The following is a 72089-nucleotide window of genomic DNA, read 5'->3' as shown; positions in this document are numbered from 1 at the left end:
CAGAGAATCACCCGTGTAGTGACTTCTGCGGCATGCCCGTTCAAAAAGTGAATAAACTTTAAATACCTTGCAGTATCTCAGCCAAAGCTGGAATGGCCTAAGAGGTTGCCTAAGAAGTTATGTGGAGTCGAATCAGAAATCCATCTATAAGCAAACAAGGTTTAATCAAAAGATATCCAATAGTTTTGATTGACCACAAAGTCTCTGAATCGAGTAAATGAGATAACATACCCCTATATCCGAGGAACAGAATCCTATAATTCCAAATCTGTTCTAGTGTTGTGAGCGTCAGGGTATCAGATACAGTGCCTGCACAAAAGTAATAGAACCGCTATTGTGATAAAAACATTAAACTCATTGACCACCACTCTTGTCATGGGACCATAGTCTCCCTCTTACCAGAAACAACGTATAGGAGATTTCCCTGTTCGTCAAGTCCTCCGGAGTATTCCCGTCTAAGGTGTCCCAATGTATGCTAAAAAGTAAAAGAGCTGTCAGATGCCTCATTCTATGTCAGACTATCCATTACCCTCATCTCCATTATGGGGGAAGCCAAGAAAAACACAGAAAACTGCGACTGACATGTCGAACCCACAATCAGGAACATCAATAACCTCCCTCGCTGACAGGGAAGCATTGACCAATGTGAAGAATATGAGGATGCCCGTGGGTGGTGATTTTTCTCCCCTGAGACGAGATATGGACCCTTGAATTGCTTGAGTGGAATTGCAAGCCCGATAAATAGTTGGATATCAGACACTTTCATTTCACCCTCGTCCTTAGGAGGCCAAGATATCGGAAGGCCGAAATGCGTCCGCGTCGACATGCTTCACATTAGGAGTCTGGGGATATTATTTGAATTATGAGACATCGAGTCATCACAATCGTTGATTTGTTGTTCCTGATTTATTAAAACTGATTGTGTTAATACAGGACAACCTCTGAGTGTACTCCCTGAATAAGGAGGGGGGCACTGGTCTTTTTTTAGTGCGATTGTCTGGGTAAAAAAGTGTTCTAACCTAAATGTAAGAAATTTGTTTTGTGTTGTTTGTTGTCAGTTGTACATATTGGTTGTAGATATATGTGTATATATGTGTAAACTAGATGTCATTGATCGAATCATGTAAAAGTATTGATTTGTATGATGGATTATTATAAATAAAATTGGTAATCCTGCTTTTTGATTAGGTATGCAATCATTGATGTAGATATAACATTGATGTGGAGACTAGTGTTTCCAATGTAAGGGAATTTGGAGTCATTTATGATTTAAGTATTTGATGATATATCCCTCACAACCCACTTGTACTTTTTGCAGCAATGTGAAGAGTAGCAAAAACGTTGATGAACTGTGCCCATGTGTCATATTGCAACCAGCAATAATTAAGATATTCACATAACGAGACTCAACACCCTTCCCTCAGAAAGAATATTCAAGTGCTCAGTATCTCATGATGATACCAAAGGGGATGATGGACGCAACATTGGAGCAAATCACCCCCAGTCAACTGATCTGGGTTTAATACATCATCATTCTTTAGCTCACTTCACCACCCCAGTTCAGACATGGCCATATGCAAATCAGTCTGACCCTGTGCCTCATAGGAACGGTCCAGCCTGAACTGCCAAGCCATGTCTTCCCTGGACCAGAACCAAGCATCCTAAGACTGGTTTCTGGCTAATCAGCCATCATTAGCCAGGCTGGCAGTTCGGGCTGGACTGTTCCCATTAGGTGCAGGGTCAAGACTGATTTGCATATGGCTGGTTCCAAATTGGAATGGCATGGTGAGCAAAAAAACTGTGGATTTAGGCCCAGATCTCTGTACTGATGTCAATGTATGACATTGTTCTGCATTCTGTCCATCCATAGTTCTTTTTGCATTTGTCACCCCGAGTGGGACGGGTATGCTCAGACTTGAGTCCGTGCTCTCCATGCCACTGGAACCAAGCTATCTTGGCAGAAGAGGTGTGAAACCCCGAAACCAGTCTTAGGATGCTTGTTTCCAGTCCAGGGAGGACCTGGCCTGTCAGTTCGGGCTGGACTGTTCCCATTGGGTGCAGGGTCAAGAATGATTTGCATATGGCTGGGTCTAAACTGGAATGGCATGGTGAGCAAAAAAACAATGGATTTGGGCCCAATCTCTGTACTGGGGTGAATGTATGACATTGTTCTGCATTCTGTCCATCAATAGTTATTTTTGCATTTGTCACCCCGAGTGGGACGGGTATGCTCTGATGTGAGTCCCGTGCTCTCCATGCCACTGGAATCAAGCTATCCTGGCTGAAGAGGGGTGAAACCCTGAAACTGGCCCTAGGAGGGTTGTTTGAAGTCCAGGGAGGACCTAGCCTGGTAGTTCTGGCTGGACTGTTCCCATTGGGGAGAGGGTAGAGGGTCAAGACTGATTTGCATATGGCTGGGTCCAAACTGGAAGGGCATGGTGAGCAACAAAACAATGGATTTAGGCCCAGATCACTGTTCGGGGTGAATGTATGACATTGTTCTGAATAAACTTTAAATACCTTGCAGTATCTCAGCCAAAGCTGGAATGGCCTAAGAGGTTGCCTAAGAAGTTATGTGGAGTCGAATCAGAAATCCATCTATAAGCAAACAAGGTTTAATCAAAAGATATCCAATAGTTTTGATTGACCACAAAGTCTCTGAATCGAGTAAATGAGATAACATACCCCTATATCCGAGGAACAGAATCCTATAATTCCAAATCTGTTCTAGTGTTGTGAGCGTCAGGGTATCAGATACAGTGCCTGCACAAAAGTAATAGAACCGCTATTGTGATAAAAACATTAAACTCATTGACCACCACTCTTGTCATGGGACCATAGTCTCCCTCTTACCAGAAACAACGTATAGGAGATTTCCCTGTTCGTCAAGTCCTCCGGAGTATTCCCGTCTAAGGTGTCCCAATGTATGCTAAAAAGTAAAAGAGCTGTCAGATGCCTCATTCTATGTCAGACTATCCATTACCCTGTATTTAAATTAATACAGTTCACCACATCTACCTAATCAGAAACTCTAGAGGAAGTATTGTCTGAATTCCAACATCTCTTTAGAATCTTAGTAATCTCGACGCAACTCTAGTGTTTCAGCACAATAACACAACCATGAGTCCGGTAGGTTTACTGCATTACCAATTAAGTTAAGACTTAAGTTAGGATTTTATCTTAAGTTTGTCCTAAATCTGCCTTAAGTTTGGTCACCTGGACCAGCTTCAGTACGGTCGCTCCACCACGCTCCTCCTGTGCTTCAGGTGCAAAGCTCCCTGGTATCGTTTTCAGCGCGCTGATCACTGAACTGCTGCTACCTTAGTATTTTAGCGCCTCACTCGCATAGCGCCTCTGTTAATTTTCTGCCTCTCTCAGCGCGACCTCGCTCAGGCTATTGGGTTCACTATTGGCTTGTCTGCGCATGTGATATCCAGACTACTGCTCACTTGATAGTCTGTAATAGTGTTTATTTCATCAGCGCTTTTGTTCCGATTGTACTTATTGTTAACTCGCTGTATTTTTGTATGTGATACCACTGCCTGCCTTTCCCTCGGACCCTCCATTTTGTTGTTGTTGATCTCCCCTGGCCCGCCCCTCAGCCACACTACCGCCTCCCTGCTGCCCCTCCCACGCTCCGCCCCATCCACTGACCATTAATGTCAGATGGTCCCACGCGCAGCGTCCACGCGCTACGGCCGCGCCGAAGGTGCGCTAAAGGTAAGCCCGTCTACGCCCGTCCGCGCCTGGACCGCGCCCAGCGCCATACCCCCTGGCCCTCGCATTACCCAACCCTCCCGCATTACTTACGACGCCTCCACCCTCCTAGCCCTTAACCCCGGCCGCTCCCCCAACTGCGTCCAAGCCGCTCCTGGACTCACCCATGGACCCTTCTCTTGCACCTCCTGCAAGTTCGACGGCACCAAATCCGGCTCATCATCCACCAACACCACTCAGAGACCCGACACCAACCACCTAAAATGCATCCTGCTCAACACCTGCTCGGTCCACAGACACGCCATCGACCTCTGGAATCTACTTGACACCATCTCACCAGACGTCGCCTTCCTAACAGAAACATGGATGAACGCCTCCTCAGCCCCAGACATCACCATTGCCATCCCGGACGACTACAAGATCATCCGTAAGGACCGCACCGACCAAACAGGAGGAGGCATCGCTATCGTCCATAAGAACTCCATCCGCATCTCAACCAGCTCTGACGCCAACCTCGTCAACGCCGAACACCTCCACTTCCAGATCCACATCGACCCCAAAACCACACTCAGAGGCACCCTCCTCTACCGATCTCCAGGACCCCGTGCACAATTCAGTGACGACATCACTGACTTTATCACCCCACACGCCCTCCCCTCCGAGGACTACATTCTATTGGGAGACCTCAATTTCCACCTGGAAAAGAGCAACGACAGCAGCACCACCACCCTTCTGGACAACTTTGCCAACCTCGGCCTCAAACAACTGGTCACTACCCCCACCCACATTGCTGGCCACACACTAGACCCTATCTTCACTTCCAGCAAACATGTCTCCTTCAGTCACACCACAGCTCTTCACTGGACGGACCACAGCTGCGTTCACTTCACATACAATAAGTCCACAATCTACAACCATCCTCAACCCACCATGCGAAGAAACTGGAACAAAATCACCATCAACCAAATCTCCTCATCGCTTCTTCAAAACCCTCCTGCCCACTCCTCAAACCCCGACCAAGCAGCCACTAACCTCACCCAATGGATATCCAACAGCGCCAACATCCTAGCCCCACTGAAAAAACGTCAAAGCAAACAAGGCAGCAAAAATGCCTCCTGGTTCAACGATGATCTTAAGAAATCGAAGAAACTCTGTCGCTCCCTCGAGAAGGCCTGGAAAAAAGACCCAAACTCCAGCACCAGGGACGCCTTCAAAAACGCTATCCGCATACACCACCAACTAATCCGATCTGCCAAGAAAGCCGCATTCAAAGACCGACTAAACAACAACGCCCACAACAGCAAGGAACTATTCAACATCGTCAAAGAATTCACCAACCCATCAGCCAACTCCAACGACATCACCCCTTCCCAAGCCCTTTGCGACTCCCTAGCTGCCTTCTTCCACAACAAAATCGCAGACATCCACAACAGCTTCGACAACCGACCCGGAGACCAACCCACCCAACCTTCTGCAGGACCTTCACCCCCCCTGAACATTCTCAAGGACTGGAACCCAATCTCCACTGAGGACACCATCCGCCTGATGAACTCCATCCACTCAGGATCCCCAACTGACCCATGCCCTCATCACATTTTCAACAAAGCAGACTCCACCATAGCACCACACCTCCGAGATGTCATCAACTGTTCCCTCAATTCCGCCACCTTCCCAGAAAGCTGGAAACACGCAGAACTCAGCGCCCTTCTGAAAAAACCCACAGCTGACCCCACCGAACTCAAAAACTACCGCCCCATCTCGCTTCTTCCATTCCCGGCCAAAGTCATAGAGAAAGCTGTCAACAACCAACTCGCCGCCTTCCTCGAAACCAACAAATCCCTTGACTCCTCACAGTCCGGCTTCCGAGCCAAACACAGCACTGAGACCGCACTCATCGCTGCAACTGACGACATTCGAACTCTACTGGACAACGGAGACACAGTCGCCCTCATCCTCCTCGATCTCTCCGCTGCCTTCGACACAGTCTGCCACAGCACCCTTCTACATCGCCTCAGTAACGTCGGAATCCAAGGAAAAGCACTGGAATGGATCACCTCGTTCCTCACCGGAAGAACCCAGAGAGTCCGCCTCCCACGATTCAAGTCAGAGGCCACTGAAGTCATTTGTGGCGTGCCACAAGGATCTTCTCTCAGCCCCACCCTCTTCAACGTTTACATGAGCCCCCTTGCGACCATCGCTCGCCAACACAACCTCAACATCATCTCCTACGCTGACGACACTCAATTGATCCTCTCACTCACCAAAGACCCTAACACCGCCAAAACCAACTTACACGAAGGAATGAAAGAAGTAGCCGAGTGGATGAAGCACAGCCGTCTGAAACTGAACTCCGACAAAACAGAAGTCCTCATCTTAGGCACCTCCCCCTCCGCCTGGGACGACTCTTGGTGGCCAGAGGCCCTTGGAAAAGCACCCATCCCGACAGACCACGCACGGAACCTGGGTGTCATCCTGGACTCCTCACTCTCGATGACCAGACAAGTCAACGCCGTTTCATCATCTTGTTTCAACATTCTTCGCATGCTCAAAAAAACATTCCGCTGGATCCCCACCGAAACTCGAAAAACGGTCACCCACGCACTGGTCACTAGCCGCCTGGACTACGGAAACACCCTCTACGCCGGTACCACCGCAAAACTCCAGAAAAAACTCCAACGCATCCAGAACGCTTCAGCCAGGCTCATACTAGACATCCCGCGTAAAGAACACATCTCTGATCACCTGAAAAACCTCCACTGGCTCCCCGTAAATAAGAGGATTACTTTCTGCCTCCTAACCCACGCACACAAAGCACTTTACGAACTTGGACCTGAATGCCTCAACACACGATTATCCTTCTACACCCCCTCCCGTCAGTTACGATCCTCCAACCAAGCTCTTGCCACTGTACCTCGCATCAACAAAACCACCATGGGAGGCAGATCCTTCTCCTACCTGGCAGCTAAAACTTGGAACTCTCTTCCTACTCACCTTCGCCTCACTCAGAACCACTTAGCATTCAGAAAGCAACTTAAAACTTGGATATTCGACAAGTAATTCCCCACCCCCCCTCAAGCGCCTTGAGACCCTATGGGTATGTAGTGCGCTATATAAATCTCTTGACTTGACTTGACTTGACTAAGTCTGTCTTAAGTCTGTCTTAACTTTGTCTTAAGTTTGTCTTAAGTCAAACTTAAGACAAAATCCTAACTTTACTACTACTAAATACCTTTTGTGAGTACCAAAAGTAGTAAGTTCAGGATTTTGTCTTAAGTTAGTTCTGTGAATCGGCCCCTGTGAGATTATCGCTGGGTTTCCAGCAATACTCTCACATTTGGCAGTTAGCGCTTGGAATTTTATTGCTTTTGAGATAAGCGTTGCTAATAGCATGCTATCACAGCGATAAAATTCCACGTTAACCGGCGATAATTATCCTAGCGCTAAGTGTGCTTAGCGATAATTATCGCCGGTCCTTGATGACATGCCCCGTAGTTTCCACATTCCACACCTGATGACATCACATGCACACATTCACAATTGCATTCTGCATTTGGCTAGGTATATGAGGGATTGTTTAAAATTGGATGGAGGCAGTGAATCATACACGTCATGTGCTTCTCCTTGACACTGTGTGACTGTCCCTTTTTACTTGGCGGTTGTGTCGGCCTGTGCCTCACCACAGATATGGGCATAACATTTTTCGGATCTGCTCAGGACTGATTTCAGTGGACCTGTATAGAGGTCTGCCAGGTAGCTGGGAAAAAAAGGAAGGAAACACGAAAGGCTGCCCTCAGTAGCACTTGTTTCATTTATAAAGCTGCGGTGCAGCATCTCTCTCCAGCAATGTTTGAGTCGTGTTTGCAAAGAGCAGCTGCCTTCCCTTGTCTTGGCATGGTATGGTTATGCTCTGTTCACTTAAGAGCCCACAGTGGTGCACACTGATGTTTGTACTGTGTAAAACCTTTAGTGCAAATCTAAGCACAGACAATACTCGGGTGACTTGACCGTTGTCTCAATAACAGTTCAATAACAGATTGACAACAGTGAAGCAAATTCTGCCCCACAAGGATGACAGGGAGAGATACATTTGCCATGGAGGTTTATTAGAAGATGAACAAAGTTACAATCTCAAATCAGTCTGGTTAGTCATAAACCAATGATCACCTGGTTTATAGGATGGTTTGGTATAAACCATATACAAAACAACTGGATTCAAAACCTTATTCAGCAGGCATAATAGTGCATACATTATAATTAATAAATATACAATATAAAAAACACAGTAACGTAAAAACAAGATTTTTTTTTATAACGCCTCCTTCCTTCATACATATCTAACACACCATACTTTTCCTGAGGTGTATTTCCCTCTTACATAAAGTTCAACATTAAATCATACAAAGTGGTGTTCATGTGCAAACAAGTAGCTTAGAGCAATATTATGGTCTATATGGTTCTGTGCAAGGAAAATCAGTTTAAGATAATAACTCTAAGATTGTCATAGAATTCACAAAACAATTAAAAGTGTTGGGTGCTTTGTTTAGACCGATCATCACAAGGACAGGGCGTCATATCCGGTGGGTGTACATTCATTTTGCAGAAGGCAACTAGATGATGTACAATGCCCACATGTAATCTAGTCAAGACAACATGCTGCTGAATGATATTCATACAAGATAAGTAAAATTAACAACCATCCTGAAGATTAATTGGTATACATACACAACAGTTGGTTTTCTCAGCTCCTCACACACCCTGCGGTCATATTACCTTAAACTAAGTATAAATTATAAAACTCAGAGTTGGTCATGCAATACAGATATGTTAAATAAAGTACTAGAAGATGCATTCATATATGAGAGCCAATGGATATCAGGAACATGATCTAGGGCAAGAAAGTCTAAAATATTCGATTTTGCGAAACTTGATTCCTCTTTAGACCAAATACACCGCCAGAATAACAAGGGTTTCAGTGAAAGCAGGTCTTCCAAATATTGCAAACCAACATCCTTGTGGACAATCAGGGATGAAGCTGGGCCTGATAGGCATAAGAAGCATTTTAAGGAAGTGTTTTCCTCTACCTTTAGGGAGTTACTAAGGTATAACCCAAAACAAGACAAAATAGCAAAGACTGATTATTTCAAAGATAATTATATAAATATAGTCGTTAAGAATGACCTGGAATGGTTCAAAGTGACTTTTTTCAAAATGAGAGAAATGGAGCGGGAGAGCTGTGAGCTTGCGAAACCCACTGTGAGGGAGCACTATATTTCCAAAACTACACAGACCATTGAACCTTATTTAACAGTAGTGTCCATTCCATTACATCGCTGGTTATTAACCAAACTAAGACTTAACCAGATTCACTTTCTGTTAAATGACTCGAAGGTATGGGCCAAGCCAGAGGACTTAGCGGCCTGCAAATGTGATGGTTTTTCTCTGTAGGACACTGTTCATTTTATGTTCTTCTGTGGTATATATGATCTGCCCAGGAAAAAGTATATTGTTCCATTGCTTAAGAACAAGGGGTTCGTTCAAATCAAGCCTGCCCTATTTTACTTAAAAAAGTTAGATTCACCGCTAACTATGTTTAGTGTCGCTAACTTCTTGGTAGCTGCTTTTCGCCTTAAAAAACGTTCTGGAAATAGATAACTCAATAGTTTTGACAAACACCCGATGGAATTATTGAAAAATTTCTGCACTTTTTTAAAATTTTGTAAATATTTTAATCGCTCTATTTTAACAGCGACTGCAACCTGATGTAACTGTTCCCCTTAATTATGTATTTCATGTCTACGTGCTTTTTATGATTCGTTATGAATCGAAATAAAGTTGTTTTGAACTTGAACTTGAACTATATAAATATAGAGTAAGATTCAGTCTTATTGAAGGAAAAATATCCTAAACTAAAGTAAAGTTTGAGTAACAATTGTGTGAAATTAAGCAGCAGGTGTCAGCACATAAACTTAAAGTCTCTAACTGCAGAACCAAATGAAGCTTGAGTCAGATAAATGAAAATAGACTTGTTCAAGAGTTAAACCTTGTGAGGAGGGTAAAGTGAGCATAGGGTCTCGAGGGAGGTGCAGCATGGATAGAAGGAGGGGGAGCAAGTAACCAAGGCTCTCACCAATAGGATGGAGATAGGGCATGCTACTGAACAGTAGCCTTAAGTGCCATGTAGAGGGGAGCTTGAGAAGCACGAAGAGAGAGTTGGAAGAGGATCATGAAGTTGGGGATGAAAGCGAGGAAACAAGAATACAGAAAAATCAGCTTCAAGATGACAGAAAAGGTTGAAGGAGCAAATGAGTTAAGCTAGAGAGGTGTGGTGATGAATGTCAGGAGAGACCAAAGAAATGATGCCTTGAAGACACCATAGCACAGGTGGAGGGAAAGAGAAGAAAGACCAAACTAGGACACTGGTGAGTTTCAGAGATAGAACTAAAACAAACAAGCGTTGTTCAAAAAGTACACAGAAGAGAGGGCTATATTATCAAGACCGGCGATACATTATCGCCCCTTTTATCGGCAGGAAACTGCCGCTAAAGCGGTGATAATGGGCTTGATAATATGCCCTTGTAAATTTCCATAGCAGCCTAGGTTCTGGTGTTAACCTGGGCTTCTATGGGAATTCACAAGAGCATAATATCAAGGCCATTATCGCCGCATTAGCGGTAGTTTCCTGCCAATAAAGCAGTGATAAATTTATCGCCTGTTCTTGATAATATGCCCCAGAGTGGTTAACTTCAACAACTTCTACATTATTGTCTTCGTAAAAAAGAATGAGGAGAGCAGGAATGTTTAGAGGGTTGACCTGCAAGTAGGATATTGGGCAACAGAAAAGCAGTTTCAGTAGAGTGCGCTGGGATCCTCAATTTAATATGATAAAAGTGTGCAATGAGTCTAACTCTTCTTTCAATTTCTCTTGCTACAGATCAGCTATGGATCTGTTCTCTCGACTCTAAGTGACAAGGTCCAGTTCCCATCTTTCCTGCGTACAGTTCCAAGCAACAGTTTCCAGAATGTCGCCCTGGCGCGGTTGATGGGGCACTTCGGCTGGACCTGGATAGGGATGATCATTTCTGATGATGAGCTGGGCTTGCAAGGAGGACAAGACATGAAGAGGCTGATTGAAGAACATGGGGGATGTGTGGCGTTTATAGAAAAGGTTCATCTGAGCTTTGCCAGAGAGCTGTTCCTTCACATTGTTGACATTGCACAAATGCATCATGTGGAGGTGATCATCGTTCACAGCCCTGAAGTCCATGTCAAGATGCTCATGGAGGCTTTCCTTGCACAGAATGTAACGGATAAAGTGTTTGTCTTCTCTGCATCTTTTACTCTGACTATCGGTCTCTTCAAAAGGGAGACCTGGAAAATATTTAATGGCTCACTGGGACTAGCCCCGCATGCCACAAAGATGCCAGACTTTGAAGACTTTCTTTCTCACATTCATCCCTTAAGAGATCCCAATGATGTCTTTGTGAAACATTTTTGGGAGAAAGTGTTTAAGTGCAAGTGGCCTGGCTCTCAGGAGACAATGGAAATGGCATCTTTGGAGAAGGATGAAAGAGCAATCTTCTGCTCAGAGAGCCAAACTCTGCAAATAAAAGATTCAGATTTCTTTGAAATGTATGACCTGAGCTACACATACCACACCTACGTTGCTGTGCATGCCTTCGCTCATTCTTTGAACGCTTTGATGACGTGTAAACCAGGACGAGGACCTTTCACGGATGGAGCATGCGCTGATGTCCACGGCATCCAACCTTGGCAGGTGAAAGAGTGGTGCAGCCTTATGTTGTAACAGTTTATCTATACTTCAAAGGTCTTGCACAAATGTGAGCGCACACTAGTCATGAAATAAATGCATTTACCTTAGCAATGGAAAGTGTGAGTAGTCTGGTAAATGGCCATGCGTTAGTTCTAAGCTGAGGACACTGGATGCCGTGAAGGTGAGAGTGACGGCATTGGGAGAGTGAAGATAGAGGGTCACAACTGATTTTCTCATGGCTGGGTCCAAACTGAGCTGCCATGGCAGGTGAAAAAAGATGGACAGGAATTCAACCCAGAGTGATTGGCGGTGGCTCAGATTAATTCAAGCATACCATCCACCACCATGTTATTGTGCAGTTGACGCCATAAGTGTGATAGATATGCCCAGACATGGGTCCTGTGCTCACTGTGCCACTGGAAGCAAGCTATACATTGCCGATGTGCCCTAATCAGGGCGAAACTGGTCCTAGATTGCTCGTGTTCCAGTTCAGGGAGTACCTGTCCTAGCAGTTGTCCATAATTTTAAAACAAGCTCCAAATTTAGAGATCCATGCCAAGTCGTATTCTTCCTACTCTTTATTATGTATCCATAGACATATAAAAAACTTCACAGCTCCCACCGCCGACACGTGTTTCGTCTCATAGAGACTTTTTCAAGGCAAAGATAGTAAATGCGTGGACGTTTTCGTATTCCGCCTTTGTAAGTCGACCCCTATCCCTCAAGTTGCGGCTACTCAGTGCTGGCCATACAGTCGACCACCCGACCAAAGTTCCTCTCCTAAATGTTCAATCTGTGTGGAGAGTCTTTGTTAATTGAACGGCCGTAATAATATGTAAAAGTTTGTACAGTGTGTTGAAGCCAAGTCAAGCTATAAAACATCCCATGCTGTATATCAGCACCACAATTGATAATTATATTCAATAATCTCAGTTCACGCTCAGTTCGCCATGTCAGATTGTTATGCTACCACTCCACTGTTTCTTAATCGGTAAAACGTTAGTCTTAAGGGGAGAATCCTCTTCAATATTAATGGGCGCGTAACCAAGACCTTGATAAGTCTCTCCGATAGTCGATAGCCGGCCAACCTCCAATACCGATAGCTGTGCTGTGCACGAGGGTTTGGCCAGGAGTGGAGCGGTGATGTGGCACCTTAGGATTCTGTAATTTCCCATCCCATTTAAAAACTGTTGAGCAAGGGAGAGTCATTTTGGGAATTGAATACTGGAATTGGACGGCGAAGGCAGACAAAGACAACTGGGAGGACCAGCCCCTGATGCCCTAATGGACTAAGGACTCGGCTTATATTTAACCCCAGGACCAGTGAGTCTTTCTAGGACCAGGGAAGCTGGTTCCCTTATATCCCCTAAGAACCAGTTGGGGGAAGATCTGGACTTCTGTGCCCCTGCAGGAGAAAAGAGGAACGAGGGCCCAAGAAAGGGAGGAAGGCTGGTGCAGGGAGGAACTAGATCACTGCAAATTGTGCCACATTACATGATGAGGATTTGACCTTTGACCCCCAGCAGAAAAAAACAGGCTGCATGCAGCTCAGCTAGACTTTCTGATGAAACCCCAGGAGTTGTCCAAGGCCCCGGGGTGGATGTGATGCTCATTCAATTTTAATTAGCCTGGGATAGTTGTGCATGTGGCCCCTTCCCCAGAGGTCTTCATGGCCCAATCACCCTCATCCTTCAGTCCAATTCATGTCAAAGGCATCCTAGGACCCCCATCTCTGGGCTTCTAACAATGATATAAAGAGGGAGGAGTGCCATTGTGCCCCCACGCGAGAAAGAAGAAAAAGGCCTGGGACCTCATTTCCAGACCCTGACACCTCATGGATGGGAGCACCATTGTGCGCCAACTGCAATAGAGGCAAGGGACCCAGGACCCCAACTCCAGGCACCCGATCTGGGAGAGAGGAAGGAGGAGTGCCATCACACCTCCCCCAGGGCGGTGGCCTCATCCCGTGCCAATATTTGAGGGGAGCAGGACAGCCACAATACCCTGCAAGAGCAGGCAGGAAGAAGATGGCTACTGGCTCCAGTTCCAGCGAGTACCATTCTATTTTCACACAAGGGGGAGTGGATTCCCTGCGTGTTCCCAATGAATTCGAGGACAGTTAGGATCCTGGCAGAGTATTTTTTAAAGTGACCCTACGTTTTTGAAGTCATGCAAAGCATGGCCCTAAACTTTGCATCATTGTTTCTAAAAGCACTCCTTGGCTGGATCTTTCACTCTTTAGCTGGGAGTACAGCGCCCTCTTGGGGTTAATTCTATGGCTGCATGTTACATGGCCTGCAGGTGCACATGAAATGACTCAGACATGTTATTTTGTTTTTTTAATGCTTCGTTATCAATATATTGCTAACAATGGTGTTTGATACATGTTGTCATGATGTATTGGTTTATTATAGTGACATAATGATAGTTTTTAAAACATGGGTTAATTTTCTTTCAATGTGGTGACTCTTGAAAAAGCCAACAGGCTGGCCTTATGTGATGTTGTGATAACACAATAATTATGTCAATAAGCCTGCTTTATTTAAAGTAATACCCCCTTAATAATGATGCTATGTTTGGTATAGGTAGGAGGGTAATACGTTTTTTAAGAGTTATGACCCTTTAGGTTTTAAATGATATTTCAGAGTGTCGCCAAGGTATTTCGATATACCTTATCTGTATAGTTGTACATTAAAGCATAGTATTTAGTAGTGTGTGCAATAAATGCACTTTTCTGTTCTCAAAGAAAGAACACTGACTGGACAATCTTTTATTGAGTGTTATTGTTGTGTGCCATTGAATTACTAGCCCACACCCCCTACCCTCAGTAAGCCTTGGACTGCTTTGCTAAGATGAGAGAGTCAAGTGCTACAATGGGGTGCTTGGTCCCCAGTAAAAGAAAATTGAGGACCTGTTATTTGTACAGGCTTCACATCCGATTCAAAATATAGCCCATTGTCTTACACAGTGGATGTGCTATGAGTGATGGAGACCTAGAGAGCAAAGAGGCACAAAGAATACTGAAAAGAAGAGAATCAGATGGAAAGAAAGAAAAATACTGCAAAGAAGGAGAGCGGGCAATGGGATGCATCTGGAAAGTTGAAGTTTTCACTTTTAGATAAGTTTTGATTCAGTGGGATGTACACACTGGAGTTGATAGATGAGGCAACAGGAGGTACAGTTTGTGAAGGGCAGGAACAAAAAACATGAGAAGGATAGCATAGCAGAGATGTGGGATATTAATGGATGCACCAATAGATGGAAGATAGGCAGTGTAGATGGAGGAAAAAATAGGGGCAACAAGAGATTCCTGAGATGCATGATAGAGAAGAGGAAATGAAGGGAGCATAAATTATCCTTACATTTGGAGTAGGTTTGGTTAGACAGAGAGGCTGGTGCTTCCCATCGAGGGGGCATATTTACAAGCCTCATTGCATTGATATTGCACCACACAACTTGGTGCAAGGAGATTTATGAAGCCATATAGGGTCACCTTGCATGCAGTCCAAATCATTGCATTGCCTTACTCTACGCTAGGGAGGTTTTCCATGGATTTACCAGAACTGGTAAACCTGTGAATGTGCCAAAAATATATGCCTCCCCAGGGGAGGCGTAATGAGGAGAAATATCTTTATTTCTCCTTGTTACTTCCTCTTGCTTTGTGTGCTGCATTCTGCATTAACCACATGTCAATAAAGGAATTTGCCGCTCAGGATTGCTATATGCAGGAAGGTGCCCTTTACTGAACAAAAACAATCCTGTATGCAACACAGGCACCCTTGCACCATGGTGCAACTATGACTCTGTTGGTGCTAGGCATCCAAAACGGTGGCAGTGCATTGGAAAAGGCAGGAATGTGCGGTATTCTTTTAAATATGGCACATTCCTGCCCCTCTCCTATCACACACTGAGTCTACTTTCTCCCTGTCAACCATAATAACTAAGCCAGCAACCTGGAGCGGATTTCCTAACAAGTCAAGCAACATAATGCAACAAAACAGCTTCCTGCTCTCTCTCTGCTCTAGCATACTGAGTGCAACATAGTGCCAATTCAGGCATCATTGCACATGGTGCAAGGAGATAATATAGAATATAGAATGACTTCACAAAATATCGTCGCCATTTCTCTTCGCAACGCCGGCCCTGGGGAGGCGTACAGATTTGACTCATTCCCAGGTTAACAGATCCAAGTAAATCTGGGGCAGCATTAAAACCCATGGGTGTTGCGTGGAAACACCCATTGCAATGCCCATGGGTCACATCCCTGACACAGTGTAAGACAATGCAGTGACTTGCGCTGCGTTGCCTTACCCCATATCTACAAGGCTTTGAAATGCCACACAAAGTGGCTTTGCGTGGCCTCATAGATATGGGTCTGCACTCTGTGCTGCAGTGGAGAAGGAGAACCCTCGAGAGTAATTGGCTATGTATTTGTTTGTGTTTACATTTGACAGTCCCTGTTTAAGAAAATATCAGTGTCCAGTACTGGTGCCTGACAACCTCACTGCATTGACAAAATTGCCTCAAAGTTGTAGTGGCAATGAAACATGTCATCTCAGTATGAAGCGGTATGCATAATGTGCTACTAATCTCAATTGTACTCTCACGTGGTCACATTCGTGGTAGTTTGTGATACATTCACTTCACGTTTTCTCAGCACCATTTGTTGTTTGTTCTGGACACTTTCTTATTCTTTAAGGCAAGATGGCTACTAATGATGAAACAAGTGGGCATAGCTGATGAGTACCAATAAGCAAGTTCTATTGGTGGTGCGCACTTGAGGTGCCATCGTGCCCTCTCACTATTTTTCTTAGTTCACATATAGATTGATGTGATCTGTTTCTGATACATTACTCACAGCTACACTCCTTTATGTTTGATAGGGGTATTTTAGCTCAGTGACTGTCATCTGTAAAACATATATTTTAGAAATTTAGAGGCAATAAAGTGGAAGGTCACTACCTCTAATTGCAAGTGAGGGGTGTATATGGAGAAAGAGTTATGGAACCTCTACCTCCATTTATATAATTATCTTTAAAAGAGGTGCCTTTGATGAACAGGTCTTGGTGTATTGATATTAGATATTTTAAGGAACCAGTGTCATCAGTTTTGAGCTTCTCACAATATGCTAAAAATCTGAGGCCTTTTTTTAGATCCTTGCATCATGCTTGCACTACACAACATGGTACATGCGTGACGCAAACTTCAAAGTCAGATTTATGAAGCCCCGCAAAGCCATGGCTTTAAATGCCGTAAGAAATCTGGAATAAGGGAATACAGAGCAAATCACAGCATTGCCTTAGTCAGTGCAAGTAATGCATTCCATGGACGTTGTGATGAGGGTTCCCACGCAACTCCCATTGTGTATGATGTATTCCCAGATTTGCAAGGATTTGTAAACTTGGGGATGCGTCATAAAGATATGCCTCTCCAGGTGAGGTGTAATGAGGAGAAATAGATTTATTTCTCCTCCGTTTTTCCTCTTTCTATGTGTGCTGTATTCTGCAGCACACATCGAATGATGGAAAAGTCTCTCAGGATGTTTTTGTGCAGGAACGTGCCCCTTCCTGCACAAAAACAATCCTCTCTACAACACAAGCCCCCTTACACCATGGTGCAAGGGTGCCTGCATTGGTGCTAGGCCCCGAACATGGCACCAGAACCGGAGGAACGGACAAGAATTCATCATATTGGAAAAATACACACATTCCTGCTCTTTCTCCGCCCTGCACCACAAATTTCATAAATATGCCCCCCTGGTGCTGCGGATCAGATCTTATCTTGGTAAATTAATCTCCAAGCACATTTGGCCAGATACTTCTGGAAGATGGAAGGAACTCCTATAACATCGCCCTGGGCTTTCCCCACCCAGATTGCCAGTTGGTTTCTGAATACAATCTCCCATATGGTAGTCAGCATTCATTTGCTGCCTATTACTTTGCAGATTGGCGCCATGTCTGGGCCTGTCAAGTTCTTTGAGGGCCTCTGGAACACAAAGCTAATGAATGGGCTGAAGTCTGATACTGGCCTCGTTGGTTTAACAAGACACCCAGATGTTTGTATGATAGAACATTCTCCATTTATTCTTTAACAAAGTACTGTGAACCTTTCTTGCTTATTTTGCAGCCAAATATTATTCTTTAGCTTTGCCTTGTTTCTATTTCAATAGCAGGGGAGACATTTTTGTTACCTTAGTTGTCAGACATTTTCTTCTTCTCAGCAATAATTCAGTTCTGCTGACTAGCAGAAGGAACTGGAAGACAGTACACCTTCCAGTGTTTACCAAGTAGGACTCCAGCAACCTCTGGCATGGATGTGGAAATGACCGGTGGTATCTTTTACCCCATCATTCATTCATCTGCATCCAAAAGAGTCTGATGTGGATGTTAGCGATTTTACTCCCACCTCAGTCATTTTCCTTGAACCCTTCTGCATCTCAATCTCAGTATAACTGTATATTGTAGGCATACAAAGGGCCTTGTGCAGAGGCCATCACCTCAGGACAGGAGATAAGAAAGATTCCACAACGACTCACATGCAGATTTATAGAACTCATTTGATCTTTCTATGGTCATATATTTGGAATTGTGATACTGTGCTGAGTGTGCCCTTGACATTCCTGTTGGTTTTGTCAGAGGCGCCTACTTCAGGGGTGTGTGTGGGATTGACTGGGGCGGTGGGTCTTTGTCTCCTGTTCTTCACTCCTCACCAACTCTCCAGAAGAGTTACATTTTTAAGTGTTTCCTTTATCTCCAGCAACTGAATCCGGCTCTCAGGCAGTGATCAGTGCATTCACCACACATATGCTTTCACTGTTGCAGGTGCTCTACTATTTGAAGAGAAGCAACATCACTATTCACAATGGTGACTACATTTATTTTGATGTGAATGGTGATGCCCCACTTGCTTACGATATCTTGAATATACAGATATTCAAATCTGATGACATCAGGCTGGTCAACGTTGGCAACTTCGACCCTCAACATAGCCAATATATCTACGTCAACACAAGCGCCATATTATGGGGTGAAAACTCCCAGGTAAGAAAAAGATTTCACAAAACTGGTGCTTGTTTAAGTGAAAAATTAGTAATACCCAGGACGACAACCAGATGCATGGTCCACTGGGGTGTACGTTTGGAAGTAAGAAAGAGACCATGTTTCTGAAAGTCACCTGTGTACTAGCATTGTGGGTGTTCATCTCATTTGCATTCCATTTCCCAGAGCTACGCACCCTAGATAGTGTTCAAGTGTATGTAACGGGGTCGGGACGGGTGGCCGGGAAGACTGGTGGACCCTTGATGTTGCCTACCCTTCTGCCCTACAGTCGGAAACGCCGAGGGATGACTGGAACCCACGACAGGAGTCGTATGAGGAAACATACGCTGGTTCCTTTAACCGGGTGTACGACGACTGCAATGAAACCACGCCTGCCTCTGACGTGGACGCTGGATGGTTGAAAACGGGGGAAGCCCTCTACGCAACGTGTGCCGTCACCAACGGCTCGAGAGGAGAAGGCGAGGAGAACGCTACGAAGGGACCCGAAGCAAACGGAGGAACCGGATTCCCGGAGAGGGGAGGAGAGCCAGGAGGCCAACGACCCTGTGTTCCGCCGTGCCGCACTCCCGAGGGAGGAGTGTGGCTTGCCCAGGTACGGCGGCGTTGGGCGGCTTGGGTGGGGAGAAAGAGTGCCCCATGTGAATAGTGTAAAGTTACCCCATTTGTGCCTTTCCTTTGTGTTTTTCCCGATACCTGTTTTTCCCGCATTACCCTCCCTTTTCCTACCTCCCTTCCTTACCTAGCTCCTGTAAACTTTGTAGCACAAATCACGAGTGTGCCTGTACGTCTGCACGTTCACACGGTGTCCCTTCACTACCACTGGGTTCCCCTTGGGTGTGGATTGCTATCAGACTTGCGACTAACGGCCTCCCTTTTGTCCGTCTTCTTTCCCCTTGGCTCCAACATCGCTACACCGGGGAAGGCGATTCCGAGAGGACAACGCATGCCCAGAACCCTGGAAAAAGACGTCCTCACCACGGATAACCGGGAGTTCGCGAAAGAGAGACTAACTTACCGAACAAAACGAACTTTAAAAATAAAGCCAAGTCTAATCAGATATTCTGGTCAGCCTCTTCCTGTTGCAGCGCCTGTTCCAACCAAAGTCAGTGTTCCCAGCCCCCTGCCCCGATTACAGTGGTGTCAGAAGTGGTATCTATCCCCGACCGCGACCTCTTTAAAAACACGATTACAGCCCAAATCGAGGGTTTGCAAAAAGTAGTGCAAGGCGCCAACGTCCCTATTCCAATGGAGAGACGGGCGTTTGGACCACATCCCTCGGGAATGCAACTGCAGAAATATGTACAAGGAGAGGATCCCGACGCTTTTCTTCTTAATTTTGAGCGAGCAGCAAGAGCCTGTGGATGGCCAGAAGAAAAATGGCCCTTCTTTTTAGCGCCCCTATTATCCGGCGAGGCACAAGCCGCTTACCAGGTGGCTAATCATGCTGGGATAACACCATATGCAACAATTAAAGCAGTAATCCTGGACCACTTAGGCCTAGACACAGAAGCCTATAGACTGAGATTTCGAAAAGAAAAGGGGGTCGCTGGGGAAAACCCAAAGACATTATACCTGCGACTGAAGATGGCCGCGGATAAATGGTTAAAACCAGAGAGTAGGAGCAAAGAGGAAATAATGACCAGTATTTATCTGGAACAGTTTATGGAGGCCTTACCGTACGGCACTCAATGGTGGCTTAGACAACATTCAGGCCTTACTGCTGAACAGGCTACTGAGATGGCTTCGAATTACAACAAGGCGATGCCTCGTACCTTTCCTTGGGAAACGGACAAAGGTCCTAAAGGAACCCCAGGAATAGCGAAGCAGGAAAAGAAACTGAAGCCGGCCCCAGAGGCGATAAAACCCCGCCCCATCCGCCCTGAAATGCCTAATATAAGAGGTCCGCAATGTTTCGAATGCGGGGATTGGGGACACATCGCCAGAATGTGTCCTCGGAAAAGACCAACAGAAGAACCCATGGAGGTTGGATATATTCCAAAGGCCGTGATGTACACAGCGGAGATGGGTTCATCTTTCTATGTTAGGGTACTAGTGAACAGCAAATGTGTGAAAGCCCTCTTAGACTCTGGCTGCAAACAGTCAGTAATAAAGAAACAGCTAGTCTTACCCTCCCAGCTTGGCTCCAACTTAGTGGTGCACATCAGATGTGTACACGGAGACGTGAAACCTTACCCTGTGGCTCACCTGACCCTTAGGCCCCTGGGGGGAGTACCTTGTGTTGTAAAGGTAGGAGTAGTGGAATCTTTACCTGAGGATCTGATCCTAGGCGTAGATAACCCGGATTTCTTGAGTCTTTTCCGGAAAGAAATAGAACAACCTCCAGCAGCATACTTAACCACCGACCCGTGGGAGTTAGATCGGGGTTTCAAGTTTGCCCAGATAAACGATACAACCCTTCAGAATGCATGGGAGGCAGCTCATATAGCTGAAATAACACCGACCCAAGGATATCCTAGATTCAGAATCATCAATGACCTCTTGTACAGGGAAGGGAAGGCAGGCGATCCTCCACAGTTAGTTGTCCCAAAATATTTTAGAGACCAAATCTTGTTTTATGCACACACTCATCTAACGGCAGGACATAGGGGGGCCGAGAAGACCTTACAAAATATCACCAGACTCTTCTTCTGGCCTGGTATTTACAAAACAGCAGAAGAGTACTGTCGCCAATGTGAGGTGTGCCAGAAAAAGAACATGAACAGACCACCCGCAGTACCCCTTCAACCGTTGCCCGTCATAGGCAACCCTTTTGAGAGGGTGGGAATGGACCTTATCGGTCCTCTTCCTCGTACAACCAGGGGTCACACATATGCCCTAGTCGTTGTCGACTATAATACTAGGTTTCCAGAAGCCTTTGCCCTCAGTGCACCTACAACAAGAAATGTGGCCGACAAACTAATAGAGCTATTTTCACGAGTGGGGTTTCCCAGGGAAATACTCACAGACCAGGGAACCCCTTTTGTTTCCAAAATGATGAAGGAAGTATGACAAACATTTGAACTAAGACACACACGTACCTCGGCTTACCACCCCCAAACGTATGGCTTGGTTTAGCGGTACAACCGCACACTCAAGACCACTTTAAAAAAAATGTTGACTGCCGAGAACAGAGAATGGGACAAGTTGTTGCCTCTAGCTCTCTATGTGTTAAGGGCCCAAGTGCAGAGTAGTTTAGGGTACTCCCCGTTTGAACTGCTATACGGCCGTCAGCCCAGATCTCTCCTAGAAATTACAAAAGAAGCATGGGAGAAAGAAGAGGCGGCTGAACAAAGATCTCTGTTAGAATATACCAGACAGTTAAAGTCGAGGCTGGGTAAATTAAGGGACTTGGCGTACTCCAACCTGGAGAAATCCCAAGAGAAACAGAGACACCAATATGATAAGGGCAAGAAGTGGAGGACCCTAAATAAGGGGGATTGGACCTTAGTGCTTCTCCCGTCGTCCACCCAAAAATTCAGAAGTGAATGGAAGGGGCCTTATAAAGTAGTGGAGACCATAGGCAAGAGAACCTATCGGGTACAAATCACCCCTGGACGGCGACAAACCTTCCACATCAATTTGTTAAAGAAGTGGATAGGGCCTCCACCCAAAGCAGCTAACCTAACGTTGCCATCACGAGACGAAAGTACTACTCTAGACAAATTACCCATCAACCCCGAGTTAACAGTGTCTGAAAAGGAAGAACTCCTGCGAAGGCTACAACGGTTCTCCCCAATGTTTTCAGACATTCCAGGTCATACACACCTAGCCGAGCATTGCATAGACACTGAACCCGGTAAGGTGGTCAAACAGAGAGCCTACCGAATACCAGCTGCCAGGAGAGCTGATGTGAAAAGAGAGGTTAAGGACATGCTTCAGCTAGGGGTTATCCGTCCATCACAGAGCAACTGGGCCTCGCCTATCGTGATGGTACCTAAACCGGACGGGTCCACCCGGTTTTGCATGGACTTTCGAGCATTAAATGCGATATCCTCATTCGATGCATTTCCAATACCTCGAGTAGACAAGTTAATCGAAAGGATAGGAGAAGCCAGGTACATTACAACTCTAGACCTGACTAAGGGCTACTGGCAGGTTCCACTACGTGAAAAAGACAGGCACAAAACAGCGTTTGCCACCGACGACGGGTTGTTTGAGTTCACGGTACTGCCATTCGGGCTCCACGGAGCCCCTGCTACATTCCAGAGACTAATGAATACGGTCTTGGCCCCTCACACAGAATACAGCTCAGTGTACTTAGATGACATCGTCATCTTTAGCAAGACATGGGAGGACCACCTTGAACATATAGACCTCATTTTGAAGGCCTTACAACATGCAGGCCTGCACGTAAACTCGAAGAAGTCAAGGGCGGCCTTTCCCAAGGTGAAATATCTAGGGTTCATGCTAGGGGAGGGGGTTATTGCTCCTCAGGAAGAGAAAATAAGAGCCTAAGAGCCATCACTAGCACCCCCTTTCCGTCCTCCAAGAAAGATCTTCGGGCATTCCTAGGTTTAATAGGGTATTACAGGAGGTTCATCATGAATTTTGCGGATATTGCCGCTCCCTTGACGGATCTCCTTAAAAATAACAACAAACATAGCATAGGGAAACACCCCTCCCCAGGGGCCTACAAGGCTTTCGAAGACCTGAAAAAAGCCATCACCACAAGCCCAGTGCTGATACCTCCAGACTTTGAAAAACCATTCTCCCTAGCGACAGATGCCTCGGACACTGGGATTGGAGCCGTATTGTCCCAATCGGGAGAGGATGGGCTGGAACATCCCATCCTCTTTATAGGTCGCAAACTCCACCAAAGGGAATGTAAATACCCTACAGTTGAGAAGGAATGCTTGGCGATCCGCTGGGCTGTGGACAAGTTGAGATATTATCTCGAAGGAAAACTGTTCATTCTATATTCAGACCACGCTCCCTTGCAATGGATGCAGAGAAACATGACTCAGAACTCCAGGATACTCAGGTGGTTTCTATTTCTTCAGCCCTTTGCATTTCGGATAGTACACAAAAAAGGACCCGAAAACAGCAACGCTGATTATCTGTCCAGGGCGCCCATTCTCCCCGACCGGGAGAATCCAAGGGGGGAGGAGTGTAACGGGGTCGGGACGGGTGGCCGGGAAGACTGGTGGACCCTTGATGTTGCCTACCCTTCTGCCCTACAGTCGGAAACGCCGAGGGATGACTGGAACCCACGACAGGAGTCGTATGAGGAAACATCCGCTGGTTCCTTTAACCAGGTGTACGACGACTGCAATGAAACCACGCCTGCCTCTGACGTGGACGCTGGATGGTTGAAAACGGGGGAAGCCCTCTACACAGCGTGTGACGTCACCAACGGCTCGAGAGTAGAAGGCGAGGAGAACGCTACGAAGGGACCCGAAGAAAACGGAGGAACGGATTCCCGGAGAGCGGAGGAGAGCCAGGAGGCCAACGACCCTGTGTTCCGCCGTGCCGCACTCCCGAGGGAGGAGTGTGGCTTGCCCAGGTACGGCGGCGTTGGGCGGCTTGGGTGGGGAGAAAGAGTGCCTCATGTGAATAGTGTAAAGTTACCCCGTTCATGCCTTTCCTTTGTGTTTTTCCCGATGCCTGTTTTTCGCGCATTACCCTCCCTTTTCCTACCTCCCTTCCTTACCTAGCTCCTGTAAACTTTGTAGCAAAAATCACGAGTGTGCCTGTACGTCTGCACGTTCACACGGTGTCCCTTCACTACCACTGGGTTCCCCTTGGGTAAGGATTGCTATCAGACTTGCGACTAACGGCCTCCCTTTTGTCCGTCTTCTTTCCCCTTGGCTCCAACATCGCTACACCGGGGAAGGCGATTCCGAGAGGACAACGCGTGCCCAGAACCCTGGAAAAAGACGGCCTCACCACGGATAACCGGGAGTTCGCGAAAGAGAGACTAACTTACCGAACAAAACGAACTTTAAAAATAAAGCCAAGTCTAATCAGATATTCTGGTCAGACTCTTCCTGTTGCGGCACCGGTTCCAACCAAAGTCAGTGTTCCCAGCCCCCCTGCCCCGATTACAGAGTACTTACTTGCTTATGCCTACTATTCCTCCTGGGGTATGGCTCATCACCAGGACTCTCCAGCCATCTCTGTCCTGAGCATTCCTTTCTATCTGAATGCACTTGTAACCCATCTCCCTGCCACCGGCCTCGGGGCCTTAGCGCCTGATGTTTCTTGTTCCAGGTCGGGGCTTGCACAGTGGTGTTTGCTGCAGACTCTCTGAAGGGGTGACCTATCCAGCCACAGTGATCTTTCACAATTAGCTCATGAGTAGGGTGTTGGGAAGTCGGCTGCCATAAGTCATTGTTGCTGATTGTGTTTGGCCAGCGGATTTGGATCATTTTCTCAATCAGGTGTTGACGGAGGTCTGGAATTTGGTTGTGGTGGGCACTGTTGTCCTCCAAATTTATGTGGCAAACAGAAGGAGCAATTTTATATTACTATTAAAAAGCCTGTTATTGGTTTGCAGCCTTAGATTCTTGGAGCTCCAGATCTTCTTTAGCTAAGTCTAAGTAAGGATTCCTGCCCTGACATCTGTGTCGCCCTGCTTGCCTATGACACTGCCCAAGTAGGTGAAGGCCTCAACCTCTTCCAGTGCATCACTGACTTTAGTTCTACTGGCTGTTTAAACCTTCAGGATCTGAGTTTTTTCCCCTATGGATGTTGAGGCCAAGTTGTGCTGATGTGGCTCCACATTTTTTGTCTTCTCTTGCGTCTGCAGATGGGTATGGGAGAGTAGGGCCAGGTTGTCTGCAAAGTCCAGGTCTTCGAGCTCTGTCCAAGGTGTCCACTGGATCCCAATTCATCTCCTTGGTGTGAATGTCTTCCTGATCCAGTCTATGGGCAACAGACAGAGAAAAGGCGAGAGCAAACAACGCTGGTGCACTTCAATCCTCAGTTGGAATGCTTCAGTGAGTAGTCTTTCATGGACTATCTTGCAGGTTATTCCCTCGCATGAGGGCCTGACGATTCTTACAAGTTCATATGGCACACCAGCTTAGCAGAGGGGTTTCCAAAAGGTCTCTTTGTCCACGACGTTGAATGCCTTCTCATAGTCAATGAAGTTGAAATAAAGGGGGGTGTTCCCTTCCATCTACTGCTCAATGATGATGCTCATTGTTGGGATCTGGTCTGTACAGGATCTATCTTTGCGAAAGCCAGCTGGCTGATCTCTCTACTGAGCATTAACTTGTTCCTGCATTCTGTACAGGATGACTCTGTTGAACAGTTTACCAGGAGTTGATAGAAGAGTTATCCCTCTGCAGTTTACACAGTTACTCAAGTCACCTTTCTTGGGGATCGTGATGAGATATGCCTTTTTCCAGTCTGGCAGCGCATTCTCCTCTTCCCAGATCCTTCAAAACCTCGGATAGAGCATGCCTACTGATGATTCAATGCCTGCCTTCAGTGCTCAGATGTTTGATGGCTTGCTATATATCTTCTTTTGTTGATCTGCTGTAGTCGATTGGCAAGTCGTTGTCAGCTGGCTCTATATCTGTAGAGACTGCAACACAGGCTGGTTCAGCAGTTCTTCAAAGTCCTCCTCTGATCTTCATTGGTGGCCTTCATTACCCATGATTGTCTTCCCAGCTTTGCCTTTAACAGGTCTTTTTGGTTTGCTGTATCTGATTGTTTCTTTGTTATGTTGTAGAGGTCTTCCAATTTGCCATGGTTTGCTGTTTCTAGGCTTCTGTGGCAAGACCATTGATGAATCTTTGTTTGACTGACCTACCTCTCTTTGCTTCATTGATGGTATTCGAATATTCACCTTCAAAAATTAGTGACTACTCAGTCACCCTCAATAACAAGTTTCAAGTCCTGCAAGAACTAGAGGACCACAGATAGCCAGTATCAGTGACGGAAGATCAAAAAAACAGTGACATAAAAAAGCCAGGAGGGACTGATCTATAGAAATACCAGCATAAAAAATGGATCTCCACAGCAAGAGCGAAAACAAAAGCTGCCGTCAACACCAGCCGAACATGAGCAGAAAAAGCGAATATATTTGAGAGTGGAATGAAAACATTTCTAAACTGTGACTGAAACAGTTTAAAATGAACAAGAGGGAGTCGTGGCTGTTTGTCAAAATTGCTATAGGCCAACAGACAGAAGAAACAACATGATTCTGTAACAGGTTGCCACCCAGGAGCACTAAGGTGAATTGGCCAATGCAGCGCTGCCATGGGGCCATACAGGTGAGGGAACTGCATTCTATTTAGCATCCGCCTGTTATATCTGTAATAAGAGTGAGTACCTATCTTTTTGTCTTGAAGGACACCACTCCCAGTCCTGGATTATTGATCTACACCAAATTGTTGTCAGGTGTATTCATTTGAATATTTCTATGGACACAAACCAAGACTTCACTGCAAAATCAAACTCAAAAGGCCAAGGCTGGGCTCAGTTTATGATGACAGAGTGAGGGACTATTCTCTACTGCTACCCTCCTGGTCTACATTATTTTAAGTAGTTCACTAATAGTGGGCCCCTTGTTATGCTCGCAAATTCAAACCGATCAAGCTGGCATGGGAAACACATTGGTTTGTGTAAACCCATGTTATCAAACATAGAGACCAGCTGTAGCAATTACCACCACTGACTATCATTAGTGTGAACTTCACACATATAACAAGTGAGGTACCATTGGCCCGTAACCCCATTATGAACAGAATAATGTTGCTTTATTTTTCTCACAGTGTTTAGAACTCTTGGGGTATCCCCTCACTTTATGGGGATCTTGAGCGGCCCCTGCTGTAATCCACGCTGGTAGTTATTAGTGTGCAAGCATAGGAGCCATAGCAGGGCAAGCGTCTCACGGAATACACCACGGTGCATGCGCGGTATCAGGTTTCCCACTACTTCAGCGCATGCTCAAATACCGGGAGACTGATCAGACCCGGAAATAAACATGGGTGTCCTCACAAATATGGGAGCTAATACCCTCGTAACTGCCTTTGTCTTCCCGCAGGAAGGGGAAGGACCATAACATCGGTAATGGTGCCGTTTGACCAATACCGAACGTAACCTTTATTGAATACACGCCCTCTACCAGGCGGTCAGACTCAAGCAAGAGGGACATAGGAAACAAACCTCAAAAGCCCATTTTTAACTATCTAAAATGGCCTTGATAGTATTGGAGGCATGTTTTGACCGAAGCCGAACATAAACCTTTATTGAATACACACCCTCAATCAGGCAGTCAGGCTCACACAAGAGGGACACAGGAAACAAACCTCACAAGCCCATTTTTAACTATCTAAATAGCCTTTGTAGTGTTGGAGGCATGTTTTGACCAATCGAGTGGGGTGATTCACAGTCACGCCTCCCACCAGGCGGTCAGGCAGTCCCATAGAGGGACACAGGAAACTCACTTTATGGGCCCAATTAACACTGATTATCTCACTAATTAGTCATAGCTCTTTAGTATAAAAACCCTCTGAATATCACAATTTACCATCAGCGGGGAGACATAGAGGACGCATCCCGGAAGAACGTCTGGAAGCACTGAAACTAGACAGTAAGAGTATGCCTGAAGGAATTCTGGTGTGAACTTGAATGAATAAGTGGTCCATTAGTTTTGGATTTCACCTTGTTATGTTTGCTTTAATTATGAACCTTGGTCCTGGTTCTTTCTGAATACTGATGACTAACCCTTAACTACCAGTAGTGATTTTATGTGTTTTTTTCCCTACAGAAAGTCTAAGTAGGTCCTTCCACCTCAGCCCTCCCATGGAGCGTTTAGGGTAGAAATGCAGGGTAAGAGTTGGTTTACAACCACTTTTTAACAATGTGAGTACACGTTGCACCTGCCACGTGTCTCATAAAGACCACTTCACACCACTACGTACGCTATAGGTATTACGCGGGATGGATGATGTTTATAAACTATTTGTTTACATACTTACACGGTTTGGTTTGTATGTTTTGTCTTTGTTTTTCCTTTCTCTACAGAGTTACTCTCAGTAGTACTATACCAAGAGGGAAATATCCATCCACATAGTGTTTTTTTAACCCCTCCCCTGATCTAGCGACAGGATTTTCCTCCAATTTTTCACTAGTTAAAGGGAAGTGGATACATAGGTTATACCCCTTCCTTCCCCCCCCCCCCTTTTTTTAGGTCCTAAAGAATGCTACGTACCCTTTGGGGACACCTCAGCAGAAACATGTTGACCGCATTTCATAAGATGAAGGGAGAATAATAACCCATACCACTGTTCACTTAGTTTTTACCCACCGTACATTTACCATTTGAATAAAGCATAGCACATGGACTAATGTAATGGTTTTTAAATCACTTATCACTCCCCCACGGCCATCACTTAGATTTAGAAGTGCATCCCTGTCTCCAGGTGTATGCCCGCCCTCTTTCAAACCAAGTTTTTAGAGGGCAAGGACAGCCGATGAAGAAACATGTCACTGGGCGGTGTGTAAGGCCAGTCCGTAACTTTTTATGAGACGCCCCCACTGGGAAGTGCATCTCTACAGAACTCTATATATAAACATAGGAATTGATTCAAGGGGCAGCCCACTTTTGTGTATTAATCAGACATTCACACCAGGATGGCTAGAGATGCTCTCCTCTAGCCTGGCGAATGTTGTTCACATGGAGAAGCCACGCCATGGGAACCCATGTGAACAAGGACATTGGAAGCCATGTGTCTGAGCTTAGCCAAAGACATACAAATCCATGTGCTAAGGGTTATTGATAGCCATGTGCCTGAGGGCAGCCAAAGGTATGTGAATTCATGTGCACAAGGCAATTGAAAGGCATGAGCTTGAAGGCAGTAAAGGGAATGGATGTGAATCCAGGTGCCCATGACCATTGGATGTCATGTGCTTGAGGGCAGCCAAAGGCAGGCATGCAAGTACATGTGCACAAGATCATTGGAATCTGCATACCTGAAGGTAGACAAAGGTATCTGAATACATGTACACAGGGCCACTAGAAGCCATATGAAGGAGGTAGGTCAAAAGCATGTGAATCCCTGTGCACAAAGCGATTGGAAGGCATGCGCGTGAGGGCAGCCAAAGGCATGCATGTGAATCCATTTGCACTCAGCCATTGAATGCCATGGGCTTGAGGGCAGCTAAAGGCAGGCATGTGAATCCATGTGCACAGGGCCATTCGGAGTCATGTGCTTGATGGCAGCCGAAAGCGTGTGAATCCATGTGTACAAGGTTAGAAATCCCATTGGAAGTATTGTGCCAGAGGCCAAAGGCATGTAAGACCATGTGCACAAAGCAATTGGAAGACCTGTGATTGAGGGCAGCCAAAGGCATGCATGTGAATCCATGTGCAAAGAGCCATTGAATGCCGTGTGCTTGAGGGCAACCAAAGTCATGGAATCTATGTGCACAGGCTATTGGGAGCCCTTGGATTCACATGTAACTCCTGGCAGCCAAAGGCATGTGAATCCATGTGCACAAGGTTAGCATGGCCATTGAAAGCCATGTGCGGAAGGGTGGCTGAAGATATGTGAATCCAAATGCACAAGTCCATTGGAAACCATGTGCCGGAGGGCAACTAAAGGCATATGAATCTATGTGCACAAAGCCATTGCAAGCCATTGGATTTCCATGTACCTCCGGGCAGCAGAAGACATGGGAATCCATGTGCACAAGGTTAGCAATCCCATTGGAAGCCATGTGCCTGAGGGTGGCTAAAGACATGTGAATCCAAATACACAAGTCCAATGGAAGCCATGTGCATGAGGGCAGCCAAAGGCTTGGTAATCTATGTGCACAAGGTCATTGGATGCCACTGAATTCACATCTAACTACGGGCAGCAGAAGACATTTGAATACATGTGCACAAGGGTAACAGGGCCAATAAAAACCATGTGCTTGAAGGCAGTGGAAGACATGTCAGACATTCTCCACTCATGTCTCATGTCTCAAACATGAGGATGTCTATGCCCAACAGCATAAAAATGAATTCCTTCTCATCTCATCCCAAAACATGAAATGCTATGGCCCTTTACTTTTGAATGATGTGATAATGAATGGATTCTCACATTTCCTCTGAACTTTTGTTAAGTTATCGATTTTCCCCTTAGATAATTAAATAAATTATGACCACAATTCGAGTCAAAGACACATAAATCCATGTGGTTGAGAAGAAGCCAGCCATTGAAAGCAAAGTGCCAGAGAAAACTAAATGCATGTGAATCTGTGTGCATAGGGCCTGATCAAGTCTGTAAACCAATGTACATGGGAACAAACACCAATGTGAACCCATGATACTGAGGTTTGACCAGTCATGGATTCATAACATGCCAAAAAATTTGATTCTGTGTGCAAACTATAGATTCTCTAGATCCTTTGCAGCTTGGCCTGACAGATAAAAGACTTTAAGGAAAACATTGAAATTCTGCCATCTAAGTGAAGAGGAAAGATTTTAATGTTTATTCTCATTTTATTTCTTTTTTTTTTCTTCTCATCTCACAGTGTCAAGTCTTTGTGGAACTTTTACAGGCATAATATCTACCTGATATATCTATCTGACCCACTTGTGGGACACCCCCGCGCCGCACGGCCACCAGCTGCTGCGTGTGCCCCTTGCCTGCCCTCTGCCTCGCTGCTGCCTCGTTTTGCCGGTTGCCGGCTGCCTCCGCTGCGGGGATTGTTTTTGCCTTGTTTTGTCAAACATTTGTGCCTGTTGTGCTTAACCTCTTTTTTTTCCTTGTTTTGTCGATTTTTTGTGCCTGTGTTGCCGAATTTAATTTGGCCCGTGTTTTGACTTTCCTTCCTTGTTGTCCGCCTACCTCGCCGCCCCCCGCTCTCCCTTCCCGCCACCGCCGCTTGTCCCCGCCCCTTTTTTCTCTTCTGTAACCCTCCCCGCTCCCGCCTCCCAGCTGCTCCGCCCACCCGCGCACTTCGCCTTAAATGGCGACCGTGCGAACGCGCAGCGGTCACGCGCAGCGGGCGCGCCGATTGTGCGCCGAAGGCGCGCCAAAGGTAAGCCCGTCTGCGCCCGTCCGCGACCGGATCGCGTCTAGCGCCAGGACCCCTGGCCCTCGAAGACCCCGACCTACCCGCCTGACGTACTCCGCCGCCACCCTCACCGCACTCAACACCGGCCGACGCCCAGAGTGCCACCAAGCCACTCCACGACGCACCCACGGTCCCTTCAGCTGCCACGCCTGCAAGTTCTCCTGCATCCGGACCTGCCTCGCACCAACACCCGCCAAGTCAAACACCAGCAGCACCCACCTCAAGTGCATCCTGCTCAACACCCGCTCCGTCCACAGACACGCCATCGAACTCTGGAACCTCCTAGACGCCACAGCCCCTGACGTTGCCTTCCTCACGGAGACCTGGATGAACACCTCTTCAGCTCCCGACATCGCCATCGCTATCCCAGAGGGCTACAAGATCGTCCGGAGGGACCGAAACGCCAACCAGATCGGAGGAGGCATCGCCATCGTCCACAGGAGCACCATCCGTCTCACGACCAGCACCGACAACACCCTGACCAGCGCCGAACACCTACATTTCCAGATCCACACCAACCCGAACACCACCCTCAGAGGCACCCTGATCTACCGACCCCCGGGACCACGCACGCAATTCAGCGAGGACATCGCCGACTTCGTCAGCCCGCATGCCCTCCCCTCCGCTGACTACATCCTCCTGGGAGACCTCAACTTCCATCTGGAGAACAACAACGACCGCAACACCAGCACCCTGCTCGACAACCTCGCCAACCTGGGACTCAAGCAACTGGTATCCACCCCCACCCACCTCGCCGGACACACACTCGACGCAGTCTTCTCTTCCAGCACAGACATCAACTTCAGCCAAGCCACTGAGCTTCAATGGACGGACCACAGCTGCGTCCACTTCACCTTCAAGAGAACGACGACCCACCACCACCAGAAACAGACCGCCCGCAGAAGCTGGAACAAGATCACAGCAGACCAGCTCGCCACCTCCCTGAGCCAGCACCCTCCTGCCAGCTCAGCGAACCCCAGCCAGGCCGCCGACAACCTCACGAAGTGGATCAGCAACTGCGCGGACGAACTCGCCCCACTGAGGACCCCGCCTAGCAGACCCGGCAGCAAGAAGGCCCCATGGTTCACCGACGAACTCAAGAGCTCCAAGAAGAACTGCCGAGCCCTCGAGAAAGTCTAGAGAAGGGAACCGACACCGGACAACAGGACCTCCTTCAAACTTGCCACCCGGAAACACCACCAGCTGATCCGCGCCGCCAAGAAAACAGCTTTCAAGGACCGGTTGGACAACAACGCACACAACTGCAAGGAACTCTTCAACATCGTGAAAGAGCTTTCCAACCGCAGCGCAGGAAACAACGACATCATCCCATCGCAAGACCTCTGCAACTCCCTCGCTTCATACTTCCACAACAAGATCGCGGACATACACAACAGCTTCAACAACCAACCAACGCACACCATGACCGAACAACCACCCCCCCCACCACCACCCTCCACGCCTGGACCCCGATCAGCACCGAAGACACCATCCGCACGATGAACTCCATCCACTCTGGATCACCGACCGACCCCTGCCCTCACCACGTCTTCAACAAGGCCGACGCTGTCATCGCACCCCACCTGCGAGACATCATCAACACATCCTTCGACACCGCCACCTTCCCCGAGAGCTGGAAGCACGCCGAACTCAGCGCTCTACTCAAGAAACCCACAGCGGACCCCACCGAACTCAAGAATTACCGCCCCATCTCGCTCCTCCCGTTTCCAGCCAAAGTCATCGAGAAGACCGTCAACAAGCAGATGGCCGCCTTCCTCGAGACGAACGGATCCCTCGACCCCTCACAGTCCGGCTTCCGAGCCAACCACAGCACCGAGACCGCCCTCATCGCCGCCACCGATGACATCCGAGCCCTGATGGACAATGGAGAAACAGCGGCCCTCATCCTCCTAGACCTCTCCGCGGCATTCGACACGGTCTGCCACCGCACCCTAGTACGGCGCCTCAGCAACATCGGCATCCAGGACAAGGCGCTGGAATGGATCACCTCCTTCCTCCACGGAAGAACACAGAGAGTCCGCCTACCACCTTACAAGTCAGAGGCCTCCGAAGTCATCTGCGGCGTCCCCCAAGGATCATCTCTGAGCCCCACCCTCTTCAACGTCTACATGAGCCCCCTCGCGGCCATCGTACGCAAACACAACCTCAGCATAATCTCCTACGCCGACGACACCCAGCTGATCCTCTCCCTGACCAACGACCCCGCCGCCGCCAGAGCCAACCTGCACGAAGGGATGAAAGAGGTAGCCGAGTGGATGACGACCAGCCGCCTGAAACTGAACTCGGACAAGACGGAGGTCCTCATCCTGGGCTCCTCACCCTCCGCCTGGGACGACTCCTGGTGGCCTCCCGCCCTGGGCACCGCACCCAAACCGACAGACCATGCACGAAACGTGGGCGTCATCCTGGACTCCTCCCTCTCCATGACCAGGCAAGTCAACAACGTCTCCTCGGCGTGCTTCAACATCCTACGCATGCTACGGAAGATCTTCTGGTGGATCCCCACCGAGACCAGAAAGACCGTCACCCAGGCCCTCGTCACCAGCCGGCTGGACTACGGCAACGCCCTCTACGCCGGCACCACTGCCAAGCTCCAGAAGAGACTCCAGCGGATCCAGAACGCCTCAGCCAGACTCATCCTCGACATCCCACGAACCAGCCACATCTCCGGACATCTGAGAGACCTTCACTGGCTCCCCGTCAACAAAAGAATCACCTTCCGCCTCCTCACCCACGCACACAAAGCCCTACACGACCAAGGCCCGAGCTACCTCAACAGCCGAGTCAACTTCTACGCTCCCAAACGCCACCTCCGATCAGCCAACCACGCCCTCGCCGCCGTCCCCCGCATCCGAAGAGCGACAACAGGAGGAAGGGCCTTCTCCTACCTGGCCGCCAAGACCTGGAACTCCCTCCCGACCGACCTGCGCCTGACCCAAGACCACCTCTCCTTCAGGAAGAAGCTGAAGACCTGGCTGTTCGAGCAGTAGCGGCACCCCCCCACCCCCAGCGCCTTGAGACCCTACGGGTATGTAGCGCGCTTTATAAGTGTCACTGATTGATTGATTGATTGATTGACCTGTGGGCCGCTTGACTGACCACAATTCACTTGGGTCACCTGACCTCTTCCTCTTTTGTACTGGGGACATGGTGTAATCATTAGAGCGACTGGATCAGTCTTAGATTTCTCCCCCACCTCATTAGAGTGTGCCAGATATTAGATGGCTTATCCTCTACTCTCTCATATTCCAGCCAAGCCATGACAAAAGATGCTTTTAACCAGTCCTCACTTCTCGGGGGGAGGGGATCTTTCCACCTCCTACAGATTTCCCTCCTTGCCAGCAGGATCATGTACAATAGGAGCCCTTTTTCCTGCCGTGCGGCAGTCTGATAAAATAGACCGTCATCTCCAAATATAATCAAGGAAGGATTGACTTCAACCCTAGTCTTAAAAACTCCCAACAGTGTGTGCCCCACATCTTTCTAAAAAAGTTCCAGCTCTTTACATTCGAAAAACATGTGAATGTCATCTGCCAACAATGTGTGAAATCGCGGGCATTTTGGCAGGGGTATGGGAGCATATTTTGCGATTTTATAGGGAGTATAATAGAGACTATTGACCACGAAGAAATAATTCTTTTTCAGGCTTTATATAGTTATCTAATGTCTTTAAAGATGGTTCGAGCATGCCCTCAGCCTGCGGTGCCATGAAGGAATTATTCCAAATCCCCTTTGCCGGAGGGATCCCATTATGTTCAGACTTTAATAGATGTTCATACCATACAGAGATTTCTTTTTTAATTGGTAAGATGAATTGACTTCGCCTTTCCATTTCCTCATTACCTTTTATCTCCTCGCGTACTGCTGTGTTCCAAGACACCAATTGAAGATATTTGAATCTTGATAGACCAGTCCCTACGTTTGCCCTCAAGTACTCCCATGGGTGTACCCCTTCAGCATCCATAAACTCTTTCCAAATCATGATCCCTGCCCTTTTTATTGGTATCAAAGAAAAATGTTCCACAGCGGATCAAACGACCAGCACCTCAAATTTCCAACGTCCCTTAAAGTATTCAGTCTTGTTGTGCTGATAACCTCCAGGACCTGCTGCGGTTCGGTCCCACTGGAATTCCAGATAGAAACTTTGGAGAAGAATGGAGGCAGCACCAAGCACAAATTAAATCAACAGGACCAGAGTTGTATCAAAAAATATATTTTTCTTTTTATTTTCGTATTTTCAAAGTGCACAGGACAGCCAACGCGTTTCGCTCCCCAAACATGGGAGCTTCGTCAGGGCTGAAAACAACGTGAAATATACACATATATTAATGACATATAGTAACATAAAATAATCATGGCAAAAAGACATACAAGTGCTAAAAACATCAGATCAGGCATTCAGAAGCCAAGGAGACAACACAAAACCTAAGGGGACACAATAACAATCCTACTAACTGGAGGGCATGTTACCCAAATTCGAGATATACAGACAGCAATGATGGTAAAACATGGTAAATACAGTAACCACATCGTTAAAAGAAATAATATACAACCAAGTATTGCATCTAAGACTTCGGAAAAATATGTCAGTGAGAAGAATAGGGTAGGGCAGAGTTCACAAAAGGAGGAAGCTAGAGAGGAATAAAAGTAAAGAGTAGAATACATTTAAATACTACTGAGCAAGGTATGGAGTGTTAACCAGTTCTAATAAATGCAAAATGACTAATCCTAATTGTTCCAGAATATATACATAGTATTTCTCACCAAAAGTACTGGATGGTTAGTCTTGCTGTAGCGCAATAAAGTTGGCAAAGGAGCTGGCCAGTGTAATGATAAAGATGCTGAAATAACAGAGGGCAGGATGTATTAATGTAAAGGTAAAAGCGGAATTGTTAAATCCTCAAATGAGAAACACCTGAAATATGAAGTCAACAAAACTATACAGTGCGAGAGAACAATTTTTAATCAGGATAAATTAAATGTAAAGGTAAAAGTGGAATTGGGAAATACTCAAATAAGACACACCTAAAATATGATGTCATCAAAAAATATGAAGGGAACAGTGTCTAATCAGCCTATGCCCCTAGGCCAGATTAGGGGGTGGGAGACCAAAAATTCGATCAGTTCTGGCTTTCCTAGCCAATAGTGCTCCTGCCTTCTCTCCGTATTCAAAGCTTTCCATCCTACTTGAATCCCATTGGACTTTACATTTCGCATCCAATTTCCCTCTGTATTGTTGCCTAGCCAGATCCAATTCTTGCTCAATCTGAAGAAGTCGTTCCTGCTCTACATTATGCATATCGATCCTTTCGAGCTCCAGCTGTCCAATTCTTTCCTCAATTTTCTTCAGTATCCCAGCCTCTGTCCTGTTCTTAGCACATATAATCAAAAATACAGTTTGGAAGGTTCCCCTGGTTCAATTCACAGGGAGGGGAGCAAGTACAGAGAGAAATATCATGGAACCCTGTGGTATGTTTTTGGTCAATTAAGTAAGACCAATGTATTTACTATGTGTATGTGTATACATACCTTAGTTCAATTTTTTTTCTTCTGTGTCACCCATTGGTACTAATGTTAGATGTACTTTACATAAAATCCTATTAGGAACCTGTCCCCCTACCCTCCATAAATTACGCAGATCTTACACATAGTAAATACATTGGTCTTACTTAATTGACCAAAAACATACCACAGGGTTCCATGATATTTCTCTTAGCACATATAATGCCATGAAGCCTCCCTCTTAGCCCAGCCTTATAAGCATCCCAAATATAATCAAGGGTTATAGACCCCATGTTAAGTAAAAATAATTCTAGAGAAAAGGTCTGGATAGAATCAATTATTTCAGAATTTAAAAGCATAGCCCTCTTTAACGTCCATCTAGACTGCGCCTGTAATTCGCTTTTCTGATACACAAACTGTAGAGGAGCGTGGTCTGACAGATGGCTAGGCTTAACTACTATCTCCTTGAAATCTGTAATGGAGTGTCTGTCTATAAAGACATAGTCAATCCTAGAGGCATGTTTGGACTTCTTACTATAAAATGTAAACCCCTGATGCGTGCCTTCCTTAGCTCTCCACACGTCCTCCAGGTCTAGGTCGTGGATCATATTTCGCAACGCACGACGTATCTTAGGTGTGCCCTATATAATTGCTTTCATTTGACCTATCTTTAGTGGGATCCAACAGTACATTGAAATCACCTCCCAGGATGTACGGTGGTGCCTCCAACATCAATATAGATTGCATTTTCAGGGATAGGAAGAGTCATCAACATTAGGGCCATAGAAGGAGGTGCATACTACATCTACATGATTCAATATCATTTTTACTACTAACCATCTCCCAGACGTATCTGTTTGGACCCCCCTAATCGTGCAGGAGATACCTTGTTTCACTAGTATTGCCACTCCTCTATTATGTGCTGTCTGTTGCAATGCCTCAAAAGATTTTATTCATTTAGTCCTAGAAAATATTAATCGACTTTCAATTAAGCTTAGGTGCATCTCCTGTAATAGGCAAATCTGAGCTCTCGCAAGTTCCAGATGTTTGAGAATTAATCTCTGCCTGCGGGGACACCGCATTCCATTAACATTCCAGGTAGTGAAAATGGTCTGTTTACTCCCCAAAGTTTGGTCTCCCATCATCTCTTCTATTTCCTATCGGGCCTAAATTCTTGATTCTATTGAGATGAGTATATTTTTTGATTTTTTCCCTATGTTCCCCACCCAAGTGCTCCCCCTGTGACCCCACCCCTTGCCATCTTCCCCTGTGCCCTTCCCCCACATGAGGAACCCTCCCTTCCAATAGGCTGAGCCTATTTAGCTCAACTCCCTCTCCAGGATGCAATATTTATTTTTATTTTTAGGTGTGTGTGCTCCTGAAATAAATCGCTCTATCATGCTTTTAGTACATCTAGTCGACCAACCTGAATGACATAGAAAAAAGAGAAAAAAGACGAGACAAACAGGATAGAGTCGCTATTCACTACACTTTGATCCCTGCTACTTCCTGATCTTCACAATTAAAATGTCTGCCTCTTCCTCTAATTTTACCAGATGCATGTGGTTGTTCCACATCACCCTAAGGTGTGCAGGAAACTTTAATTGTGCCCTTACCCCCAGTCCATTCAACTCATCCAAGCTTTTCCCAAGCTCCCAATGTCTGGTTGCTGTCACATGGGAAATATCGGACCTTATTTGAAAGTTAAAGGGATTGGAAGTGTTAAAAGCAATTGTTTTTTCTTCAGAGCCAACGAGAGGATCTGCTCTTTCACTGTGTAAGTCAGAAAATTTACCAAAATTTTCCGCTGTTTCTGCCTAGCTGGATTTCTTCGAAAGGGATCTCGGTGCACCCTCTGGATTCCCCGTACTAGGTCCACCGTCTCATCTCCTTTCAAAACAGTTCCTTTCATCAGCGAAATCACAAACCCCTTCAAGTCTGCCCCTTCCAGAGCTTCAGGCACATTAAGTAATTTTAAATTGTTCCGTCGAGAATGATTCTCTAACCTTTCGATGTCCTCTTTTAGCTCTCGATTTTGTGCACTTAACTTTGCGACTACTACATCAGTAGCACGCAATGAATCCCTTATCAACGGAATTTCCTTTTCCATAGCCTCTGTTCTCAAAGTAACATCATCCAGTCTCTTAGCTAAAGCTTCACACGAGGCCTAGATAGCTGCCTGGTTTGCTTCAGATGTTGAGAAACGGCTGGCCAACTCTGCTTGATTGTTTTCCGAGACAGTAAATCTGTTCGTTATTTCCTCTTTCATAGTCAGGAGAATATCTGTTAAAGTAGAAGAGGTTACTTCTGGGTTAGTGACACAGGATTTACTGGTATATATTAAATTTCCCTGCTTCTTGAGCTGTTCAAGAGATGGTTGAAATGGTTGAGGGATATCATCTTCTTCAGAGTTACTGTTTACCAATGCAGAGTACTTATTTGACAGACTGACATCCGAGTGTACACTCAAAACGACCTAATTTTCAGCCTTGTCAGTCTTGTCATTAGGAGAATTTTTTGCCAGTACTTTTCCAGATTTTTTCTTATTTTCTAAACTCCCCTCTAAGTTTTCCTTGGTCCACTGTGCTCTGCTTAACGGCAATTATTTGAGGTGTAGGTGGGGGTGAGGATATTAGTGGTTTTAACGGTTTTGATGATTTAGATGGTGTCTGGGAGGTTCTGGAGGCCATAAGTTTGTAGTATGTTTTCAACGAAGGTGTAACCTTTATATGTGGTGGGACGCACTTCTTAGCTTTCACCTTCCTTCTGTTTAGACCTGTATCTTTTTTTTTACTTCCTAACCCGGACTCCTCTAAACCGCCATCAGAGCTGTAGGCTTTACCCTTACCTCGCCTATTGCTTGATCTAACAACAGAGATGGGGGGGATATGCGAGTAGGGTACAATGTCAGTCTGGCTCCAAGGGCGTACCTATTGAACTTTGTGTTCTGTGCCTGAGCAGGAGCTTCAGTCTGCTGCACTGTGTCCTCCACTTTTACTGGTTTGACCACCCCCCACACCTTGGCCCCCACAAGTTTACTGGTGTCACCATCCATCCATCTACCTACACCCCTAGAAGCTCCCCCTCCTTGCTGTGGGACCGTGATATTTTCCATAGAGGATAAAGTCAGGTTATTCACACCACTTTGGCAAACATTTTCCGAGGAATACTTTAAAATATACCTCCGACAATAGCCCTCCACAGGGGTTACTTTAGCCTTTGCCGCAATTGTTGATTTTACTGTCAATAAGCTTATGCTTATGCTTATGCTTCGTACACTGCACTCACCGCCTCCTCCGTTGTCCACACCTCCGTCTCCCAACCCTGGGACTCGGAACAGAAACAGAGCCGAGTAGCGTCTTCTCTGTGCTTGGGCTGCCTCCGCCTACCGCGCACACCAGGAGTACTCACTGCGTCCTCCGCTGGAGCCGAAACAGAACCACTGAACTCCCCCGCCAAACCACCGTTTCTTTTCGTTCTTTCGATTTTCTGCAGTCATATCGTTTTGCAGCATATCACGCAGCATATCACGCCATTCAGAATAACGAACAGAACCGCTACACGATCAGGATCACCGTTAACGCTATTGCATCCCGAGGAGCTGAGCTGCTCATTTTATGAAGAAATGAGTAGCAAGTGGTGAGCTGAATAATAACTCACAGGCATGACTAGAGAATGCACAATGGCATGGGAAGAGTTGAAATAAAACATTGATAAATCAAGGAATTCAAGGTCATAAACCTTCTGACCTCTCCCACAACTAGCGGTAGACTCCTTACCAGTTGTGTGGATGGCAAACTACACAGGTGTCCTGCACTCAGTGGAACAGTGAAAACGCAGGGGGGCTAGTGACCAGCTCTCAATGTATACCTTGGAAATTTGCTGCTGGAGCCCTTGTGTGAACATGATAACATGATCATAGGTTTCACTGAAAGGTATGTTGATATATTGCTTGCCATTTGCAGCCTGGCTTTGAAGTCAACAGGTCTGCATGCTAAGTCATTAGGCACAAAAGAACGCTGGAAATCTCTCAAAATGCAAAGTGAAGTTTGTTAAAAAAAAATGTGATGTCATGGAATCAGTTAGAAGCTATGACAACTTATAAGAAATTTCCAGCAGTAAAGAAGCAATTCCCTACCTGTTTTGAGCACAATTTTAAACCATTCTCACCCCAACAACTATTACGTGTCTTATGGCTCCTAGTTAGGTTCACATGTTACCGCATATTTCAGTGCATACATATGTACATGTAAAACAAGGAGAGTTACACCACTGATGGAGTGGATTTGGGTGGCATATTTACTATGATTTTGCATTGGGTTGCATCTCTTAGGTGACGCAAAATTCTTTTTAGCAGTCATTAAGACAATCAAAGCCACTTGGTGTGGCTTTGCATTATTTAGTAAATGCATAGTGCATAGTGGTGCCTAGAATTACCTTGCATACCTACAAAAGCTAGTAAACTTGGGAATGCGTCAAAATGATTGACCTTTCCCAGTGAGGCGTAATAAGGATAAATATTTTTTTTCTCTTAGTTATTCCTCTATGTATGTCTGCTGCATTCTGCAACAGACATATAAAGAGGAATACACCTCTAATGATTATTTTTTGCAGTGAGTCATCCCTTCTTGCACAAAACAATCCTGCCTGCAACACAGGCACCCTTGCAGGGAGAGAGCTGAAGAGCCCCATATCCTAGTAGAAATTAGGTTTTAGTACTCTCCCATTCCTTGTGTCTAGGTCTTCGGCCAGAATTATCCATGTTTGAGAAGAAAAGCGATATACTTTGCTTTGTCAGACCTGGAATTTTGAAAATCTAATACTGAGCATCCACCTAACCCAGGCATGAGGCAAGAAAGCCAACACCTCCTAGGCTCTGAATTAAAGGATTCCTTACCAAGGGTTTGTCTTCAAAACTGAAACTCCATTTAGGAAGGAAGTCAGGCACTCCTATTACTGACTAGAAAATGATGAGTAAACCATCTCTATGGCTCAACTTAAAGCACCTGATTGTTTCTCTCCATAAAACATTTTGGGGCATATTATCAAGGGATTTATCTCCGCTTTTTTGGCTTTAAAAGCCAAGAAAGCGGAGATAAAATTATCTCCCTATTAGCAACAGGGTGCTAACACGCACATTCGCATGTTAGCACCCTTTTTCTCTACGCTTCCCCTTGCATCTCTAATGAGATGCAAAGGGGGCGTTCCAGAGAAAAATAATAGGAGAAATGCTGTTAAGCGACATTTCTCCTATTATCAAGGATTTCGCTAACCCTGTTAGTGATGTAAAAAAAGCAGTGCTAACCGCGGTTAGCACTGCTTTTTTTACACCTGGTATTTTCCTGACTTAGCCCTGATATCCTATGTAAGGTGGATATCATGGCTAAGTTTGTGAGCCCCTATCATCAAGCTAACGCCAAACTTCGGGAGATTATCATTGGTTTTCCAGAGATAATCTCTCAATTGGCAGTTAGCGCAAGGATTTTTATCACTACTGAGATAAACCTTGCTAATAGCAAGTTATCTCTGCGATAATTTCCGGCGATGCTTAGCGTTAAAAAATTCGTTGCTAAGCATCGTTAGCGGTAAATATCGCTAAACGTTGGTAATATGCCCCTAAATCCCCATCGCCCTGATAGTCAAATTCCAGCAGCAGTAAACCATCCAATCAAAGTACTGTGGAAGCTCCAACAGTGGTCCTAAACCTTATTCATAAATAAGAGGTCAATCGGTAATCCTTTGTATATTTGGCGAATCATTTCTCGAGCATGCTAAAGGAACACAAGTCTGCTCATAATACTAAATAAATTATTCAAACAATAGCAAAGAGAATGCAACAAACCAAACTCTAGAACCACAAGCAATTGATTTTCATGGCAAGTGGTGAAGCAAGAACAGAGTTATTATCCACTCTACAGTTGGTATTTCGGTGTACGGGTTGCTCCAAGGGGAACGTGCGAAAAGAAGAGTCTCCAACAGCACTGCCACCCTGACGTACGGGCAACCTACGAGTAGCAAAGTCCTTGTAACTCCGTACAAATAAGAACAGTTCAAGAAATGTCGGATTCCGTTACAGCACAACTGTACATATTTCCTATAGGATACTGAACCAGGAACCAGGTGGACCTGTTAGAGCAACACTCCAAGTGACATAGTGGCATCATACTCATGGTAGAAATAGAAACTCAGGGAAAGCTAGACTCAAAACCTTAAATCATTAGTACACAAATATAGGGACCACCCTGCCAACTAGACCAAGAATAAATCAAGGAGAATCAATAGACTGGTGCCTCGAATCCTCTCTCTTAGTACCGACAATGCACAGTTGTTCATTCTGTTTTAAACTAACATCAGAATGTCACATTACTTCTCACTCTTCTTCAACCATGTTAGGGCCCATGACTTATCAACAATATTTTCAGGGATGCGCTGTATTTACGTCATCCTGCAAATATCGCCCTGTAAACTGAGCCATTAAACCTTTTTCTGCTCCACCCATGGGTTCCACTGTGCCCTCTCTTCTCGTCTACATTATTATGCTTGTAGGAATGACCATCTTTTGTGTGGTGTACCCCATATTTTTGCCATAACTGCCTGTAGATCTCTATGCACTTTAACTCTTCTAACAAGCGATACAGTAGCTGTGATCCCTCTTCCAAGATGATGAAATTGGTGTAAACCTGATTAACATATTTAGCTAACCTATGGGTCCCTAGTGTTTGGTACAAAGTAAGCCCAGGGCCTGTAAGTTAAAAGTTACTAGTGGACCTTGGCAGCCATTGTGCTATCATCTTCCTTCACAATGGGGACATCACTGTTGGCCTACCATTGGTAGACTGGATCTTGTAGTTCTAAACTGCAAATTTGCCCTGTCGAAATAACTCCTTTAGACAGGTCAAAGCCTCTCCTTTAACCCCTTCCATGCTGATGACGGCCCCCGGCCGTCATGCATCACGGTGGGCGTGTGCTGATGACGGCTGGGGGCCGTCATGATCCCGCCCAGTCTTCAAAACGGCCGCACAGCGCGAAACTTCGCCGTGCATGCAAGGGGTTAAATATTCAGAAGTCACTCATAAGTAGGTCGTATTGCCCATAAGGCAGGGTGTCCAGTATTCATATGTAGGACATGTCAAAGTTTAATTTTATACCAAAAGGAAGTCACCGTTCCTAAGTAGAGAGAGAAAAAAAAGGAGGTACTCTCGTTGTGTGCTACTCTAATTGTGGGAGGATGTCATGCTTCATCATTGGGATTTTGCCCCTCGTCGGGCCGGCACTGCAATGCTCTGCGGGTCCCCCGAAGGGTATTTTTTCGGAGATCTTTTGATGAAGCCGAATTGGTGCATTGGTGAAGTGAAGTGAAGTCCTAGAAGGTGTATTATTAAAAGGCTGGAGCGATAGCCATTGATTTTTATTAAGGTGTATGGAGCTGCTTTAAGGGATATTATGTCCCTTGGTAGTTGGGTAAGTATGTGGCATATTACCAAGCAGGGCGATAATTCTATCACTCTATTAGCAAGCTGTCGCTAACAGCAGTTAGCGACAGCTTTAGGCGATAGCGAGCGGTTTGGGGCCCGCTTTGCATGTCAGCGATATTTATCGCTAATGACATGCAAAGTGGGCGTACCCAACCTGTTAGCGACTTAAAGCAGTCGCTAACGTCGCTATCACCTGTTAGCAAGGCGGGCGTAGCGATGGAAATATTCCCGCTATTGCCAAAAACTAACGCCTGCTCAGACCAGTTCTTAGCCATGTTATCCAATGGGAGGTTGATAACATGGCTAAGAGCATTTTGTTGCTAATGCATGAATATCGCTGTATTCTCAGCGATATTCATGCATTTTGCCTGATTTTTATTGCTTTTGAGATAAACCTTGCTAATTGCAAGTTATCCCAGCAATAATTTCCGGCGATGCTTAGCGATAAAAAATGTGTTGCTAAGCCTAGTTAGCGATAAATATCGCTAATCGTTGGGTAATATGCCCCTCTATGTCCCTAGTGGGCATATGTTCTGGTCCAAAGACCCAAGATAATATTTCCTACTGAATCAAACCAGATGAACACTGTTGGTGCATAATGCTGTTTGGTGCGATTGCGATCCTTACAATTCCTATCTCTAGATTTCCGAATTGCATTTTGATTGTGTTGGTGTCATTTTATTTATTACAATTTGCTCTGTTATTCTAAATTTGGCCAGGCGTTTTTCCTGTATTGTGTTTTCACTTTATTGTTGTTTTGTATTGCATAATTACTTTACACATTGCTTCTCGGTTAAGCCCATATACTCTAGGTCATAGTCATTAGGGGGTTGATCAAAGGTTAATTTATTGGCTTTAATGAATCAATGTATGAATTTATGAAGGATTGTGGTTACAATGCTCTTCCTTTACACTACTTTACTCTGCTCTTTCTGCAGGTTCCACAGTCGGTATGTAATGGACACTGTCTGCCCGGACACAGAAAGGTGGGCAGGGAGGGACAGCCTGTGTGTTGCTTCGATTGCATTCCTTGCGCCCATGGAGAGATCACTGATCCTGGTGAGGTTTATCACACATTGACCGACATTTTAAAGGACCTTTAATTGTGTATTACAGTAGCTATGAAAACCATGTAAAACTGATATAAAACCTCCTAGTATTGAGTTCATTGCACCATATACAACATAAAAGGAAGCTACTTGAGCTGCTGCCCTACCTGAGTAAGCATTTGGCCTCTGCTACTTGCCTAACCTCTTAGGGCCTCATTTATGAGACTCTGGGCGCCTCCGAATGTCACTTTTTGTGATGTTCCGTGGCGCAGAAGCCCGCGTGATATTTTTCAGGCAGCACTAAGCGGCTTTTTTTTTGCTTAGTGCTGCCTGAAAAATATCAGTCCTTTTAACGCAGTGTTCTGCATTGAAGGGGCGTACAATAGGTTTTGCTGGGGGCATTCCCAGCAACGTCCATGGCATTTTGGCACTGCCCCAGATTTACGAGAAATCGTAAATCTGAGACACCGCTAAAACCTTACGCCTCCCCTGGGGAGGCTAAGGCGGCACAACAAGGAGAAATATCTTTATTTCTCCTCGTTTTTCCTTATTCTATGTGTGCTGCATTCTGCAACACAGATAGAAAGAGGAAAAAGCCTGTTGTGATTATTTTTGTACAGAAAGATTTTCCTTCCTGTACAAAAATAATCATCAATGCAACGCAGGCACCCTTGCACCATTGTGCAAAGGTGCCTGCGTTGGCGCAGGCAGCCCATTGTGCGCCGGCACAGGGGAAAAGGACAGGAATGTGCCGTATCTTATAGATACAGCACAGTCCCGCCCTTTTTCTTTTGCTGTAGGGAAGCACAGCAGGCCTTCGCTACCCTACGGCAAAGCCTCATAAATGAGGCCCTAAGGATTTTGCAATCATACTGAAGGTATAGGACCTTCATTTTGAAAAATCTGGATTCTGTTGAATCTTTTTTGTTGATCTTATACTATGGTATATTCATTGTCCTGTGCCCCTTGCATACACTTTGGTATGAGTTAACAGAGTACTGACAACACAGAGCAGCAATGACAAAAACAACATCATCTTGTTTATAGATTGTTCTAGGATTGTAGAATTGCAATTTCTAAACCTCTTGGAACTAAGGACTTGGCCAATGTGCCCACTCGAGACTGAAAGTCTAGTTGGACCTCAACCACCCCTAAGCTCAGCGGGCAATACTTGAGTGAGATTTGTTTCTGGTAACACGCAACCCCATGAGAAATTCTAGGGATAGTTAGTAGAACCCCAAACCCTCTTTCATATATGAATAGCACACTCAAGAAAACTAGAAAACAAGAAATCTATTTTAAAGATTTATTTCAAAATCAAAATCCTAATCTAGTGCGCACATTATGAATTAAAACACAAAAAAAGACAAATAAAATGGCAGCAGCAATGTTTACTAAAAGTGTGAATAAAAGTTAATACTCCAACATCACTGCAATTATACATTTATATCCTGCCTTGCTTCTAAGCATTAAGCTAACTCTAACCCAGCAGAAAATAAAACCTGTTTCGAGTTTGAAATGGATCACACCTCCATGCCTGTTTGAGCAATAAGGTGTATGTTCAATATATTATCAAGGCCTGCTCTTCATGCCATACATGGTCAGCTGCACTGAGAAGTTCAGTGAGCAAAGGCTGAGTGCCTCTTTCCCAGCATCCTTCAGTTACAATCAATGATTCTGCAGGTTCTATCCCATTCTCATCATGCATGCAAAGTAGGAAAAAATAGGAGAAATTGAAACATTTTCCCTAGTTACGTCTGCTTCTAGGAGGCATAAGAGTTTGGTGCAAATCCCTGTCTATGAGTGTTTGTAGATATGGATTTGCATGCATCACCAATGTAACGCCCCCTTTATGCAGAGTAACACAGAGCAGTGAATAACATAACCTATTGATGGTTGCTTCAGCAAACCTGGCTACAGAGGTCACTTTAAAAACAAGGCCCAAGTTTCTGACTGTTCATTAGATCACAATGACTGAAGTCTATTATGTATAGTACAGAATATATGTATTTCTAAAACTCACACATTGAGCACCACAGAATTCTAGCTAAACCAACTATTATGTCCTCCGAGTTGAAGTGCAAAATATTCCTGTATCAAACAGGCACCACACCCAAAACATTTGTAAAGTGGATGGGACACTAAGGAAAGAGTTGCGTAATTCCTATATTGAATCCTCTATGTGACTTTCGAAGAGGGAATCATTAAAATCTTCTTTGACGATCCACATATGTATCAGATAATAATTCAACATCTTCAGTTAATTTAGATACCAGCTCAAACCTTGTATCCACCTTTGGGGTATTACAACTCCATAAAAAATCATTGCAATTTAGTGCAAGGAAATCATTTACCATCGGGGTGTCCATTTCCTGCAAGAGACCAAAGTGCTTTTACTACACTCATTTGAAACCTGAAATTCTATTTTGCAGCCCACTACAACATCGCGATCTGCGGCTTCACTGATTTTATGCTTGTTTGCGCTTTCAAAATGCATGTCGGCGAGATATTTCTCCCCGAGCACGCAAGCAGCTTTTGCGAACAGGAAAAAAGCATCGCCAACGGGCGGAACAAGCAATTTCCCTTGTTCGCGGAACTTTTACATGCTCACCAAGATTTTTTACCGTTACACACACAGTAACACAATGAAAGCACCACAAAAAGACTCCACACAGGTTCAGAAAAATAGATAAAACAAGACCAAAATGACAAATTCGCGAATTAGTAGTCCCTGTGTTATAAATTAAAAAAAAAATAAAGCAGAAATAGTGCTCAGAAGTCAATAGCGCTGAAAGGTTACTTGAGGTCACACTAGACCGGAGTAAATCCAAAGTTCAGGTCTACCTCAATAGAGGGGAGGCTGCCTACAGGACTCAGAGAGGTCCTGCCGACAAAGTACCTTGGATGGAGCAAAGCGTTGACATAGAGGACTCGAGGTGAGGAGTCGAAAAGGTGATGCATCGTCGTTAATCCTGTGGATGGAGGCCAGCACTGGTGCCTATGCTCACCATTGAAGAAAGCTTTGTTGACAAACACCTGTAAAATAAAAGCACGGTGTCATCGTCGAACCATACTGTTTGTCGTCATTGAGCCACACCTGCTGTAGAACTGCTGTTGTCGAGCGGCGGCTTCTTCTGCATTGATGGCAATGTGTCAGTTCTGATCAGTGCATCTGCGTTTACATTGATGTAGGAAAAACTGCAAAAAACCCTTATGAGTTAAGAGGCCAAGGATAGGAGGGGCACCTCGGGCAAGGATAGGACTCCCAGATGGCAAAGTCCATCAGAACCAAGAAGGTTGTAGAAAGCCTTTTATGACCCTGAGACTTCAAAAAACAGGAGGCACGCCAGCAAGCCCATGGAGCCACTCTGGGTTCAAGTGAGATGGGTCCAGTAAGCAGGACAGAGATCAGTGGTCTGCAGGAGCAGCTCAGCACAGCAGTGAAGCAGTTCCCTGGAATAGTCACTCAAGCAGAGTGGCAATCCTTGTACCACAACAGCCCTTACTCCTGGTAAAGTACTGATATGGAATGAGCGGAGCCACATTACTTGTACCCAAATGTGCCTTTGAAGTGGGGGTGCCCTCAAAGCAGCTCCTTGAAATGCACAAGTCCCCTTTCATCCCAGCCCTGTCTGGCAGGCTATGTGTGGAGGGTAATCAGTTCATTGTGTGGGGATCGGACTCTGCCTGTTCAGATGTTTCAGCTCTGTTTCCCCCTTCTGCTCAGGAAGGCTATCAGAATACAGATGAATGCAGATGAGTCCTCTGTCATGCCCACCCTTCCTGTGTTTGTGGCTGTCTAGAGGGAATGAACATAGTGCAGCTGTTACCCAAACTAGGCTTATATTTGAAACAGGCTGCAGGCACACAGGGAAATGTCCACTTTCTAAAAGTGGCATTTCTAAAATAGTAATGTAAAATCCCACTCAACCATTATAGAGAATGTATCATTACCATTCCAAAGATATTAATCATGATGCATCCATTACTTTGTATCAGGAACTACAGCTTAAAAGTGTTGTAAGGAATTCCAAATGCTAGCCTATGAGAGGAGTACACCTTCCAGTAGTGAAAAACGAATTGATCTGTTTGTGCTTACCAGTACATGTAAAACTTAAAAGTACATATCATACCTTTTGGTTACACAGTCCCCTGCCCATAGGGCTATCAAGGGCCTAACCTAGTGGTGACCTATGTGTAAACAAAAGTGAGGTTTAAGGCTTGGCAAATGGTTTTAAATGCGAAGGCGCAGTGACAGTAATCTGCACACACAACCCCTGCAATGGCAGTCCTGAGACAGGCTTGAAAGGACTTGTGTGGGTGGCACAACCAGTGCCTCAGACCCACCAGAAGCATTTAAATTACAGGACTTGGATATATGGTGGAGGGACTTACAGGTAAACTAACTATGCCAATCAGGTATACTTCAATGTCACCATCTTTTAGAGGAGTAGCACATGCACTTTAGCACTGCTCAATAGTGCGAAAGTGCTCAGAGTCCTAAAGGCAACAAAAAGACACACCAAAATCTGGAGGTAAGCAGGCAAAAAGTAGAGGGAAGACTATCCTAAGGATGACAGGACTAACACTCATTATAAACAACATGGTCAGCATATTTCTCATGCAAGCCATCTTAGAACATTAACATTGAGGGGCAGATTTACGAGTTCTGGTGCAGCTCTGCAAATCAGCAGGGATGCGCCAGAACACATGCAACACGCAATTCCCTTGCTGCGCCACCACAAATGTGTCGCATTCACAATGCGGCGCAAAGTGGCGCAAGGATACGGCGATTCGTGTTGCATCCTGTGGCGTAAGGGTGGCGCATTGCTGGAGTCGTGTCGCAAGCGCAACGCGGCTCCAGCAATGCTCAGCGGTGCCCTATGCCTAGCATGCTGCGTCACTCCTTACGTCTGCTTCAAGTAGGCGCAGGGTATTGACGCAGCATGGACGTAAAAGTGACTCCGCGAAATCTTGTAGATTTCACTGTGTCACTTTTACGAGAAGTTCCTGTGACGGAAAGCCCACCCTGCATTGGAACACCGACATGAAACCTAACGCAGGTTTCATGTGACGCAGAGCTTTACAACCTGTTGCATCTCTCTAGATGCATCATATTGTAAATAAGGCGCAATGTGGCGCATGTTTTACGCCGCCACTGCCTCACATAAGTGATGCAACGGCGGAGTAAATGTGGTGCATTGGGTCTTGTTAATCTGCCCCTCAGTGTTTGAAACAGTGACCAATAGTGTATTCATGTGAAAACAAGAAGGTCTTTTGATCGTATGAATAGTCTCTAGTGCCCTACCAAAGATTGTAGACCCAATACAGCTAACCATTCACTAACCACATAAAGTAAAAAATGCTTACACAAAAGTAAAAATATCTTTTCCCAGTCAAGTTTGTCACTTTTCACAAACAAATATGTATATTGGATCAATGACTAATGTTAAAATGATCTTTTACGGATAATGTCTATTGAAGTATTTAAATTCAAATTTAAATTCATAGTCTTATGTTTTATAAATACCATGTATGACAAAATATAATATTGAATATTGTTCAATCAGCTACAGATGAATGCACAAAATGTCCTGAAGACAAGTGGTCCAATGATAAGCACGACCAATGCATCAACAAAATGATTGAGTTCCTTTCGCTTGAAGAGCCACTGGGTCAGGTGCTCGCAAGCGGTGCTATCTTCTTGACATTCATCGCTACAATAGTGCTTTGTGTCTTCATCAAGTACCGAGGAACTCCAATTGTCAAAGCCAACAACCGAGGACTTAGTTACCTGCTCCTTGTCGCACTGATACTCTGCTTCCTCTGCTCCTTCATTTTCATCGGTCAGCCTAGGGAACTCACCTGCATGTTACAGCAGACTGTATTTGGGGTGATCTTTACCCTCAGTGTCTCCACAGTTCTGGCAAAAACAATACTTGTTGTCATTGCCTTCAAAGCAACAAATCCCAGCAGCTTTGCAAGGAAGTGCCTGGGATCAAGGACACCGAGTTGTATAATATTCTTTTGCTCTGTAGGTCAAGTTCTTATCTGTGCTGCTTGGTTGCTGGCATCTCATCCTATTCCTGAACTGAACTTTCTGTCATATAATGAGAAGATCATTTTAGAGTGTAATGAAGGCAATACTATCTTCTTCTATTGCATGCTGGGATACATGGGCCTCCTGGCCACAGTCAGCTTTATAGTGGCCTTTCTCTCAAGGAACCTGCCGGGAAGCTTCAACGAGGCCAAGCTGATCACCTTCAGTATGCTGGTGTTTGTCAGTGTGTGGATCTCCTTCATCCCGGCGTACCTGAGCACGCGGGGGAAGTACATGGTGGCTGTGGAGGTGTTTGCCATCCTCAGCTCCAGTGCTGGACTGCTCGGATGTATATTCTTTCCCAAGTGTTATATCATTCTTTTGAGGCCTACAAGGAACACAAGACAGCATCTAATTGGAAAATGTTGTTTTGATATTATAAAAAATGAAAAAGGAAATAAATTGTAAAAATGTGGGACGGAAATTGATTGGTTAAAGCAAAACTTCTTTGTGTTGAACTATTTTCTTGTATGTGAAAATTTCTTTGATCATGTTAGTGAGATTTACACATGCAAATAGCCTTTTTAAAAGCACAATGTTACCTTTGTAATTCACAGAAGTTAGTTTTGAATTTGTGTAATTAAATATTCATCTATGCCATGGAAGTTTGCGAACATCACCAAACGTGAATGTTGTGAATATTCTTGTACCCTTTTCTGACCCCTTGCAACCTTAAAATTGTTCAGTGATTCACTGGTCTGAAGGGCAAGAGTAACTTTATTTCGGTGGGAAGGGGCCTAGAGCACCTTCCACACCACCAAAGAAATTGTGGGGGTGTACGGCCAGAATCTTCACCACAGTATATTTTCCCATGGAAGTAAACCAAAAATTTTTTTTTTCATTCTGCAAAAATATACTTGTGCATATTTGTGCATGCAAAGAAGGAATTCATCAAACATTTTCCTGTTTACACATGGAAATTATCGACTAGCAAAGGTTTCCAGGCATGAATTCCAAAGAGTTAGAAATTCACACCCATGCAAGATCCACATGCTGTGGTTTGTAAGAATAAGATCCTCAGTGTTCGAAATACAAACAATAGAACATCAAATCATTAGGGGGCCTATTTACAAGGGGTTATCGCCACCAGAACATCACTTTTATGAAAATCTGCTGGAGATAACCCATTCGCCTTATTGACAAGATGGTGTTAAGCCACTAAACTTGGCTTAATGCCGACTTGTAAATAATGCCCCTATCCACAAAGCACGTTGTGTGAAAGGGGTGGGCAATAGGTGTTGCAGTGGACATTCCACCACAACACCTCCTGCTTTTTGACAATGCCCCCTATTTACAAGGCTGGTGTAAATATGGGGCAGCACCAAAAATGAGACCAGAGAAAACCTGGTCTTAAACTGGTGCAATGAGGAGATCTGATTAATTTCTCCTCGTTTTCGCTGTTTCTAAGTGCGCTGCATTCTGCAGCATACATAAAAACAGCAAATTGCCATCCGAGCATACCCACTGGGGTGAATGTATGACATTGTTCTGGATTCTGTCCATCAATTGTTGTTTTTGAATTCGTCACCCCGAGTGCAATGGGTATGCTCAGACGTGAGTCCCATGCTCTCCACACCACTGGAGTCAAGCTAACCTGGCTGAAGAAAGCTGATAGCCAGAAACCTGTCCTAGGATGCTTGATTCCGGTCGAGGAAAGACATGGCTTGGCAGTTCGGGCTGGACTGTTCCCATGAGGCATTGGGTCAAGGCTGATTTGCATATGGTCATGTCTGAACTGGGGTGGTGTGGAGTGCAACTAAACGATGGATTTAGGCCCAGATCTCTGTACTGGGGTGAATGTATGACATTGTTCTTCATTCTGTCCATCAATTGTTGCTTTTGCATTTGTCACCCCGAGTGGGATGGGTATGCTCAGATGTGAGTCCCATGCTCTCCACACCAATGGAGTCACGCTAACCTGGCTGAAGATGGCTGACAGCCAGAAACCGGTCCTAGGATGCTTGATTCCGGTCCAGGAAAGACATGGCTTGGCAGTTCGGACTGGACTGTTCCCATGAGGCACTGGGTCAAGGCTGATTTGCATGTGGTCATGTTTGAACTGAGGTGGTGTGGAGTGCAAAAAAACAAAGGATTTAGGCCCAGATCTCTGTACCGGGGTGAATGAATGACATTGTTTTGCATTCTGTCTATCAATTGTTGTTTTTGCATTTTTCACCCCGAGTGGGTTGGGTATGCTCAGACGTGAGTCCCATGCTCTCCACACCACTGGAGTCAAGCTAACCTGGCTGAAGATGGCTTATAGCCAGAAACCGGTCCTAGGATGCTTGATTCCGGTCCAGGAAAAACATGGCTTGGCAGTTCGAGCTGGACTGTTCCCATGAGGCACAGGGTCAAGGCTGATTTGCATATGGTCATGTCTGAACTGGGGTGGTGTGGAGTGCAAAAAAACGATGGATTTAGGCCCAGATTTCTGTACTGGGATGAATGTATGACATTGTTCTGCATTCTGTCCATCAATTGTTGTTTTTGCATTTGTCGCCCCGAGTGGGATGGGTATGCTCAGACATGAGTCCCATGCTCCCCACACCACTGGAGTCAAGCTAACCTGGCTGAAGACGGCTGATAGCCAGAAATCGGTCCTAGGATGCTTGATTCCGGTCCAGGAAAGACATGGCTTGGCAGTTCGGGCTGGACTGTTCCCATGAGGCACAGGGTCAAGGGTGATTTGCATATGGTCATATCTGAACTGGGGTGGTGTGGAGTGCAAAAAAAGATGGATTTAGGCCCAGATCTCTGTACTGGGGTGATAGTATGACATTGTTCTGCATTCTGTCCATCAATTGTTGTTTTTACGTTTGTCATCCCGAGTGGGATGAGTATGCTCAGACGTGAGTCCCATGCTCTCCACACCACTGGAGTCAAGCTAACCTGGCTGAAGACGGCTGATAGCAGGAAACCAGTCCTAGGATGCTTGATTCCTGTCCAGGAAAGACATGGCTTGGCAGTTCAGGCTGGACTGTTCCCATGAGGCACAGGGTCAAGGCTGATTTGCATATGGCCATGTCTGAACTGGGGTGGTATGGAGTGCAAAAAAACGATGGATTTAGGCCCAGATATCTGTACTTAGGTGAATGTATGACATTGTTCTGCATTCTGTCCATCAATTGTTGTTTTTGCATCAGGGAGATGCGTCACGTTGTAAAGCCCTGTGCCACATGTAGGCGTTCCGGCGCGGGAGGCGTTTCAACAAGATTTCACTCAGTCACATTTAAGGCCATGCTGCGTCAAGACCCTGTGCGTGCTTGAAGCAGGTGTAAGGATTGACGCAGCAATGTGAAGATAGGGCACATCAGAACCTTTCTGGAGCTGCATCGCGCTTGCGACGCAACTCCAGCAATGTGCCGCCTTTACAGCACAGATGTGTGACGCATCTGTGCCATTTTTGCCCCATGGTGCGCCGCATTGTAAATGCGGCGCATTGATACAGGCGGAGCAGTGGCGCACAATAACTGGCGCATCCCTGCTGATATGGAGGGATGCGACAGTTATTGTAAATCTGCCCCCTAGAATTTAGTCTACTAGCGGCTAAAGTTACCATTTCTCCTTTTCCCCAAAAACAGCCAATGTCAACACTACATTACTCCATAATAATGAATACACTGGATACATTCCCAAGCTTATACCAACTTGGAGGAAGATTTGGGACCACTAGCAAAGAAGACTAGATGTTTGTGATTATCGCCCCAAAAGAGTATGCCACCTCCATCAGATACTGCTTCATCCAATTCAGTTATTCACATCAAATTTGTCCTACCCCCATGCTTATGAAGTAGCCGGATTCCACGTTCTAGATTTACTCTGGAACCCTCTGCTGATTTTTATGTCAGCATAGAAGAGTGGAGGGGAGGAAAATCATCAGCCAATCATTTATTACCGTTCCAATGAATTAGGACTCCTAAGAATCACAGACTCCCGAATAGATTTCTTACATTATAAAGCCAAGAGCAGTTAGATATACAAGCACCTTAAGATGAGGGTATATATGTACATTGGAACTAATGCAAAGCCGAACCTACGGGTGAAATTAAGACGGTGCAGCATGCACAGAATAATCAGTTCCAGAATCAGGACACAGTAAATAATAGCACCAGCATCAATATTCCCCTTCATTGGAGGTTCTTAAGTATAAAGCATTAGTCACTACCACTAACGTGACATCCCTACTTAGCATTTTCCCAGGCAAGATCCATAAAGGTGTCAGCATGTGAAGCCTTTCTAAGAAGTCTCTTCACATTAGATGGGTTCAAGTACTATAAAGCTACAGAGCTCATTCTAAGGTGCTCCCTTTCTCAAGGCAAGACAGAAGTCCCCGGACGCTGACCCTAACTAAAATACTTCACTTTTCAGGTAGTATCACAAGATGCATTTTGGCATCACACCATCCAGTCAACCCACCTCTTGTAGGTAACTTTCCACACGGCAGCGATGATGCCAGGCCTTGGCGAGATGACCTTGATTCGCAGGCTCTCTCTGATGAGAAAGTACAACAGTTCTTTATTATCAGTATCGCAGTTCAATGTATTCTCTCCTCCCTAAACTTAACTTCTAAAACAAAGACATTATTCTAACTAACAAGGATGAATTCTCCAACTGCAACAAAAATGTGAAAAAGAACAAATCCAACATTCACATGAAATGCATTAGTAAGTCTAATGCAAGAGCCTCCAGAGGGAAAATACAATTCAGGCCTACCGACATAGGTCAACATAAGAAATGGCAAAAAACTTGTGAACACTATTTACTGAGCATTTCTAAATAACACATTACAATAGCACATCAAATACGTAAATTCTTGTCCGCAGCATATGCGAATTCTACACGTTAAGGTTTTCAGCTATATATACGTAGCTGCAATATTAATTTCTACACTTTTATATCATATATATTCCTAACATGTCACCTTTCACATTATTACAGCTTAATTGCTAACGGGCTAAGTTAGAACAATAAAGGGTTATGTGTAGGTGCGAACTACCCATGATTATAATGCACTGCTACAAATGAAAGAGCAAAATTGCTCTCTAACTGTCATGGCATCTGCAAAGTCCCGCCTCACATGCCTTAGATGCAAAACTGAGATTAGGAACTACCTACACACCATATGGTCAATTAGATTCCTCCAACCTTTTTGGCAAGCATTACTAAGTGATTCAAATATGGTCCTGGTTCTTCCCCTTGAGCTCACCCCAAAAACAGCTGTTTAATATAGTAGATGAAGAAGATTTCACTCATTAGAAAAAATATTCCGAATACTGGGGCCGATCACCTGAATGAGAGACATCGCACATCAATGGAGGACATCAGAACCTCCAACAATGAATCATGAGAGGTCTAGCATGGACACACGTTGCACACTCAATCAATATACTAAGGTAGAGGATGAACCCAAACACCATGATAAGATGTGGAGTGGTTAGATTCAATATGCAGTGCCCGTGACAACGTAAGAAGGAAAACCCGAATACGTGCTGATACAAACAATACTGATAAATAGTTCAGTGCAGCTCCTGTAAACATAAAAACATTATGCTAATTACTAATTATGGATGTGTTGTCACAAGTGTTTTAATAAATACAAAGCAAAAGTATTGTTAAAAGGAAATACAAATGAGGTGAGATGTTAAACAAGTCATTTTAATCCCATCGCTGCTAGGCCTCCTCCCCTCCTTGCTAAGCTTTGTTTAGGCTATTTGGAATAATTCATGCTTCAAAATTGAGTTGAAAAATCAGCCATTTGTGCCAATGTTTTCAGCTGTAACTTCTTCTATGTATAGCAGGTTTTTTAAAGCAATATACGGTTATGTCCCCTGGACCCTTCTGATTGCGAGGAGATATAGGTAGTGTAGGTTCACCAAGAACCCGGGGAACCCAAAGCCAATAACTGAGCTGCATCTTGCAATGTTTTTTCATTGTGTACCGGGTATATTGCAATTCATTTGGTAAAATATAAAAAATTGTAAAATAGGTATCAAGGAAACCTATATATTTCCAAAATATACATGCAAACATAGGAACATTTTCTTTTCAAAAGGATCTAATGGCAGCCATCTTCTCAGAAACCGAAAGTATAAAGGGCTTGCCGACCAACCATGTGCCGCAAAAAACAAACCTATTAAAAAAGCATGTGGATCAGCAACCAAGGTCCGATATAAAAGAGGCTGTAAGTAATGAAAATCAAACAAAGAGCCACAAACTAAGAAACAATAAAATGACTGTTCAGGTGGAGATGCATACTTTGAGCAGCTGCAAGAAGGAATTAGAACTAGGTAAACATCCATCCACATTAGCAGCTGAAAAGTCATTCCATCAGGAAACCCAGGGGCATATTATAGAGCACAGCGTTAATATTATTGCCGCTTTAGCAGCAGAAAACTGCAGCTAAAGCGGCGATAATGGGCTTGATAATACGCCGTAGAGAATGCCCATAGAAGCCTAGGTTCACACCATAACATGGGTTCTATGGGAATTCTCTACGGCGCATTATCAAGTCCATTATCGCCGCTTTAGCTGCAGTTTTTTACTGCTAAAGCAGCGATAATGTTAACGCTGTTTCTTGATAATATGCCCCCCAGTCTAAGGCAAGGTTGAAAGTTTTGGACGTCAACATTCTACCCCAAATAAGGATCAAACATTAGATTCGAGCCAACTCCCAGAACATGGTAGATCGCCTTGTAATATTACTAGATCAGAAAAGGATGAACTGGAAGCCTCTTGGCTTCATTCCACATTAATAATGGATAATGTGGACCTTGTAAAAGTCCTGCAGATTAAAACAATTAATCAAACAAACATTAAAGCAGCTTGCACCACCCAGCAAGCAGAAACCTTAAGTCAATCATATAGTCTGAATAAAGTGGTCGAAAGGAATGGCGGACGGATTTGCGTCCGTCCGCCACTCCCGAGGTGGAGGGACCGTCCCCAGGGGCAGGGGCGTTCCCTCCATTGGGATTCGGATGTGACCACCACCCTGGCGGTCACATCCTGTATATTTAACATTGCTTGAAGCAGCACCTGCTGCAAGGTTAAATATGCATGCTTTGCATTTGCATGCACAAAGCGGCAGGCACTGCGTGGTGCCTGCCGCTTTGTACATGCAAATGCAGGCATGTGCACCCCCACCCCCCGACATCCTGGGGTCCCCAGAAGCTAATGTCCACATGCTTTTCCACGGCAGAAATTCCGCAGCGGAAAGGCATGTTTACAAACCCATCGTAATTTAGCTGGCGGTGTCTTGCAGACACTGCCATCAAATTGCGGCCAACACCCGTGGATCAGCGGCAGATGGACCTGCCGTCCGCTGCTGCTCCCACCGCCATCCTAATCTGGCGGTGGGTGTTTTGCAGATCCACAGCGGTAAATCCGCATCCTCCATGCCGGCTGTGGCTTCCACCGGCCCGGAGGATACAGATTCACCGCCATCATAATCGACACCTTAGTTTATTCAATAAATTTAACTGATACAGTAAAACATCAGGTAATCTCCTCGATAATAGAAATTTCCAGTCACTCTTCAACACAAACTCATATTGATTCAAAAGACTGTTCCAAAATTAATAATGTACTCCAATCCAGGATCAATCCGGTACTCAAACTGGGAAATAACCTAGTACATTGTCAGTATAGCAGAACAACCACAACTTTGGAGCGCAAAAAACTCACCAATGCAAGGAGCACTATAATCGAGTTAATACAGAGAACATCTCATCTTCACACTCCTCCTTACAAAACATTCTGCAATCATCTATATCCGTATTAAACATGCAATCCGGCAAACTTGACCTCCAGATCGATCGCATGAATATCACGGCAACTCACATCGCCAGAATAGAAATAGTAACCCAACAGCTCGCTGTGGCACAACCAATCAAGTAAGTAAGTAAGTACATTTTATTTGCATAGTTAATTAAAACCTTTGCAATACAACCATTTAAAAATTACATCTACACACAACCAACCAATGGTACAGATCTGCTGGGTAGCTGTAAATGCGACCAAATAATTGACGCATTCAGCACCCTGCCAGTCATTCTATCTGATATTTGGAACGAGGCGAGAAGCCAGAGGAACCCACAATATTAAAAATCACATTCCCTACAGAGAAAGATGCAACAGCAAGTGCTGGCAACAGTAAATATAACAGCAATACAAAAAATCAACAAACAGTAGAGCAACAAAATGAGACAAAAAAGGAAAAAAGCTACGGAATAGCCCTAGTAGGGAACCGACTGCGGCATTCTTGACAGATCCCCTCTCCCGGTGCCTCAAACATCGCTGAGAGATTCAGGTGGCTTTAATACGCAACCACTAACAAAACGACTGAAATAATGTGCTAGGAAGGCAAGGAGAAATGCCAATTGTCCAGTGCCAAAAGTGGAACATAGAAAAAGTCTTTACCCAATGTTTACTATTACACAGAAAAATCAATTTTCTCCAGCAACAAGGTCTGCAAAGGCCCCGACAAACGTCTCATACCTGGCGTCATCTGACAGATTAGTGCAGGAACCACCCGACATGGCCTGAAGTAAGGACAGCTCTGACGCGGCAAAGATAAGCCGGAAGGAAAAAAGTAATCAAGTGACAGGTAAACAAACTCCCCTTCCTAAGATACCAAAAACAGAGCCAGAATAGGGATCACAAGGGATCAGTCAGATACATTGAAATTGGAGACATCGACCCCGATGAACAAGGTGCAGAGGAAGAAATGACATCAAAGAATACAAACGGCCCAGACAGAATCCAACAGCTTGACAGATTAAATATACCCACCGGAAACTGTTTGGAATGAAATTACTTGGAAAGGGCCAGACCCACCAGTAATAAATCAGTTGCCGTTCTAACAATACCAACGCTCTCCTGAAATAATAACAACACAAACAAATCTGAACGCATCATAACAACAGCCCTGGCAGGCAGGACCATCCTGATCACGTGCCCCTTATTAGGAAGCAACACTACCCCTCCTCTAGCCGACAGTAGCAAACCAAGAACAGCTAGTACAAAGAATGTGGGGCATATTAACAAGATGTGCTTTAAAATACGCACATTGCACATTTCCATATCACCAACTATCGCCGGATTTTTTCGCCGTGATAGCGCGTAATTATCAACGCGCACCACGTAGGCGAAATTAAATCCGGCGATAGTCTGCGATATCGAACATTAGCGCATGAAAACAAACGTTGTTTTCATGCGCTAATGTGTGCCTTGATAATATGGGTGGGGTGGATTCAGAGTTATGATCCACAGCCCCATGTTAACAATGCCTAACACCTGATCAGAGCAACGCCTGCCTTGATAATAGGGTCTTAACACCTCCAACCACATTTTACATGTGGTTGGACGTGGGAACGCCCACCCTGCATCCCATTAGCATTATCTATCGCCCCCAGCGCGAGGCGATAGATAACGTCAAGAATACGTCTCAGGTTAGAGACGTATTGGTAATAGTGCGATGTGAAAAAAAATGCGTTAGAGACTTTAAAAAGTTGCTAACGCATTTCTGGCGGGCTTGGTAATATGCCCCAATGTGAGAATTAAAAACAAAAGGCAAATGCAGAATTACATAAGGGAAACATTGCATAAACCTTCAGAGCTCTGTTCCACCTGTCAGTCATGGACACTGGCACCTGGCAAATTGTTTTAACCCCCCCAATACAAGTCGAGAGGTCAGCAGACACACAAAAAATAGGTACATGATGAGAGTGTTAGCTGAGATACCAAATCTACACCACATTAAACAACAGATCGACTATCAGTCTGGTTTCTGCTCAACGAATTGGACAGACACTCAGAGATAACCCAAACATCGGAGGAAATGGTCAACCAAATTAATCGTGTAAAGGATCAGTTTGAATCGTGGGAAGTATCACTAATGAAACCCATGTCACAGCATTACCCAGTTCCCCTGACAAACCTGGAACAAAGACAGAACATTCACACCCCTGCGTGCTTGATTTTGCAGAATACCTGAGGTTCAACTGGTATTGATATCAAACCGAAAGATACAGCAATGGGAGAAAGTCAATGGCACTGGCTAGCGTCAGCATTTAAAACTCCAAAACACATATACCAATTAATCAAACAATAAGCACCCCGAAAGAAGACACACTAAGGGCCTTATTTATGAGAAGTTTTGCTTTGTTGTGACAAAGTAGCGGTGCAACACTTCCCAGTGCGCCTTCCTTGCGACACAATCGATGCATCATATTTACTTTATATCGCATCATGTCCCAAGAAATGACAGATACAGCAGTATCACTGAAGTATCTCGCGGCGCAAAACTGATGAATTGCTGGAGTTGTGTCGAAAGCGTGACACAACTCCAGAAATGCAAGGGGGTGGGCTATTAATATAGCACTGCGTCACCCTTACACCCTCTGTGAGACATGTATGAGGAATTGGCTCACTGAAATCTTATAGATTTCACTGCACCACTTCTACGAGTCTTTGATGCGGGGGAACACCCACCCGGCATACATTATACCTGATGCAGGTATAATGCAGCGCAGGGCTTTTAAAAGTGACGCAACTGCCTAGATGCGTCACTTCGTAAATATGGAGCAACGTGGGGCAGTACTTACGCCATCTCAGCACCACAAAAAGTGACGCAAATGAGGCGTAAATTTGACACAAGGGCTTGTGAATAAGCCACTAAGTATCTTTTCCTGGAACATCATGGGTACAAGACCGAAACTTATAGACAGTGGCTAACGTCGCTATTGCATATTAGCAAGGCAGGCGTAGCGTTGGAAATATTTGCGCTAAGTGCGAAAATCTCCAAACACTAACACCTGCCCAGACAAGTTCTTAGCCATGTTATCCAATGGGAGGTGGATAACATGGCTAAGAGCATTTTGTCGCTAATGCGTGAATATCGCTGTATTCTCAGCGATATTCACGCATTTCGCCGCTATCGCTGGATATTTCAGCCCAATGAAGCAAAACATTGCTAATAGCATGTTTTCTCGACTCATATTTAATGTATGACGCATCATTGGTGTCGCAAGGAGTGCGCAGTGAAAAGTGACGCATCGCTGTTTTCACGCAGCGATGCGTCACTTTTCATAAATGAGGCCCCTAGATTTGCTGGACGACCAGACTTTTCATTCTCTCCAACTATGCCCCTCCCTAAACCCCTCCACACTGCACTCAAGAGACATGGCCCTAACTCATAGAGCATCAGCTATCCTAAAAATCTCTAATAATACAAAAAAGAAGTTCAAAGAAAGCCTACTCAAACAACTTCTTTAAAAACGAATAGCCAATGCCTGCTATAGCGTGAGCAATGGCAACAAGAAAACCAACTCCGTCTTCTACTCAAAATGCCCTGAAAAGTGGAGTGACGTCTTCCTTCTCTACCTACAAGTTACCAAATCAATCAAAATCCCCTACGAAACTAAACTCACCACAGCCCCCTCCCTAACCTTTAGAGGGACAGGCTACAGACCATAACCTCACCATCTTTGACTGTCACTTCCTGTCACTTATCACTACATTAACACAACATGGCCTACCCCCCAATCTCCCCTCTACCTCTTACTGCCACACCCGAGCCTTCATGCCACTCTGACTCCGCGGACTCGTCACGCACCTTTGCTGTGCCCTCTGACTCACTAAGCAAACGTGATGCCCCCCTTGACATACTCCTGGCCAAGTATTCACTAGAATGACTCCAATCGCACCCACCCTAACCAACGATCAAAAGGTAACAAAAGTCACTGATGTGCCCCTCGAGCCTGATGACGCCAGCCTCAAATCAAGACAGCAGCACTGAGTCCCATACAGGCTCACCCCTCTTCACTCATGTAAACCCTTCTCAGCTCACACCACTGTCCGCCTCTCCAACCTCAATGTCACTGACTCTGCCTATAAAGCAGCTCACTCGCCTTCCTTAACTGCGAGACCAGCTGTGTATACACCCACTTTCAGAGCTGGAACCTCACTGGCAGACTTTCCCAGCTCCTGAATTGAATAGAACAACTTGAATGATTCACTAGCCAATGACATCTCACAGGTAAAAAAGGGCCTTTTGATCCAAGGCCAAGTTAACCCGTTACCACACCTCTGGGAGAGAGGAGCTGTCTTCCCATATAGGTTCTCCAACTTACAGCCAGCACCTCTATTGGACCACTATTCCCTTGAGTCATGCGTTCCACAGACCTTACTGAGCTCTCATCCCTGTATCCAATCTGCCACAGAATCTTACATCATATGGTCCACAAACCTTTGTCCACTATTCCAGTAATCATTGGCACAAATAGAGTCCCTCGAAAGATCACCTCGCCTAGACCACCTGCTCAAGACACCACCATTCAGACACTACATACCACAAACAATAGTCCTAGCCCTCTAACATGGGCTAGGACTACTCATCAGTTGCAGATCATCAGCTAAACATGCCACAGATATCGCCAAAGCTCTGCTTGATAAAGAAGCAGATATTGCACTCCTCACCAAAACCTGGTTTATTGATCACTCGACACCCATTCCAAACCAGTTCATTCCTCCCAGCTCTACTCTCATTCGACAGAGCAGACCCAGGAGATTAGGTGGCAGGCTGGCAATCAGCGACGGCTCGTGGAGGGAGTTACGGTGGGGCAGGAGGGCGGGGAGGGGGAGGGGCAGGGCGGAGGTTGCTAAAAACCGGCATATGGATAATTGCAGGTAAGTAAACAATTTAATTAATAAAACGAATTTCGTAGTGCGCCTTGTATCGCAAAATGCAATGCAGTGCGAGCTACGAAATTCGTTTTATTAATTAAATTGTTTACTTACCTGCAATTATCCATATGCCGGTTTTTAGCAACCTCCGCCCTGCCCCTCCCCCTCCCCGCCCTCCTGCCCCACCGTAACTCCCTCCACGAGCCGTCGCTGCTGGCAATCATACACAAAAAAGGAATCCATTATGCCACCTTAACAACCTCAAAATACTCAACTTTTGAATAGTTCGGAGTTAAACTTACAGCCGAAGGCACCTCTCCCATCAAAGTTCATAGCATCTACCACCCAACTGGGGATCGCACCCTCTTCTCAGAAGAATAAGAACTACTGATCTAGTAACACGGTTCACCCTAAATGACTCACTTGCCGTTTTCTTGGGGAAATTCAATATTCAATGGAATTACTCAGAAGACACCACTGTCTGTATCCTTGTAAACCTTCTTGAAATAAATGACATCAAACAGCTCTGCATGAACCAGCCCATTGTAAAGGCGCCAATCTAGATGCGATAATCAGCAAAATCACTTTGATCCATCACACCTGTCGACTGATCAGATCACCATCTCACACTATTTAATATCAAGACCCACCACAGATCTCACACAGCCCCATCCAACAAACCTACACACTGATCTAGGAACATCGAAAAAATCCCAATAACAGAATTGGAATCCAGGGTGCGGGCCCAACTACAGTATCAACCTCTCGCTCTCATCGCTGAGAATCTCATCGCCCACTATAATACAGTGATGACGGATGTTCTTGTCAAAGAGGCACAGTTCAAACTACAACAATCAAGAATAGTACAATAGAAATCCTGGTTCAACTCAGATCTGAATGAAGGGAGGACAGCTCAGACAGTCAGAAAGAATATGGAGACAGTACTCTTCAACAGTGCACCTCTCACTACCAACATTCTGCTCGGCCTTCATATAAGAAACACATCTTTAATGAAAAAGTCATCTTCTTTAGCAACCTACTTGACTGCGCTAAGAACAGACCTAGGGAGCTCTTCAACATAATTAAAGGACAAACTACCCTTACCTCCCCTCGTGAAACAACAGCCACCAATGAATGCTGTGAAGAAATTGCTAATTTCCTCACTTATAAAGTAGCAAACATTGAGCAATCCATCATCAAAGTGGCACATCCTCCATATTATTATTATTATTATTATTATTATTATTCATATATTCGGCTCTCCTTATCTGTTCATGAGGAGGTAGAACATGCATTTTATGTGAAAAGACAGAAAGACGAGAAGGCAAAGAAGTTGTAGAATTAACAACATGTCTCTGTTGTAGAACATGTACGATCCAACCTGTGCAGGTTATTAAAATACACAAAAACATAAAAACACACAAAGTTACGCCAAATCGACTACGCAATAATTTACAATACTTTGATCTCATTTCCTGCTTCCTATTTTCCCTACCTATGGTTGTTGTACCATCCATCTTTATCTAAAAAAATTGTTGCTCACTGCAATCTTCCTCAATCACTCAGCTACTTACTTCTGTATATCCTGAGGCACTAGCCACTTACTAAAAGAATAAAAACCAGGTTACAGTCTGAGTCTCCTACCGTGACCCTGCGACGGAGACAGATGGCACATCTAATGCTAAATATCACACACAAAAAATAAGGCAAAAAGGCCCAAGAAAAAAATGTCTTTAAGTAATAAGGAAAAAAGTGTTCAAAGTATTCAGTTCCTTTGGTCAGCTCTCGGCCTCAGGTTGTAGCGTGTTTTGCTCGGCACTGTTTGGTCCTTAAACAAAGTATCTGGATTGATAGTGTCTATTCGAAGATGCTCAGGCACAGCAGCTTGAAGAATGTCGTCATCTACTTTCTCGGACTGAGTTCCATAAATTTGAGCTACACTGAAAGGCACAAAGCAAGGAACCGCTGCAGACTCAGATTCGCTTACGCCACTGCGGATCAACTGGTCGAAGGGTAATGGCAATGGCACCTTTTTACAGTGCACGCCATGCACCCTGTCACGCTTTCCGACCACTTTCACAGCTGTGCGGGTGACGAGCAAAACTTGCGTAGGCGCAGACCAACGAGGCTCGAAGTTCTTAGTCCGTTGAAAATTTTTGATGCAGACCCAGTCACCAGGCAAAATGGTGTGACCTGGGTCTGTGGAGGCCTCGGGCAAAGCATTTTGTACCTGTTGACAAATAATACTTAATTTAGTAGTCAAGTCATGCAAGTAGTCAGTCAACAGAGGATATGGTATATCTGAGTATTTCTTGGGACGAGGGACACCCCAAACATTAGCTGGGCGTCCGAAAATCACTTCATATGGGCTAATTCCCATACGAGAGTGCACAGTAGTTCTGGTTGACAAAAGAGCTAAGGGCAAGGCATCAGGCCAAGCAAGGCCCGTACTGGCTTGAATCTTGGCTAGTTTAAGATTGAGTGTACCATTATAACACTCAACCAAACCCGCTGACTGTGGATGGTTTGCCGCATGGAACTTCTGTCTAATACCAAGACCAGAACATGCTTTCTGCATAATTTGGCCCACAAATTCACTTCCATTGTCACTCCAGACAATTCGCGGCAAACCAAATCTGGGGAAGAACTCTTTAAGCAACACTTTAGCAGTTGACAGAGCAGTGTTATCTTTCAAGGGGTAGTCCTCTATCCAGCGGGAAAAGGCACATACCACCACCAGAACATACTTAAGGTTGTTGCAGCGATCCATATGAATGTAATCGATCTGCAACACTTCATAAGGATATGACGGGGAGCAAAATGACCTGCCGGAGTTGGGGGTACCCTTTCCTGGGTTATGCATTAAACAAACAATACAATGCTTAACTACATTCTCTGCACATTTCGGGATTCCTACATTCTGCCACACAGGAGCCAAAAGCTTACATATGCCTTTCGCACTAATGTGGGTTGGACCATGAGCCATAGTCACAACCAACAACACATAAGCGTCCGGTAATAACCATCGCTGATGTTCCGACAACTCCGTCCAACAACCCAACGAGTCTAATATTCCCGTACTTTCTTTCCACATACTCAATTCCTTCTCAGTAGCCTCTCCCTGAATCGTTTTCACACTCTCAATCGTGTCTTCACATATTCCAATTTCCCTAACCCAGTTTGCAGGACCTGCCACATACATTCGGCTAGCGGTGTCTCTCGCTGTAGTTTTTGCTACCTTGTCTGCAAATGCATTTCCACGACCCACATCATCTGTAACTTTCTTATGTGCGCTGCATTTTATGATCGCTATCTGTGCAGGTAAGGTAAGTGACTCAAGAAGATCAGTCACTAACTGACCATGCTGGATCTTTGTCCCGTGAGAGGTAAAGAATCCTCTCTCCCTCCATAACTTACCGAAGCTATGCGCAACGCCAAAAGCATACTGGCTATCTGTGTACACATTCACTCTCTTTCCCTTCGACAACACACTCGCTCTAGTCAAGGCTATTAATTCAGCTACTTGGGCTGAATTATGTCCAATACATGCCGTCTCAACAATTGTGCATAAGGTGGTGACAGCATAGGCAGAAGTAGTCTCCCCATTTGGAAGCTTGAAACAAGAACCGTCCACCCATAGGATCCCATCCGGGTCCTTGAGCGGAGTGTCCTTTAAATCAATCCTACCCTTTGTTTCTTTTTCCGTTGGAAGAAAACAATCATGTTTTTCCTGAGCATCTTTCTCATCTGGGAGTGGCAACAGTTTAGCTGGATTTAACGGGTTACATCTTTTGATATGTACATGACTCGCTAAAAGTGTCAACTCGTATCCAGACAAACGAGCACTCGTAAGGTGCTGTGTTCTTGTTCTACTCAACAAGGTATCCAATGCATGTGGAACCATAACAATGAGTGTGCTATCCAACACTAATCCGGCAGACTGTCTAATAGAAATCGCCGCAGCTGCCGTAGCCCTGAGACAACTGAGCAAAGCTTTAGCTACTGGGTCTAACGTAGCAGAGAAATAAGCACATGGCCTCTGCTTATCTCCGAATTGCTGTCAGAAGTGACAATGCGCAACCCTCTCTCTCGTGTACGTACAGTGTAAAGGACTTGCTATAATCCGGGGTACCCAACACTGGAGCAGAACACAGAGCAGTACGTAGGTCAACAAAACTTTTCTGACATTCATCCGTCCAAGGGAGCAGATGGGGCGTATCTTTCAACGTTAGTGCCAACAATGGTTTAGACAAAAGTGAAAAATTGGGAATCCATTGTCTGCAGTAGGAAGTGATACCCAAAAAGGCACGCACTTCTCTCTGTGTGGTAGGTACAGACATCTGTGAAATAGCGTGAATACGTTCTGGGGTCAATCGCCTTCCCTCCTTCGAAAAGAGATGACCTAAATAGGTAACCTCTTGGCGGGCATATTGCAAATTAGAGGGTGACACCTTATGATGTAAAGCAGACAAATGATGCAACAACACAACAGTCACACTCTTACAGACATCTTCCGTATCAGCAGCCACCAGCAAATCGTCCACATACTGAATAAGCGTAGCACCTGGAGGTAAGGAGAAAGCATCAAGTTGTGACTTAAGAGCCTTGCTATAGATGGAGGGACTTTCACAATAACCTTGAGGAGCACTTTTAAATCAAAAACTTTGGCCACCGAGAGAGAAACCAAAGATATCCCTACTTTCTTCAGCAATAGGAATACTAAAGAAAGCGTTCTTGAGATCTATGATTGAAAACCAAGCTGCCGAAGCAGGAATCATCGTCAACAAAGCTGTAATGTCCCGAACAACAGGAAACTGTGGAACAACAATTTTATTGACTTCTCTGAGGTCAATAACAAATCGATAAACAGGAGGCTGTGAAGGATCAGTTCGCTTAAGAATCGGAAGAACAGGACTGTTACAAACATTGCCTCTCGTCTCTTCAGCCACACCTTTCTGAATAAAATCATCAACAATAGCCAAAGTGCTCTCTCTCCATCACTAGAGATATGATATTGGGGAATGTGTGGATTCTAACATTCTCTTTAACTGTGACAACATATGGTGGGATGGCAAGACGACCCATGTCATTTGGGCCTGTAGCACAAAGACTTTCAGGAAGAGAAAGCAACTCAGGTGGGAACTGGTCCCGGGACAAATATATGGAAGACGTCAATTTCTTCCCCAACGTAAGATGCACGCCAGAAGGGGAACAATGCAATGTTGCATGTAGTCTTTTCAACAAATCCAGACCCAGCAAGTTCTCACCACAACCAGTTGTCAAAATAAGTGAAGCATCCAAATCATAAGGACCAATCGAAACGGACAAGGGACAAGAAACCGGATTACGGACTGGGGCGCCAGAAAATCCTACATAAGTATTCATTAAGCCAGACAAAGGTGCCCCAGGGAGTTTAGAATGCATGATAGAACTTCTCATCGCACCAGTATCCAAAAGAAACGGTTCTGAAACACCTGTACTATTGACAGTGATATATGGCCCATATTGATCTCCTCGAATCGACACAACTCCCTTACTTCGTCCATCGTTGTCCTATTCGATATGAAAATCCTCAGCCCCATCTTCAGCACAATAATCATCATTAAAATACTGCGTAGACTGAACTCTCTGCTGATCAAAGTAATTTGTACTAGATGGAGGAGAAGAGCGCTGCTCCTGAGAGGACACACCTCATACTCTACCTCTAGATCCTGTCTGAAAATTACCACGACCTCGTGGAGCAGACATTCCATTATTACGCTGTAATAAAACCGGACAACTATTCTTGTAATGTCCCTCTTCCCTACAATATGCACATTGATTAGGACCTAATGAAGGTCGTGGTACAAAAACCTCAGGCTTCTGGTACACTTTCTGAAACTGTGGGGGTTGAGAATTCTGAGGCTGTGTAGAACGAGGAGGATAAGCCTGCTGTAAAAGAACCTTTGTTTTCAAATCTCTATTTTTCTTCTCTTGTTTCTCCTTCTCCTCCTTATCTCTATTCTCATAATACTGTACAGTAGCCAATATTTTTGCAGGGGAAGAGACAGCCCATGCACTTTCAGAACTGTTTAGTTTATTTGACAATTCGGGAAGCAAGTTGTATACAAAATTATCCACCAACAACCGCTGGCCGCCCTCTACACTCAGATCCTGACCAGTATGATCAATAAATGTCTCTTCAAAACGAGTGAAGAAATCCGAGACGCTTTCATCTTTCTTTTGCTTGCATGCAGCCAGCTTACCCCAATTTACTCGCACCACAGGCATCATTGTCTTCATCAATTCACTTATTCTGCCTGGTAGGGCCGTAATCAGATCCTCGGGTTTCGCACCACCCACTTGATTTGCATCGGCAGCCCTAATAGCAGCCCAATAACCACCTAATTCACCAACATGATTTTCCCTACGAATCCGTGCCCATAATGCTTGCGGAACAACATTTCCAAATAACATATCAATATCAGCCAAATTTATAATACAGGCTTCAACCGTTTGAGACAATTCCTTGTAATATCCAGCAGGATTTTTACGCGGGTCCGGAAGAGTTTGTTTTTAGCGCCAATACTTCCGACCTTTTCCAGGGTTCGTGGACCCATATACGCTGGAAATGAGCAGGGATAAGAGGTGGACCAAGCACTTCTTCGCTCCATACGGGAGGAACTTCACGCATCGGATAATTTTTAATGCCTCGTTCATTAGCAGGATCCGTCTCGGAAAAAGACAGGGACAAAAACATGGCTCGAAATGCAACAAGTCTATTCACCGCTTCTTCAACTCGTGGTCCTACAATAAAACCTTTATCAAAATCAGCTTGTAACTCCAGTAACTCCGAAGGGACTGTATCCGACTCCATATCTTCCCAACCTTTAATAAGAGTTTTACACATGACATTAAAAACATATCTCTGCGTGGGCTCTACCCACTGATGAAAAGAACTCATAATATCTTCTGTACTATATTCCAGTCCGTGCTCAATCCATTTACGAGCGAAGGAACCCAAAACTACTTTCTGGTCCATAAGAGGAAGTTGACAACGAGATTGTCGTCTAGAGAACGCTGAAGATAGATTCAAAGACCCAAGAAGAGGAGAAAAGAAATTCGAAACGGCATCTGCTATTCTCCTATGTGAGGTAGGAGAATCCCTTAAGAGAATATGAGGCATTACAGATGTAGAAGGCAACGGAGACTGAAACGTAGCCGACTGAGGAACAAGAGCGGGGAACATAGAGGAGGTGGGGGCTGAATTACAGGATGTAAAGACGGAGCAGAGGTGGGCAAAGGAGCATTAGTAGGCTGAGCCGGTTGCTGAACAATCGGCAATTGAGCAACCACTGTTGAGCGATAGGAGGGGGTATTGGAGGTGCATTAGGATTTTGGGCATAGGGCGGAGGTGAATTCAATAAACAAGACATTAGGGAATCTTCTTCCACTTCCTTACTTTTATCTGGAGAGGAAGCAGGCAGCATCGGATAGCATATATCTATCGCCATACAATGTTGTCTCTCCAGTATCTCATTTGCACCGTCTACTTCGTTATTTTTAAACTGCGGAGCAGCCTGTATAATTGACATGTTTTGTGCTTTCTTATCCTTTTTTGCTTGTTTAATTTCTTTCTGTTTAGCTTCCTTACGCCAAAGGCGAAAAGAGTCAAACATTGCCGGCCGGGCTTTTCTTCTAACCAGAATCGTTTCC

The 72089-nt window shown here is 45.2% G+C and overlaps 1 protein-coding gene across 1 annotated transcript; it reads left to right on the top strand.

Moving 5' to 3' along the window:
* Nucleotides 1–23087: 23087 nt before the first annotated feature.
* On the top strand, nt 23088–52121 carry LOC147693284 (vomeronasal type-2 receptor 26-like). The gene is made up of 3 exons (XM_086935892.1): nt 23088–23909; nt 45503–45623; nt 51190–52121. The coding sequence occupies exons 1-3, from the start codon at nt 23088–23090 to the stop codon at nt 52119–52121; spliced, it is 1875 nt and encodes a 624-aa protein (XP_086792018.1).
* Nucleotides 52122–72089: the final 19968 nt, after the last annotated feature.

This window comes from Lissotriton vulgaris, chromosome 8, assembly GCF_964263255.1.
Source record: "Lissotriton vulgaris chromosome 8, aLisVul1.2, whole genome shotgun sequence".
Lineage (NCBI taxonomy): Eukaryota > Metazoa > Chordata > Amphibia > Caudata > Salamandridae > Lissotriton > Lissotriton vulgaris.
Note: the sequence above shows the minus strand (reverse complement) of the source record. Positions and strands in the feature narration are given on the sequence as shown.

Coding starts and splice junctions, on each gene's coding strand:
- LOC147693284 (XM_086935892.1), top strand. CDS start 23,088: ATGAATTTTGCGGATATTGCCGCTCCCTTGACGGATCTCCTTAAAAAT. Junction 23,910..45,502: donor ACGTCACCAACGGCTCGAGA/GTAGAAGGCGAG, acceptor CTCTTTCTGCAG/GTTCCACAGTCGGTATGTAA. Junction 45,624..51,189: donor TGGAGAGATCACTGATCCTG/GTGAGGTTTATC, acceptor AATCAGCTACAG/ATGAATGCACAAAATGTCCT.